This window comes from Oncorhynchus mykiss, chromosome 21, assembly GCF_013265735.2.
Source record: "Oncorhynchus mykiss isolate Arlee chromosome 21, USDA_OmykA_1.1, whole genome shotgun sequence".
In the NCBI taxonomy this organism is placed as follows: Eukaryota; Metazoa; Chordata; class Actinopteri; order Salmoniformes; family Salmonidae; genus Oncorhynchus; species Oncorhynchus mykiss.
The window spans coordinates 9333364-9397306 of NC_048585.1; the positions used below are offsets into that span (position 1 = coordinate 9333364).

The window sequence follows — 63943 nt, forward strand, 5'->3', positions numbered from 1 at the left end:
TAAACAAACATTAGGGAACACCTTCCTAATATCGAGCTAAAAATCTTTCTTTAAACCTGTTTCCTCCCTTTCATCTGCACCGGTTGAAGTGACATCAATATGGGATCATATCGTTCACCTGGATTCATCTGGTCAGTCTATGTCATAGAAAGAGCAGGTGTTCTTTAATGTGTTGTTTACTCAGTGTAGGATTAAGACGGAATCCAACTACAACGGGTCTGACGCTAGTCAGGTGTAGCAGGGCTTGCAGACTACTACGGATTATAAATGGAGACCCAGCCGTGAGTTGCCCAGTGACGCAGACTACCCTGATGAGCTAAATGCCTTCTATGCTCGCTCCGGGGAGAACACTGAGCTATATATGAGAGCCTCTGCTGTTCCGGACGGCTGTCTCGCTCTCCGTGGCTGACGTGAGTAAGACATTTAACCTCTCTGCGCAACAAACCCGTTAGCGGTATTAAATTCGACAACATACGGTGATCGCTACATCAATAGTCATATTAAACATTCATGAAAATACAAGTGTCTCACATGGTTCGAAAGCCTAGAATCTTGCTAATCCAACTGCGTTGTCAGATTAAAAAATGATTTATTGCGAAAGAACACGCTGCGATAAACTACTTATTCAGCCAGCACTTGCGTAACAAAATCACAGATTGCATTGAAATAAATCGTTTACCTTTGAAGATCTTGCTCTGGTTGCAATCCCAAGGCTCATTGTTACACAATGAATGGTCTTTTGTTCCGTTAAATCCATTTTTTATAGCCTAACACAAAACATTTTGTGAACGCTTATCTCGTTGAATTTCGTGTCATTCAATTTTCAACGTAACATCCAACGTAAAATAGACAGACTTGTCAGAGTGTGACTGTTTGAGGTTGTGGACAGGTGACTTTTATACTGATAACAAGTTCAAACAGGTGCCATTAATACAGGTAACGAGTGGAGGACAGAGGAGCCTCTTAAAGAAGAAGTTACAGGTCTGTGAGAGCCAGAAATCTTGCTTGTTTGTAGGTGACCAAATACTTATTTTCCACCATAATTTGCAAATAAATTCATTAAAAATCCTACAATGTGATTTTCTGGATTTTTTTCTCATTTTGTCTGTCATAGTTGAAGTGTACCTATGATGAAAATTACAGGCCTCTCTTATCTTTTTAAGTGGGAGAACTTGCACAATTGGTGGCTGACTAAATACTTTTTTGCCCCACTGTATGTCTATGTATAATGTATGTATGTATGTATAAATATGTATATATGTAAATGAATGGTGTAGAATGCAAACCCATACATCTCAACACAACCAGCATGCTTCCTACAATCAGTCTACATTAGAGGGAGCATCAAGGAGCTTGCTGGCTACAGCACCACTGAACCAAGCCCTGTCCCTTCTGCTCCTGCCACAAGTGTTCATCTGCCCAAATATATTTGTGCAGGCATGGATGTGCCTAAGGTCCAAAAGGGCTCATCATGGAGGCGTTGCTGTGTTGTCTGCAAGATGAAGTCCCCCATCACATGCCCCACATGCTCAGTGACCCTCTGCTTTACATCAGAAAGAGACTGCTATGGCATCTGGCATCAGCAGCAGAATATTGTCTAGAGTTTTGGCAAAGTTGGTGGGGTTATATGGCAAAATGGGTGGGGGCTAGGGTCAGTATGTTATATCTGGTGTACTTTTCCTGTCTTATCCGGTGTCTTCTGTGAATTCATAGCCTGCGGCTATGGAACCCTAAACTGTTCATTGTTACTCTTGAGGTTCTGTTGCACCCTCTACAACCACTGTGATCTCCACCCGACACAGCTAGAAGAGGACTGGCCACCCCTCATAGCCTGGTTCCTCTCTAGGTTTCTTCCTAGGTTTTTTTTTCTGAAACTTTGCACATGTACTGTTGCCCTCATATTTTTCACTGAAATTGTCCCCATCATCCTATCTGAATGTTTGTTTTATCTTGTTCATTTTAAAGACGATGATACAAAAATAAAAAATAAAAAATGTAGTTTTTTTTTATTGTTTCATCTAAACCAGATCTTATTTTTCTACTGTATTATTGACTGTATGTTTTGTTTTACTCCATGTGTAACTCTGTGTCGTTGTATGTGTCAAACTGCTTTGCTTTATCTTGGCCAGGTCGCAGTTGTAAATGAGAACTTGTTCTCAACTGGCCTACCTGGTTAGATAAAGGTGTTCTCAACTTGCCTACCTGGTTAAATAAAGGTGTTCTCAACTAGCCTACCTGGTTAAATAAAGGTTAAATAAATAAATAAATCATCCAAATGAAGAAATAAAAGTGCTGTAGATTAGACTAAACACTAAACTAAAACAAGCTAAGAACTCACATGCCAAACGAATAAAAAACACAAGCAACATACTATTATGCTAGAAGTTTTTTGAGAACTCTATCACAGAGGGTATTCAAAGTAGTCTGAGCCTGGCCGTCAGTAAAATGTGAAGACACTTGCCTGCTGGTCTGTGCATGCTCTGAGAACGTGCCCTGTTCATCCGTTTGGCCCAAAAGCCCTGAGAGTGATAACCTGTTTAACACAGTGTCCAAAGAAGGCCCAGAAGTATGCAGAATGGTGTCGTCGGCGTAGAGGTGGATCAGAGACTTGGATCGTACTGGCTAGCAAGCTAATAGTGTTAGTCTAATTGTGTTTTTATTCATGGCTGGGCCCGAATACCAAGATGATTTGCACGCAAGAGGAGGGACATTTCGGGAAGAGATTCTCCTGCTGTTAGCTCAGCTGCAACAGCTTGAACCTGTCCGCCACTCGCCTGAAACTCTCCTGCCTCAGGGAGGACTACACCCTATTTTCAATGGGTCCACCTCTGTGAGGCATTAGAGGAGCCAAGCCCTCACACAGTATCCCGAACAAGATAAGAATCTATTAGCTCGGTCTTTCAGCTAAAAAACACTCAACAATCTTGGAGGAATCTGTAATTCATTGGTGTTGTTACTGGACAATTGCAATGCAAATAGGCAGCTTATGTAGGTTTATAGGGCAGAATATCTTTAACAGTATAATTTATGAGGATGGTGTTACTAAATTAATGAATTATTGGTAAATTATTGGTAAAACTTTCTACATCTGGACATTGAAATATGTATTTCATTATTTTGATATAAACTACCGTTCAAAAGTTTGGGATTTTCTTAAAAATGTCCTTGTTTATGGAAGAAAAGCAAATGTTTTGCCCGTTACAATAACATGAAATTGATCAGAAATACAGTGTAGACATTGTTAATGTTGTAAGTGACTATTGTAGCTGGAAACAGGTTATTTTTTTAGTGGAATATCTACATTGGTTGAACTGAGGCCCATTATCAGCAACCATCATTCCTCTGACGGCACGTTGTGTTAGCTAATCTAACTTTATCATATTAAAAAGGCTAATTGATCATTAGAAAACCCTCTTGCAATTATGTTAGCACAGCTGAAAAACTTTCGTGTTGATTAAAGAAGAAATAAAACTGGCCTTCTTTAGACTGGTTGAGTATCTGGAGCATCAGCATTTGTGGGTTGGATTACAGGCTCAAAATGGCCAGAAACAAATAACTTTTTTCTGAAACTCGTCAGTCTATTCTTGTTCTGAGAAATGAAGGCTGTTCCATGCGAGAAATTGAGGGTTTTCTCTGTGTCTTCTGTCAGAGCAGGAGATGTGTTGTTAGAACTAGCAGGTTGTTGATGTAATTCTAGTCTGTCAGAACAGGAGATGTGTTGTTAGAACTAGCAGGTTGTTGATGTAATTCTAGTCTGTCAGAACAGGAGATGTGTTGTTAGAACTAGCAGGTTGTTGATGTGATTCTAGTCTGTCAGAACAGGAGATGTATTGTTAGAACTAGCAAGATGTTGATGTGATTCTAGTCTGTCAGAACAGGAGATGTGTTGTTGGAACTAGCAGGATGTTGATGTGATTCTAGTCTGACTGATAATGAGAGTGGGCAGGGCTGAGGCTTTTAGGACACACCCACTAGTGTAGAGAGGAGGATATGGTCTGGTTGCTGTTCTGCAGTACCTTATTATTTCCTCATCTCTTCTCCTTACATCACTTCATTTCACTCCTCCTCCTCCTCCTCAACAGTGACTAATCCAAGCCAGAAGCAGTAGCCAGCTCAGGTACTCTCAACATTCTCTGATTCTGAGCTACACTACCAAGACCAAGCTACTACTACTACTACAGTCACTGTGTTTCTAGCCAGCTCAGGTACTCTCAACATTCTCTGATTCTGAGCTATACTACCAAGACCAAGCTACTACTACTACTGTCACTGTGTTTCTAGCCAGCTCAGGTACTCTCAACATTCTCTGATTCTGAGCTATCCTACCAAGACCAAGCTACTACTACTACTGTCACTGTGTTTCTAGCCAGCTCAGGTACTCTCAACACTCTCTGATTCTGAGCTATACTACCAAGACCAAGCTACTACTACTACTGTCACTGTGTTACTCTCAACATTCTCTGATTCATGTCCAGGTGATGTGCTACTTTACAGATGGAGCTGTTCTGTTATGTCATGTTAACTTATGTCACTTAAAAGTTCATTTGTGTTGTGTCATGTTAAGCGATGTCATTTTAAAACATGTTATGTTTGTGCATTGTGCATTTAACATGTTATGTTAAATGCACAATGTACGATTCTAGTTCAATGACTGGAAGTCTACAGGTGTATTAGCAATGCTAACGTACCTGTAGACTTCCAGTCATTGTGCTACTGCTAGATAGCATTTGCTCGTGAAACAACCACTACCTTCCTTCCTAATGCACACGGAGACATTAAAATGGTATCCAGGATCCCTTTAACACTATTAGAGGTTGTTAAATGTAGAGTTGTTATGTAAAGTAATATCATTGTTTCCTCTGTAGGTCGGTTGGCAGAATGTCTCTGCTGCTTTGTTGTATAGTGATGGCCCTGCACCTCGCAACAGGTGAATATGAAACTTGAAAAACAGACGGTGTGTGTAAACAGTTAAAATGATTGATAGAAAACTTGTGTTCTGTTAAAACACTTTTTTTATTTAACCTTTATATAAATAGGCAGGTCAGTTAAGAACAAATTCTTAACCTTTATTTAACTAGGCAGGTCTGTAATCAAGAACACATTCTTATATACAAATTGTTATTTATTTAAACAGGCGACTCTTTATCTACATTATAGCAGGAGGTGTAAAGCCATAGACTATGAATGATGACGTCAAAGGCCACACTGAAGTCTAACAAAACAACTCCTACAATCTTTTGATCATGAATTTCACTCGGCCAAACATCATCAACCATCTGTGTAAACGCTGTGCATGTTGAATGTCCTTCCCTATAAGAGTGCTGAAAGTCTGTTGTCAATTTGTTTACAGTAAAATAGCATTGTATCTGGTCAAACCCAACTCTAGATGCTATACAGTATTTGAGGTGCTACTTGATCTAGCTTAGTTTGCATTTTTGGGATTATTCCATGAATTGCTTCCAATGTACCAGGTAAACTAAGTCAAGCACAGCTCTTGAACAGTACATACTGTTGGTGTGTGTTGTTGTTCCAGGGCTGGATGCTGCCCCGGGGGTAGTGAACACTACAGAGGAGGAGGTGGAAGGCGTGGACTCCCAGTCACCATGCCCAGCCGGGTGGCATCAGAATGAGCATCGCTGCTTCTCCTTCTACCCCGTCTGGGCCACCTGGGCCACTGCAGAGGTAACGCTTGTAATTGGGAGAGACTGAGAAACTAAAGGTCAACTTGTTCTGTTGCTGTAGTAGAGTTGGTTAGGCATTGATTTAGGGCAAATCCATGGTAAAAGAATGAAGCTAAAATCCGTTTTTCACATAAAATTGTATGCTTTAAAATCTAGTTAAATTAAAAACTACTACTACTAATAGTACTACTTCTGTCACCAATACTACTACTTCTACTGCTGTCACTCCTACAACTAATACTATTTCACAACCATTGATACTTCAAGACAAACACACATTTAATTCAGGAAATTTCCATTTCTAGCCTGCATTGATCTTTGCTCCCTGAGGTACTGCCAGGACTTTAGCTCAGCGGGCTAACACAGTGTTCTCTGACTGTCTCTCTAGTTGTACTGCTCCCAGCACAGAGGGAACCTGGTGTCGGTTCACAGCCCGGGTCAACAGGTGTTTGTCCAGGATCTGGTCAGGAGACACACAGACCAGCCGGTCTGGATGGGAGGCTACGATGCAGCTCAGGTACACTGGGTCAATAATTCATCAGTCAGTCTGTCAGTCTGTCAACCAGTCTGTCAAATGTCTACAGTTTACAGAGGCAAAAGCTCAACGTACTTTCTGTTTAAAAACAATGAAGTGGTTTCAATCCATCAATCAAACATCAAACATCAAACATCAATGTGTTTCTGTGATAAGGAGGGGATGTGGCTGTGGAGTGACGGCTCAGCTGTTGACAGTTTCTACTGGGAGGAGGATGAGCCCAGTAACTCTGGACAGGGGGAGAACTGTATGGAGCTACACACTGGAGGTACACACACACACACACACACACTCTCTGAGCACATTGAAATAACTGAAGTGAGATTTGTCTTGACAACAGGTGGGCAGGGCTGGAATGACGTGTCCTGTGCAGAGCTGAGGTTCTATGTGTGTTCTATGGAGACAAGGTAGCAGGTCTAACACTGTCTTGTATCTGGACATGTTTTATACAGGCACCATATTAAAACTCAATTACATTCAAGTCTTTTTTTATTTCATTTTCTTTTAGATCTGGTTTAGCATCATTGCCAAGTCAGAAGAAATCACACGAGAGAGGTAGGAATGTCTTGGCCCATTGCCTCGGATAGACAATAAGTTAATTATGTTACAGGTGCAGCTCCTTGTTGAATGGCACTCTGACATTTAGAAGTGAACAGCTGTCATCTTCTAAATGTCAGAGTGCCATTCAACAAGGAGCTGCACCTGTATTGCCCTTTAAAACGTGTTGACCGATCTGGAATTGATTTTAAACTATTAAGCTTTTTGTCCTCCTAGAAATCCTCTCCCTCTTTAACGGGATTTCTTCAACATTCTAAATATCCCTTGATTTAAATCTCCCATTTTAAATCTGACTTCCAACAGTCTATTCACTCTAAACAATGTGATTTTGACCACTTTCCCTGTAGCTTCGACAAAAACATAGAGCACATTATTAGTCTACTCTGCTATTCAAATCTAAAATTAGAACAGAAAAACCTTCTACCAATTAAACTATACAGCTGTTTTGGTAACTTCATCAACTCATTTAATGTAGCTAACTTCCTACTGTTGAATTAACTACCATATAACTAGTTTAATGTTGCTAACTTCCCACTGTTGAATTAACTACCATAGAACTAGTTTAATGTAGCTAACTTCCTACTGTTGAATTAACTACCATAGAACTAGTTTAATGTTGCTAACTTCCTACTGTTGAATTAACTACCATAGAACTAGTTTAATGTAGCTAACTTCCTACTGTTGAATTAACTACCATAGAACTAGTTTAATGTAGCTAACTTCCCACTGTTGAATTAACTACCATAGAACTTTTAGAATGTTCTCATTAAGACTGATTATGCGTTATGCTAATTATATCACCTCTAACCCACTTTCCTGTGGTAGCAATTCTACAGGAAGAGAGAGACTGCAGATTCTTTCAAACAACATTTTTATAAGATTTGCATTAAATGAACCAATCAACCATCTCCAAGAAGGGTTCAGAGTTGAAAGATTAACACACATAGTCGGGTCTCTGCTTTAATAGAAGAATACATCCTTCTGGTATACATGGCAGTCAGCAGACAGAGTGTATAAGGTCATTAGTCGTCTGTGCAGATTTAAGATCGCACGAGGTTGATAGTCCGAGGACTCAACCGTCTAACTGCATTTACAACAACAACAACAAAATGAAATAAAATAACATTTTATTGGTCACATACATGTGTTTAACAGATGTTATTGTGGGAGTCGCGAAATGCTTGTGCTTCTAGTTCCGACAGTGCAGTAATATGTAACAGTTATCTACTGCTACTAATATCTATCTACTACTACCCACTGAAGACTACTATTCTACAACAGTCACTCCCTCTACTAAAACCAGCCCACTAAAATTGAACCCTAACAAACTTCTAAACTACTTCCACTAGATGCACCACATCATATTTCCTCCCTAAATAATATCCTGAAACATTTCTAATTCCTTATGAGTGAAAGTGTAGTAGTCTGACTATAGTTGTTAGTGGTGAAATATGTGATCTGTCACGCGGGACTAGGTGGGTGAAGGAATCAGACGCAGAGAAAAGTGCTCTTTACTTCGGGCAAAAAAATGATAACCCCAACAATACAGGGCACAGACAACAACGTGACAACCCAAAAAACACAGGTGTGCCCAGTTAAGAAAATTAATCCACCTCTACCTAAAACGCACACGTGACATAAAGACAATCCTGCACAAAATAAGGGCGGGTCCACCTACTAAAAATAGGGAAGCTCATTAAACAACAAACACAGGTGAAACGAATAAGACAAACGAAAAAGGGATCGGTGGCGGCTAGTAGGACGGTGACGACGACCGCCGAGCGTCGCCCGAAACAGGCAGGGGAGCCACCTTCTAGTAGGACGGTGACGACGACCGCCGAGCGCCGCCCGAACAGGCAGGGGAACCACCTTCTAGTAGGCCGGTGACGACGACCGCCGAGCGCCGCCCGAAACGGGCAGGGGAACCAACTTCGGGGGAAGTCGTGACATGATCTAACTGCCTCACACTCCAAAGGAATAAAATTCACATAGCAGTCCATCAAAGTAAACAGACCAGATAGTGGCATATATTTTTTATAATTTTTTTTGTTTTTACATTATACCATATTTCACTACTTTGCTTAAATAAAGCATTTTAACATTTCTTCCACTGCCACAACAATACTTGTAGAGTTAAAACAACCCCCACAGTTTTTCTTCACGGAAAATGATAGTGATTTTTTTTTCTTACTGATATTGGTGCTATTTAAGTATTTGGGGATTTTTCCAGAACTCTTAGTGCCGAACTCTGAACTGGTAACAGGTGCAGCCAGTTGTCTATTCCAAACCTTTTTATAGAGCATCCATTTTGTTTGGAGACATCTCTCTCACCACACAACCAGAGATCCAAAATAGTAAAATACAATGAAAACATTGATTTAATCACCAAAACATAATGACATCTTCTCAGACTCGGGAGTAAACATTATTTATAATAAGGGTCACATGGATAAAATTGACCTCTCTAAAAAATGTAAAACTAACAAACTTCTAAACTACTTCCACTAGATGCACCATATCATATTTCCTCCCTAAATAATATCCTAAAACTTGTCTAATTCCTTATGAGTGAAAGTGTAGTAGTCTGACTGTAGTTGATAGTGATGAAATATGTGATCTAACTGCCCCACACTCCAGGGTCTCTTAAATGAAAATGGATTACCCTCCCTTCAGCAAAATATATTTTCCCTCAACAGAGGCAAGCTGTTTCACCCCCTGGAGTCGATTAACGCACCGGTCAATCAACTGAAGTTACATAACAACAAAAATCACGTCAAACACTCTGGCTTTCTGAAAGCATTCTGTTCATCAGCAAGCTGACCAGCTTGTTCTAGATAATATATAGTAGACTGTTCTAGATAGTGGATAGCAGACTGTTCTAGATAGTGGATAGCAGACTGTTCTAGATAGTGGATAGCAGACTGTTCTAGATAGTGGATAGCAGACTGTTCTAGATAGTAGATAGCATACTGTTCTAGATAGTGGATAGCAGACTGTTCTAGATAGTAGATAGTAGATAGTATACTGTTCTAGATAACGGATAGCGGACTGTTCTAGATAGTGGATAGCAGACTGTTCTAGATAGTGGATAGCAGACTGTTCTAGATAGTAGATAGTATACTGTTCTAGATAGTGGATAGTAGACTGTTCTAGACAGTAGATAGTAGACTGTTCTAGATAGTAGATAGTAGACTGTTCTAGATAGTAGACTGTTCTAGATAGTAGATAGTGGATAGCAGACTGTTCTAGATAGTGGATAGCAGACTGTTCTAGATAGTAGATAGTATACTGTTCTAGATAGTGGATAGCAGACTGTTCTAGATAGTGGATAGCAGACTGTTCTAGATAGTAGATAGTAGATAGTATACTGTTCTAGATAACGGATAGCGGACTGTTCTAGATAGTGGATAGCAGACTGTTCTAGATAGTGGATAGCAGACTGTTCTAGATAGTAGATAGTATACTGTTCTAGATAGTGGATAGTAGACTGTTCTAGACAGTAGATAGTAGACTGTTCTAGATAGTAGATAGTAGACTGTTCTAGATAGTAGACTGTTCTAGATAGTAGATAGTGGATAGCAGACTGTTCTAGATAGTGGATAGCAGACTGTTCTAGATAGTGGATAGCAGACTGTTCTAGATAGTAGATAGTAGATAGTATACTGTTCTAGATAACGGATAGCGGACTGTTCTAGATAGTGGATAGCAGACTGTTCTAGATAGTGGATAGCAGACTGTTCTAGATAGTAGATAGTAGATAGTATACTGTTCTAGATAACGGATAGCGGACTGTTCTAGATAGTGGATAGCAGACTGTTCTAGATAGTGGATAGCAGACTGTTCTAGATCGTAGATAGTAGATAGTATACTGTTCTAGATAGTGGATAGTAGACTGTTCTAGACAGTAGATAGTAGACTGTTCTAGATAGTAGATAGTATACTGTTCTAGATAGTGGATAGTAGACTGTTCTAGACAGTAGATAGTAGACTGTTCTAGATAGTAGATAGTAGACTGTTCTAGATAGTAGATAGTAGATAGTATACTGTTCTAGATAACGGATAGCGGACTGTTCTAGATAGTGGATAGCAGACTGTTCTAGATAGTGGATAGCAGACTGTTCTAGATAGTAGATAGTATACTGTTCTAGATAGTGGATAGTAGACTGTTCTAGACAGTAGATAGTAGACTGTTCTAGATAGTAGATAGTAGACTGTTCTAGATAGTAGACTGTTCTAGATAGTAGATAGTGGATAGCAGACTGTTCTAGATAGTGGATAGCAGACTGTTCTAGATAGTGGATAGCAGACTGTTCTAGATAGTAGATAGTATACTGTTCTAGATAGTGGATAGCAGACTGTTCTAGATAGTGGATAGCAGACTGTTCTAGATAGTAGATAGTAGATAGTATACTGTTCTAGATAACGGATAGCGGACTGTTCTAGATAGTGGATAGCAGACTGTTCTAGATAGTGGATAGCAGACTGTTCTAGATAGTAGATAGTATACTGTTCTAGATAGTGGATAGTAGACTGTTCTAGACAGTAGATAGTAGACTGTTCTAGATAGTAGATAGTAGACTGTTCTAGATAGTAGACTGTTCTAGATAGTAGATAGTGGATAGCAGACTGTTCTAGATAGTGGATAGCAGACTGTTCTAGATAGTGGATAGCAGACTGTTCTAGATAGTAGATAGTATACTGTTCTAGATAGTGGATAGCAGACTGTTCTAGATAGTGGATAGCAGACTGTTCTAGATAGTAGATAGTAGATAGTATACTGTTCTAGATAACGGATAGCGGACTGTTCTAGATAGTGGATAGCAGACTGTTCTAGATAGTGGATAGCAGACTGTTCTAGATCGTAGATAGTAGATAGTATACTGTTCTAGATAGTGGATAGTAGACTGTTCTAGACAGTAGATAGTAGACTGTTCTAGATAGTAGACTGTTCTAGATAGTAGATAGTAGATAGTAGACTGTTCTAGATAGTGGATAGTGGACTGTTCTAGATAGTGGATAGTAGACTGTTCTAGATAGTGGATAGTGGACTGTTCTAGATAGTGGATAGTGGACTGTTCTAGATAGTGGATAGTGGACTGTTCTAGATAGTAGACTGTTCTAGATAGCAGACTGTTGTCGATAGTGGATAGCAGTAGTAGACTGTTCTAGATAGTAGACTGTTCTAGATAGTGGATAGTAGACGGTTCTAGATAGTAGGAGTGCCTGTTATTTAGAATTCAGGAATACAGGTTACATACATTGCTAATTCGACTAACCCCTCTATGGTTCAATGTGATTTTAGTGTCTTATGTATTATATTCTTATGTATTATAGTGTGTGTGGCTCAGTTAGTATGAGCATGGCACCAGCAACACCAGAGCTGTGGGTTTGATTCTTATGTATTATAGTGTGTGGCTCAGTTAGTATGAGCATGGCACCAGCAACACCAGAGCTGTGGGTTTGATTCTTATGTATTATAGTGTGTGTGGCTCAGTTAGTATGAGCATGGCACCAGCAACACCAGAGCTGTGGGTTTGATTCCCACTGAGGTTACATACCAACACTTTGGAGAAAAACACCTGCCACACAAATGGCATGTATTAGAGTGATAGTAAAATGTATTTTAACAAATGAGAAGAGAATCATACCTAAAGTAAAGAGTGAGTTGCATTGTGAAAAGTATTTACATTTATATGAACATGTATTGCAATGTGAAACATGTATTTCTAGATGAAACACTGATTAAGTTTGGTGAATAAGTGACTGTATGATTTTGTGTCTTGTAATAGTCAATTTAAAAAAAAATTGCTTCGTTTTAAAACAACTGTCTTTTTGATGAACTGTTTAGAGTTTTGTACTAATCATTAAAAATAAAATGTCCCACATAGTTGTGAACACTGTCCCTCCCTCCCTCCCTCCCTCCCCCAGAGCTGGTTAAAGAGGTGAGTATTTATGACGTCCTGTGGGAGACCAGTGAGAGAGTAGCAGATGAGATCCTCTACTCAGCCTTCCTCAGAGGGATGTATTCCAGACGTCTGCCTGCCCGCTGCTATGCTGACTTCTGCCACCAGGAGGTGCTATACCTGGACAGAGTCATCCCCATGCTGCGGGTGAAAAGAAAATACATGAAATTAAACCAATACCGCAAAGATTTACTTACTATGACTGTGATACGTGGTTGTCGTTCCTAGCCATCTTAAGATAAGTTGCTCTGTATAACAGTACAAATGTGTGTATGAGCCAGGTGCTGATCAGAACAGTCCAGGGTCCTCCAGACATCATGATGTTTCTCCAGAGAACACATCAACGCTACCAGGAGTCTCTGAAGGAGTCCCAGATCCAAACTCAACCACACCTGGTAGGAAGCTGTTATAACAATCACCCTTAATATACAATTTAAGATAATATATCTTAATATACAATTTAAGATAATATATCTTAATATACAATTTAAGATAATACATCTTAATATACAATTTAAGATAATACACTGCTCAAAATAATAAAGGGAACACTTAAACAACACAAGTTCAGAAGGATTCTTTGGAAGTTCAGAAGGATTCTTTGGAAGTTCAGAAGGATTCTTTGGAAGTTCAGAAGGATTCTTTGGAAGTTCAGAAGGATTCTTTGGAAGTTCAGAAGGATTCTTTGGAAGTCTAGAACGATTCTTTGGAAGTCTAGAAGGGTTCTTTGGAAGTCCAGAAGGGTTCTAAATAGAAACATACTCTGCTCAAAAAAATAAAGAGAACACTTAAACAACACAATGTAATTCCAAGTCAATTACACTTCTGTGAAATCAAACTGTCCACTTAGGAAGCAACACTGATTGACAATACATTTCACATGCTGTTGTGCAAATGGAATAGACAACAGGTGGAAATTATAGGCAATTAGCAAGACACCCACCAATAAAGGAGTGGTTCTGTAGGTGGTGACTACAGACCACTTCTCAGTACCTATGCTTCATGGCTGATGTTTCTGTCACTTTTGAATGCTGGCGTTGCTTTCACTCTAGTGGTAGCAAGAGACGGAGTCTACAACCCACACAAGTGGCTCAGGTAGTGCAGCTCATCCAGGATGGCACATCAATGCGAGCTGTGGCAAGAAGGTTTTCTGTGTCTGTCAGAGTATTGTCTAGAGCATGGAGGCGCTACCAGGAGACAGGCCAGTACATTAGGAGACATGGAGGAGGCCGTAGGAGGGCAACAACCCAGCAGCAGGACCGCTACCTCCGCCTTTGTGCAAGTGGGAGCAGGAGGAACACTGCCAGAGCCCTGCAAAATGACCTCCAGCAGGCCACAAATGTGCATGTGTCTGCTCAAACGGTCAGAAACAGACTCCATGAGGGTGGTATGAGGGCCCGACGTCCACAGGTGGGGGTTGTGCTTACAGCCCAACACCATGCAGGACGTTTGGCATTTGCCAGAGAACACCAAGATTGGCAAATTCGCCACTGGCACCCTGTGCTCTTCACAGATGAAAGCAGGTTCACACTGAGAACATGTGACAGAGTCTGGAGACGCCGTGGAGAACGTTCTGCTGCCTGCAACATCCTCCAGCATGACCGGTTTGGCGGTGGGTCAGTCATGGTGTGGGGTGGCTTTTCTTTGGGGGCCGCACAGCGGTGCTCGCCAGAGGTAGCCTGACTGCCATTAGGTACCGAGATGAGATCCTCAGACCCCTTGTGAGACCATATGCTGGTGCGGTTGGCCCTGGGTTCCTCCTACTGTAAGACAATGCTAGACCTCATGTGGCTGGAGTGTGTCAGCAGTTCCTGCAAGAGGAAGGCATTGATGCTATGGACTGGCCCGCCCGTTCCCCAGACCTGAATCCAATTGAGCACATCTGGGACATCATGTCTTACTCCATCCATCAACGCCACGTTGCACCACAGATGTCCAGGAGTTGGGGGATGCTTTAGTCCAGGTCTGGGAGGAGATCCCTCAGGAGACCATCCGCCACCTCATCAGGAGCATGCCCAGGCGTTGTAGGGAGGTCATACAGGCACATGGAGGCCACACACACACTACTGAGCCTAATTCTGACTTGTTTCAAGGACATTACATCAAAGTTGGATCAGGCTGTAGTTTGGTTTTCACTTTAATTTTGAGTGTGACTCCAAATCCAGACCTCCATAGGTTGATAAATTTGATTTCCATTGATAATTTTTGTGTGATTTTGTTTTCAGCACATTCAACTAAGTAAAGAAAAAAGTATTTCATAAGAATATTTCATTCATTCAGATCTAGGATGTGTTATTTTAGTGTTCCCTTTATTTTTTTGAGCAGTGTATATCTTAATGTACAATTTAAGATAATATTACTTAATGTACAATTTAAGATAACATATCTATTTATACAATTTAAGATAATATATATTAATATATAATTTAAGAGGACTTATAGCAAGAAAATTCAACTAGAACGTAGTAGGTGATTTATCAATTCCAAAAACCTTCCATAAACATTTTCAATTACTCAATTTTAACCTTTTTTTGTTTTGGTTAATTTCTAGTTCAATTTCAGTTACCCAGGTTTTGGTGTATTTAGACACACCCCCAAAACGTAAACCAATCATATCTTCTACCTTTTCCCTTTTTGACTCCATTCAGTTCAAGGTCTTTTAGCATTACAGTTTATTTATGGTTTCCAGTCATCTGGGAATATTAAAACATCTTCATATAATCAATAAGCCACTTCCTTTAAGAACATTTGGTGCCTGAAACATGACAGGGAAGGTTTTAATTTACAGGATATTTGAGAAACCCAATTACATTCAGATCCAACCTGGTGCAGCTATAAAAACAGCTATAATAAATTACAAAACGGACAATGACCCCAAGAAGACTTCCAAAGTTGTGGCAAAATGGCTCAAGGACAACAAAGTCAAGGTATTGGAGTGGCCATCACAAAGCCCTGACCTCAATCCCATAGAAGATTTGTGGGCAGAACTGAAACAGCGTATGCGAACAAGGAGGCCTACAAACCTGACTCAGTTACACCAGCTCTGTCAGGAGGACTGGACCAAAATTTACCCACCTGAATGTGGGAAGCTTGTGGAAGGCTAACCGAAATGTTTGACCCAAGTTAAACAATTTATAGGCAATGCTACCTAATACTAATTGAGTGTATATACATTTCTGACTCACTGGGAATGTGATGAAATAAATAAAAGCTGAAATAAATCATTCTCTCTACTATTATGCTGACACTTCACATTCTTAAAATAAAGTGGTGATCCTAAGACATTGAATTGAACTTTTATTAAATGTCACGAACTGTGAAACTGAGTTGAAATGTATTCGGCTAAGCTTAGCCATAACCACATAGTAAACTCTTTGTCTCACTTCCTCCATCTCTTCCTCTTCCTGCCTACAGAACCTGTCCTCCATCCAGCCCTCTGCAGCTGTGCGTCAGTACCTCCAGAGCTTCCATGACATTGTAAATGAGGAGCCCATCTACTGGCTGGTGTCTCTGCTGCCCAGAGCCCTGCTCAGACCTTACCTGGCACAGAACCTGCCCCTGGGAGAGAGGACCAGACAAGGCCCCAGCCCCTGCCTCTACCCCTGGCTAAACCTCTTCCCCTGCCCCTGCTACCAGTGGGGGAGAGAGGACATGAAGCCAGACCAGAGGAACCAGAAGGATGAGTCTGGGACATATTACAGGTATATTAAGGATATTATAATGTAATACAACTGATACAATATAATGTATGCTGATTTATATTGTTGATATAATATATGCTGGTTGATATTGATGATATGAGGTATGCTGGTTGATATTGATGATATGAGGTATGCTGGTTGATATTGATGATATGAGGTATGCTGGTTGATATTGATGATATAATACATGTTAATTGATATTGATGATATTGATTGCCAATGGAAGTTTATAGTGTCTGAACTCCACATTGTTGTGTTTAATCTTGTCAGGTGTGGTGATATTGTGGAGTGACTCTTTTCTATCCTGTCTCTCTCTTCAGGCATCTACTGGAGAAGTACCAGGATGTGATAGACATCTACAAGGCTGTCAACATCTTCAGAGCCCAGATGATCAACGAGAAGGCTCTCTTCACCTCCAGGTGCGGTTAGCCTGACTTAGGTCTACAGTTAGCCTAACTTACGAATGCTGCTATCTAAGTCTACAGTTAGCCTGGTCCTGCTAATCAAGTTTACAGTTAGCCTTGTCCTGCTATCTAAGTCTACAGTTAGCCTGGTCCTGCTATCTAATTCCACAGTTAGCCTGGTCCTGCTATCTAATTCCACAGTTAGCCTGGTCCTGCTATCTAATTCTACAGTTAGCCTGGTCCTGCTATCTAATTCTACAGTTAGCCTGGTCCTGCTATCTAATTCCACAGTTAGCCTGGTCCTGCTATCTAATTATACAGTTAGCCTGGTCCTGCTATCTAAGTCGACAGTTAGCCTGGTCCTGCTAACTAAGTGTACAGTTAGCCTGGTCCTGCTAACTAAGTCTACAGTTAGCCTGGTCCTGCTATCTAAGTCGACAGTTAGCCTGGTCCTGCTAACTAAGTGTACAGTTAGCCTGGTCCTGCTAACTAAGTCTACAGTTAGCCTGGTCCAGCTATCTAATTCTACAGTTAGCCTGGTCCTGCTAACTAAGTCTACAGTTAGCCTGGTCATGCTAACTAAGTCTACAGTTAGCTAGGTCCTGCTAAACAAGTCTTGCCAGGTCTCCCTCGAAAAACAGGCTCTCAACCCTACGGATCTCCATAGCCTGGTGTCATGACGTTGCCCTCTTTGGGTACAGCAAGCCCCATCCCCCTTTCCCTGTCTTCTACACACAGGCTGCTGTGGTCAGAGAGAGGTCGTAAATTCTTGGAGGAGATTATTTCCTCATGGCCACAGTATAGAGACAGAGAGAATTTTCATAGAGAACAAAGGAATTTCTTCAACCTCACAGAACTTGAGGTCCCAACAACATTTATGTTCTGAAGCAGGTATAAAAGATTGGTGAAGAATCCAGCTACGAACTGGTCCATTTGCGACAATTTGGTGAAACTCATGGTAGCCAATGCGACCACATTACCATAATGCTGTTTATATAATAGCCTCAGATATGAGGTTTACATCTAATTGTTGTATAAGATGAATGAGTAAGGATGATACTGTTTGAAATGAGTGTAATGTGATTTTGGACAGTTTAATGAAGGAAACTCCAATTCTCTTTGGAGTTTAACTACATCAGAGGACCGTCCATGAGCCCAGTAGGGTCGGGCATCCTGGGACAGGCCCTTTTCTGCAACTCCCGAATAAAACCCCCACTTTGAGAATTTCTCATCAGACCATGTTTCTCTCAATCACAAGAGGACAAAGGTTGCAGACCAGCTTACCTCGATAACGAGAGGGCCAAGGTTTGAGTAGATGGCTGAATCTTTTAATCATACCACGTGGTCAAACTCTTAGACTATCGATAAGAACAAGTCTTTGATATTAATTACTAGTCTGCAGCTAGGAATTCGGTATCATTGAACGCGAAGACCGACAACTGCCGAAACATCTATTCTATAACCACATGAATGAATGTCACTCTGAACTATCCATTCTAACTACGAGACAGAGAGCGAGAGAGGACAGACACTCTCCAACAGAAACAAACTTTTCAACAGAGACCCCGACGACACACTAATTGATCAGATATTAGAATATCTATTAGGAAAATTACAATTTAGTAATCTGAATATTTTCCTTGGTGCCCCGACTTCCTAGTTAATTACAGTTACATGATTAATCAGTTTAATCGCGTAATAATAATTACAGAGAGTTATTTGATAAAGATGAATCTTCAGTTTAATGATAGTAAAGACACAACACTGGGTACCAGTCTATTTTGTGGTAACATTCTACTCCTTGTCAACATAACTTGGCATATGACATGGAGTACAAGAAGTGGAATCCCAACTAGCGCATATGGTTTATTTAAAGTTGTGGGAACATTCATGTTTGGTTTACCATTGGTTCTTGGGAGGAAACCATAACTTTACTGACTGGTAAAATGGAGCGTTTTTTAAACGTTCTGAAAACGAAGAGTTAGCCTGTTCTGGGAACGTTACGTTTTAGGTTGCAGGGAGGTTCTGGGAACGTTTTACTATGGTTCCAGGGAGGTTCTGAGAACGTCTAACTATGGTTCCAGGGCGGTTCTGAGGTTCTGAGAACTATCTCTAGAGGAGATCTGCATTGAAGAATGGGCCAAAATACCAGCAACAGTGTGTGAAAACCTTGTGAAGACTTACAGAAAACGTTTGACCTCTGTCATTGCCAACAAAGGGTATATAACAAAGTATTGAGAAACTTTTGTTATTGACCAAATACTTATTTTCCACCATAATTTGCAAATAAATTAATTAAAAATCCTACAATGTGATTTTCTGGATTTTTTTTCTGATTTTGTCTGTCATAGTTGAAGTGTACCTATGATGAAAATGACAGGCCTCTCTCATCTTTTTAAGTGGGAGAACTTGCACAATTGGTTGCTGACTAAATACTTTTTTGCCCCACTGTAATGTTGTCTCTGTGATGTTCATCTCTGTGTTACTAGTTGACAGAGTAATATAACTGAGGTCATATATAATGTTGTCTCTGTGATGTTCATCTCTGTATTAATGTTTAATATCTCTGTGATGTTCATCTCTGTGTTACTAGTTGACAGAGTAATATAACTGAGGTCATATATAATGTTGTCTCTGTGATGTTCATCTCTGTATTAATGTCTCTGTGATGTTCATCTCTGTGTTACTAGTTGACAGAGTAATATAACTGAGGTAATATATAATGTTGTCTCTGTGATGTTCATCTCTGTATTAATGTCTCTGTGATGTTCATCTCTGTATTAATGTCTCTGTGATGTTCATCTCTGTGTTACTAGTTGACAGAGTAATATAACTGAGGTCATATATAATGTTGTCTCCGGCTGGAGAGTCCCAATACTTTAAATATCAAATCAATAAATCAACGAATATCTGATGTAATCTAATCCGTCTGTGTAATATTATCCTAGCTGGTTTCCCACTGGTGACAAGGAGGAAGAGGAGGACCAACCCAACCTGTTGTCTGTGGAGTCTGGTCCTGACGTTACGGTGAGTGACGTATTTTATTTATGACATGTTTATCTTGTCTTGAAATCAGTCGAGGATTGTGAACAGTTTTTATATTTTATTTCACCTTTATTTAACCAGGTAGGCTAGTTGAGAACACCTTTATTTAACCAGGTAGGCAAGTTGAGAACACCTTTATTTAACCAGGTAGGCTAGTTGAGAACACCTTTATTTAACCAGGTAGGCCAGTTGAGAACACCTTTATTTAACCAGGTAGGCTAGTTGAGAACACGTTCTCATTTACAACTGCGACCTGGCCAAGATAAAGCAAAGCAGTTTGACACAAACAACAACACAGAGTTACACATGGAGTAAAACAAACATACAGTCAATAATACAGTATAAACAAGTCTATATACGATGTGAGCAAATGAGGTGAGATAAGGGAGGTAAAGGCAAAAAGGCCATGGTGGCAAAGTAAATACAATATAGCAAGTAAAACACTGGAATGGTAGATTTGCAATGGGAGAATGTGCAAAGTAGAAATAAAAATAATGGGGTGCAAAGGAGCAAAATAAATAAATAAATAAAATACAGTAGGGAAAGAGGTAGTTGTTTGGGCTAAATTATAGGTGGGCTATGTACAGGTGCCATCTGTGATGATTGATATGTGACTGTTTTTCTTTTCAACATTTACATGTATCTTCTAACACACTAGCCCCCCCCCCCCCCCCCCTCCCCAAACAGTTGTTCTTTGCAAACACACAATTTAGGCCAGCCCACTCTGCTTAAAGATGGACCGGCCCATCTGGTCCCAAAATGTCCTATGGCCAGTCCGTTTCTGGATCATAGTGACTCTATTGGGACATTTATGTCAGGAGTCTTTCAGATAAGATGTGTTGTCTGTCATTGGTCTTGTTTGTCCTGTCCCTTAAATCGTGTTGTTTCTGTCGCCCCTCCAGGTGAAGCTGTAGAAGTGCAGCTGATTGAATACAGGGAGCTGAGTGTGTAAGGCTGTGTGTGCTGGCTTTCACACTGGGCAGGACTGTTCCTCTTGTCAGACATATTCCAATATTCCACTTTTATGTTGGTAACTTCCCCCAAATAACTACTGTTCAGACTGTATTAATGCAATAACATAATGAATGTACACATCTAATAACACATTTAATTATTGTCAACAAAGGAGCTACAATAAAATAAATAACATTTAGGTTATAAAATCATAGAATGAAACTGTGTGAACTGTTCAACTGTATTTCCTTATGGGTATTGCAATGTCAATAATACACAGCCAATCACATTGCTGTGCTCGATCTCAATCAGAAGAATTGCTCTGACTAGCCAATGAACAGATGGTATTGCTTCCAAGAATTGACCAATCAGAAAATGCTACGGTTGCCCCACACATAACTCCTGTAACTTTAACACTTTCACCTTTCTGGGTGTAACGTTGTGAAGTTCCAATCCTGACTAGTGGATTGACAAAAATAGAAGGTTTAATATCAGAATTTATGGTCTGGATGACGATGACAGATTTACATGTTGAGGAGCGAGGATAGTTAGAAACCAGATGTTATCTCCTGTCAGATTTACATGTTGAGGATAGTTAGAAACCAGATGTTCTCTCCTGTCAGATTTACATGTTGAGGATAGTTAGAAACCAGATGTTCTCTCCTGTCAGATTTACATGTTGAGGAGCGAGGATAGTTAGAAACCTGATGTTCTCTCCTGTCAGATTTACATGTTGAGGATAGTTAGAAACCTGATGTTATCTCCTGTCAGATTTACATGTTGAGGATAGTTAGAAACCAGATGTTCTCTCCTGTCAGATTTACATGTTGAGGAGCGAGGATAGTTAGAAACCAGATGTTCTCTCCTGTCAGATTTACATTTTTTTTTTTTTTTTTTTTTTTTTACCTTTATTTAACCAGGCAAGTCAGTTAAGAACAAATTCTTATTTTCAATGACGGCCTAGGAACAGTGGGTTAACTGCCTGTTCAGGGGCAGAATGACAGATTTGTACCTTGTCAGCTCGGGGGTTTGAACTTGCAACCTTCCGGTTACTAGTCTAACGCTCTAACCACTAGGCTACCCTGCCGCCCCACATGTTGAGGATAGTTAGTAACCAGATGTTTTCTCCTGTCAGATTTACATGGCGAGGAGCGAGGATAGTTAGAAGCCTTCCACAAGCTTCCCTCAATAAGTTGGGTAAATGTTGGTCCATTCCTCCTGACAGAGCTGTTGTAACTGAGGCAGATTTGTAGGCCTCCTTGCTCGCACACACTTTTTCAGTTCTGCCCATAAATGTTGTATGGGATTGAGGTCAGGGCTTTGTGATGGCCACTCCAATACCTTGACTTTGTTGTCTTTAAGCCAATTTGCTACAATTTTGGAAGTATGCTTGGGGTCGTTGTCCATTTGAAAGACCCATTTACGACCAAGCTTTAACTTCCTGAATGAAATTTTTTGATTTTGTTTCAATATATCCACATAATTTTCCTGCTTCATGATGCCATCTATTTTGTGAAGGGAACCAGTCCCTCCCTCCCTTTGTGAATTTATGTAACCTGTGCTGGTGGAAAAATATTTCTATGTGGGGCGCCGTCCTCAAACAATCACATGGCATGCTTTCGCTGTAAAGCCTATTGTAAATCGGACAGTGCAGTTAGAGTAACAGGAATTTAAGCTTTTATTCGATATAAGACACTTGTATGTTCCTAAGTGTTTAATATTCGTTATTTTTATGATTATTTATTTGAATTGCGTGCCCTCCAGTTTCACCAGAAGTTGTCCTGCTAGCCGGACGCCTAGCCTGAAGTTTTAATGAGTCACTTAATTTATTTCACCCTTCCACCAGATAATACACAGACTGTACAAAACATTAGGAACACCTTACTAATGTTGAGTTGCTCCCCCTTTTGCCATCAGAACAGCCTACATTCGTCGGGGCGTGGACTAGGTGTTTGAAAGCGCTCCACAGGGATGCTGGTCCATGTTGACTCCAATGCTTCCCACAGTTGTGTCAAGTTGGCTGGATGTTCTTTGGGTGGTGGACCATTCTTGATACACACAGGAAAACTGTTGAGCATGAAAAATTACTTAACTTTTTATGGCTGCAGGGGCAGTATTGTGTAGCTTGGATGAAAAGGTGCCCATTGTAAACGGCCAGCTCCTCAGTCTCAGTTGCTAATATTTGCATGTTAATATTATTATTATTGGATAGAAAACACTCTAAAGTTTCCAAAACTGTCAAAATATTGTCTGTGAGTATAACAGAACTGATATTGCAGGCGAAACCCTGAGGAAAATCAAAACAGGAAGTGGCTTCTATTTTGAAAACTCCATGTTCCATAGCCTACCTTTGCTCCATTTAAAGGGATATGAACCAGATTCCTTTTCCTATCTTTTCCTCGAGGTGTCAACAGACTTCAGACATAGTTTCAGGCTTTTATTTTGAAAAATGAGCCAGAACAATAACATCGCATCAAGTTGTCACATGAGTTTTGCTCGCGCAACAGAATTTGGATAGGTATTGCTTTTCCCTCTCCTACTGTGAAAGACATTTGCGGTTGATATATTATTGATTATACATTTTAAAGACAACCTTAGGATTGATTATAAAAAAATGACCGCTCTTTCCTGTGTATTTCTGAACATTACGCGACAAACAAACAGAGGAATTTTGGATCTAATAATAATCTTTATGGAACAAAAGGAACATTTGTTGTGTAACTGGGAGTCTCGTGAGAGAAAACATCCGAAGATCATCAAAGGTAAACTATTCAATGATTGCTTTTCTGGTTGTCGTGACCGAGCTACCTGATGCTAAGTGTACTTAATGTTTATCGTGCGATCGATAAACTTACACAAACGCTTGGATTGCTTTCGCTATAAAGCATATTTTCAAAATCTGACATGAATATAAATATTTATAGTAATATTTATTGTATGTAGCGCTATGCTATTCAGCGGTTGTTGATGACACTTATCCCGAAATCAGGATTGCTGTGTTGCTTGATATGTTTGGAAGAAGTTTTATTGGTAATTTACGGGATTCATTTGTATGCATTTTGAACCGGTGGATTACTGAGTATAGCGCGCCAATGAAACTGTCTTTTTTGGGATATAAAGAAAGACTTTATCGAACAAAAGGACCATTTGTTACATAGCTGGGACCCTTGTGATTTAAACCAGATGAAGATCTTCAAGGTAAGTGACGCCTCTGCAGGGATGGAAAATGTATGTAATGCTTTGTGTGCTGGGCGTTGTCCTCAGATAATCACATGGTGTGCTTTCGCCGTAAAGCCTTTTTGAAATTGAACAATGCGGCTGAATTAACAAGAAGTTAAGCTTTTAAATTATGTATGACACTTGCATTTTCATGAATGTTTAATATTACGATTTCTGTAATTTGAATTTCGCCCTCTGCAATTTCACCGGATGTTGTCGAGGTGAGACGCTCGCGTCCCAGTGATCCGTAAGAAGTTAATGGACCCCAGGAGGAGTAGCTGCTGCATGTTCAGTAGGTAATGGACCCCAGGAAGAGTAGCTGCTGCATGTTCAGTAGTTAATGGACCCCAGGAAGAGTAGCTTCTGCATATTCAGTAGGTAATGGACCCCAGGAAGAGTAGCTGCTGCATGTTCAGTAGGTAATGGACCCCAGGAAGAGTAGCTGCTGCATGTTCAGTAGGTAATGGACCCCAGGAAGAGTAGCTTCTGCCTGTTCAGTAGGTAATGGACCCCAGGAAGAGTAGCTTCTGCCTGTTCAGTAGGTAATGGACCCCAGGAAGAGTATTTGCTGCATATTCAGTAGTTATTGGACCCAAGGAAGAGTAGCTGCTGCATATTCAGTAGTTAATGGACCCTTGGAAGAGTTGCTGCTGCATTTTCAGTCGTTAATGTTTCAGTGCACGGTCTAGTTTCCCGAATTTCCGCCTGTCTGACGTTCCCAAAGTAAACTGCCTGTTACTCAGGCCCAGAAGCTGGGATAAGCATATAATTGGTATAATTGGATAGAAAACACTCTTGACGTTTCTAGAACTGTTTGAATAATGTCTGTGTGTATAACACAACTGATATGTCAGGGAGAAAAGGGGAAATCCATTCTGAATTCTTTTTTTGAGCTCCCAGCCACTTCAAATGTGAAGCTATGGAAAACTATGACGTCAGCCTCCCAGATTGCAGTTCCTATGGCTTCCACTAGATGTCAACAGTCTTTACACATAGATTCCGGCGTGTTTTCTGAAAAACCAACGAGGAATAGTAGTTTATCCAAGGGGAGCACTAAGGCAAAAATAGTCTATGCGCGCGTGAATGAGGGCGAGCTATTTGTTATTTTCCTTCCCTATTGAACATACTAGTCTCCGTATAAAAGGATCATTTATTTAAATATTATACTACCTGAGGATGAATTAGAAATGTCGTTTGACTTGTTTGGACGAACTTTACCGGGACCTTTGGGGACTTATTTTTATGCAACTGGTGGATTATTGAACTCAATGATGCCTACTAAACATACTTTTTGGGGATGCAAAGAAGGACTTTATCGAACAAAACGACCATTCATTGCGTAGCTGGAACCCTTGGGATTGCAAACAGAGGAAGATCTTCAAAGGTAAGTGATGTATTTTAGCGCCATTTATGATTTTGTGATGCCTGTGCTGGTTTGAAAACATATGTTGTTGTGGGGCGTTGTCCTCAGATAATCGAATGCTATGCTTTTGCCGAAAGCCTATTGTAAATCGAGCAACGTGGTTCGATTACCAAGATTCTAAGCTAAAGAATCAAGTATGACACTTGTATTTTCATAAATGTTTAATATTACGATTTTGTATTTTGAATTTGGCGCGCTCCGATTTCACTGGAAAGCTAGCGGGATCTGTGCGCAAAGAGGTTTTAATGGGGATCCTAACAAACTAAATAATCCTATCAACATTTACTATTTTTTTATTTATTACACTGAATCAGTTTATGGGTCTATCCTGTACATGGCAAATCCTCTCCGTATTAACAAAACATTACTTTTTACAGTCAAAAGGACTGATTTAAATACATGTAAAGGATAATGGATAATGGTAAAATCATTATCCATTAATAATGGATTGGGCAGATGTGACACCAGCATCTTTCTCCTGAATCCTACTCACGATGGTTCCAGAAGCTGGGCTCCATGGGATATGTTGCCTCCTGGATTTGAGGTCTTACCAATGCCTTTCCCAGCTCTTCGAGAAAGAGCCGTCTCCTCTGGAGCTTCCCTCTGTTCCAATCTGGGTTCAACACCATCCAGATGACAAACATGTTGTACACCAAGATGTCCAAGATGTTGTAGAATATCACCGGGTAGGGTTCAGCGTAGGGTTCTTCTGTTGCAGGTGTAGCCAGTCACCAACTTGTCTACATTTTCAATCCCTCCTTTTGTGGCCTTGTAATCCATTATGATTTCTGGTTTTAGATGTTCCTGGCCACAAAATCTGTCATTCTGCCCCTGCACAAGGCAGTTAACCCATTGTTCCCCGGTAGGCCATCATTTTAAATAAGAATTTGTTCTTAAATAAAGGTTGAAAACATTTTTTAAAATAAAATTCTCCATCCCTATGCAGCGTACTCACGAGTACCACATTTTTGCCTTTCTTTGGCACGTAGGACACTAGCGACGTGTCAGCTGTGAACACAAACTTAGAGGAATTGATAGGCCTGTTCCATTTATTCAACAGCTGAGGTGGGAGCTCTGGCTTTTTTTTCGTACTGTTCCTACCATCGTCAGCTTCCTCTTGAGGAGCTCCTGTCCCAGGTTTGCGAATAAAGAAGTTATTGCATGTGATGTGGTGGCCACTGTGTCCCTATGTCACGTCCAGGAGAACCTTCATCCCTTGGTTCTTCTCAGAGGCTCCTCCATCTGGCTTCCCCGTATACACTTATGAGTTCCACACATATGATGAAGCAGCATCACAGGCAGCCCAGATCTTGATTCCATATTTTGCGGGTTTAGACTGTATGTAATGCCTGAAGGGGCAGCGGCCTCTAAATGGCATAAGCTGCTCATCAATAGTAACGTTGGGCCCAGGGTTGTAAAACAGGGGAAGGCGGTCCACCCACTTGTCCCACACTGACCTGATTGCAAATAGCTTGTCTCTCTGCAGCCGAGCTAGTCTGGTGTCTCGGGTATTGAAGCGGATAATCCTGGAAATAATGTGGAACTTTTCCAGAGACATTGTTGCACGGAAAAATTCTCTGTCAGTTTCTGCATCCCACATGGATTCTGTGATCCCCCATTGGACCTGAAAACACCAGCAAGGATAAGACCCCCAAAGTATGCATTTAAATGAGTTTGGTCCATCTCTTTCCATCTCTCTCCAAAAACATCGCCTTCCCTCCATATTCGTGCAGTCCAGAATGATTTTCTGGATGGTGTCTGGGATGAACAGCTCAAAAGAAGACTGTATGTCCTGTACATGAGTAACCTCCATCCACATCGGCCCTGGTTGCATCCTTATCACATTGGCAACCATGTTGGGTGGCTCATGCCTTGGCCAAGAACACCATTCAATTTCACAATTTGTTGACATTCATATTTCTCCTACGGCAGGTTGCTGTTGAGCTGATTGCTGACGGACTGGTCCTGGGGCTGGCTGCTGACGGACTGGTCCTGGGGCTCGCTGCTGACGGGCTGGCTGCTGACGGACTGGTCCTGGGGCTGGCTGCTGAAGGGCTGGTCCTGGGGCTGGTTGCTGACGGGCTGGTCCTGGGGCTGGCTGCTGACGGGCTGGTTGCTGATGGGCTGGTTGCTGACGGGCTGGTCCTGAGGCTGGCTGCTGAAGGGCTGGTCCTGGGGCTGGCTGCTGAAGGGCTGGTCTTGGGGCTGGCTGCTGACCGGTATGGTCATGGGGCTGGCTGCTGAAGGACTGGTCATGGGGCTGGCTGCTGAAGGGCTGGTCCTGGGGCTGGCTGCTGACGGGCTTGCTGCTGACGGGCTGGCTGCTGATGGGCTGGTCCTGGGGCTGGCTGCTGACAGGCTGGTCCTGGGGCTGGGGCTGGTTGCTGACGAGCTGGCTGCTGACGGCTGGTCCTGGGGCTGGCTGCTGAAGGGCTGGTCCTGAGGCTTTCTGCTGCCGGGTTGGTCCTGGGGCTAGCTGAAGGTCAATCTCATCCTCTTCTTACAACTCACTGTCAGACTCCGAATTGACAGAGACATGACCATCGTATTCTTAAAATTCTTAATCTTGCAAAGTGGAAGACGCTCCTTCCACACTAGCATCTCTATCTGCAAAGATGATTTCTAAGACCCTCTGAGCAGAGATTATTTCTGCCATACTGATTGATTGTGGAAAGGAGCCACACATGCAAAGCTATTGATTTGTTGTGTTCCTCCTCCAATTTGCACCGGGCTGGGGTAGAGTGTTTTACAATGTATTGGAATAATGTATTGAAGTAATGTATTGTAATAACATCGAATAGGTTCCTGCAAGACATTGTGTAGTTTTTCACACTACAACGGGTAAAGAGTGTGAGAAAAACGGTAGACCAGCAGACAAGGCAGGGAGACAAACAGACAAGGCAGGGAGACAAACAGACAAGGCAGGGAGACAAACAGACAAGGCAGGGAGACAAACAGACAAGGCAGGGAGACAAACAGACAAGGCAGGGAGACAAACAGGTTCTTGGTGCTCTGTTGAAACAGCAGGCCCAGGGAAGAGGAAGACAGAGTGTCGGCACACTGCATACATTTGTTTCATTTGTACTTGTTTTCACCTACACACACACACCTACACACACACACACACACACACACACACACACACACACACACACACACACACACACACACACACACACACACACACACACACACACACACACACACACACACACACACACACACACACACACACACACACCTACACACACCTACACACACCTACACACACACACACACCTACACACACACACACACCTACTCACACCTACACACACACACACCTACACACACCTACACACACCTACACACACACACACACACACCTACACACACACACACCTACACCTACACCTATACACACACACACACCTACACACCCACACACACACCTACACACACCTACACACACACACCTACACACCTACACACACACACACACACCTACACACACACACCTACACACCTACACACACACACACACACCTACACACACACACACACACACACACACACACACACACACACACACACACACCTACACACCCACACACACACCTACACACACCTACACACACACACCTACACACACACACACACCCACACACACACACACACACACCTACACACCCACACACACACACACCCACACACACACACACACACAAACCTACACACCTACACACACACACACACACACACACACTTTTATTACCCTCTGGTCCAGTGGACCCAAACACCACATATGGAATATCAGATTATCAGAATGTTTTATTTGAATTAAAATGTTTTATTTGTCACAGAAAATGACAAAAAATATATATAATTGTGTAATCTTTCTTTTGGTAAAAATTGAAAATGGGTCAGACAGACCCGAACACCACACAAGGGTTAAGCATCCTCATCACCATCTCTACACACCCTGCTTTCATGCTAACTTTTACTGTGGTTTCAACCACATGGAATGCAGCCCAGCAGATGCTGTTAAAGGAGATCTACCTCTACATTGTTATTGTCAGAACATTAAAGTCTCTCCCTACTATTATAATTGAGATAGAAAGGCCTAGCAGGGTGCAACGCACTTCAATTCCTTTGCATAGTCTTATAATTGAGATAGAAAGGCCTAGCAGGGTGCAACGTACTCCAACTACTTTACATACTATTATAATTGAGATAGAAAGGCCTGGGGGGGTTCAACTTGTCAAGAAGATACATGCCTGTGGGCAACACCCAATCATGCGATGTCATGCAAATATAACACTGGCTTACAAACTTCTACATGTCAACTTCAACCTGAAGAGGAGCAGAAATCTACCGGGTTAGTTGACAAAGTCCTGGTACTTTAAACACGGGTTCCTGTTATTCGTAATATCATGTTACAGCGATGACATTATATATTACAGAGATGTTACTAGTGGTGGGCACCAATATTGATCCTTCTGTAACAGTGGGGACCAGAATTACTGGATCCCTTGATAAAGATGAACTAAAAAGACTGTTTAAAATAAATAATACCAATACTGCTCTATATTCTCTATGTTCTCTATGTTCTCTATATTCTCTATGTTCTCTATGTTCTCTATGTTCTCTATGTTCTCTATGTTCTCCATATTCTCTATATTCTCTATGTTCTCTATGTTCTCTATATTCTCAGCTCCAAGTGTATTTTTTATACATTTGCTTTGAGAAATACATTTTGTTCAACAAGAAATAAAGACCAATCGAATAAAGGTAGGGGTCATAATGATTGTTACCCCTTGTTTACAATAGTCTAGCACCCTCCCCTTGTGAGGATAACCCCACTGAGCCTTGCTTTCAATAGTCTAGCACCCTCCCCATGTGAGGATAACCCCACTGAGCCTTGTTTTCAATAGTCTAGCACCCTCCTCTTGTGAGGATAACCCCACTGAGCCTTGTTTTCCATAGTCTAGCACCCTCCCCTTGTGAGGATAACCCCACTGAGCCTTGTTTTCCATAGTCTAGCACCCACCCCTTGTGAGGATAACCCCACTGAGCCTTGTTTTCGATAGTCTAGCACCCTCCCCATGTGAGGATAACCCCACTGAGCCTTTTACTAAAATGATTGTTACTCCTTGTTTTCAATAGTCTAGCACCCTCCCCGTGTTATTGTCTTGAATATTCACTTGCGGCCAAGGTTCAGCCTCCTTTCAGAGGCGACCAGGTTTTTTTGTGTAAAACGTCTTGGTACTTTGGTAAAGATCATGGATCCGCTGACCTTCACACGGACACCAGGACCAGCGGAGGCAAAACAGGCCCATTAGATCAAAGATCCACCATCATAATTTACAGTCGTTTTACAGGTCTATTTGCTGCGTATGAATCCGTCTTTTGAGGCCAAACCCACCACTGGTGTGTGTTGCCAAAGAGCTCTATTTTCCTCTCATCTGTCCATTGAACCTGGTTCCAATCCAATGACGTTTATCAAACTCCTGGCCTTTACATGTGTTGGTTGATCTCAATAAAGGCTTTTTATCCCCACCTGGCAACCCTTCCAAATAACCTATTGGCACGGAGGTGGCGTCTAATTGGAGATTTGTAGACGCCACGATACAGCAAACCTTCCGTCCTCTTCCAGGCTAGTTTACCTCTGTTCCAGTGGGTTTAAACTGCTCTATTGTTGCCCTGATAATAGTGGTTAGTGTTTGATTCAGTAGTTTTTCTGTTCTCAGTCAACAGCCATTTGTTTCCTTCCATGTGTTCTTTGTCTTTCACATACAAAAGCTGAAGAACACATGCACATCCAGGTGCTTTCAGCAGGTGCTGGAGTTATAGGTGAACTCATGGAAAACAGAAAGGGGAACGCAGCACACTGCTGCTCGTGCTCCCAGGTGCTGGAGTTGTAGGTGAACTCATGGAAAACAGAAAGGAGAACGCAGCACACTGCTGCTCATGCTCCCAGGTGCTGGAGTTGTAGGTGAACTCATGGAAAACAGAAAGGAGAACGCAGCACACTGCTGCTCGTGCTCCCAGGTGCTGGAGTTGTAGGTGAACTCATGGACAACAGAAAGGAGAACGCAGCACGCTGCTGCTCGTGGTCCCAGGTGATATTTATTTACAACGTTTCGACCCTGTAGGTCTTCATCAGGCATCCATATCCCAGGTGGGGGTGGAAGGTCCTATACAGGAAGCCATGAAAGGCCACAATACAGTTCCTTCAACTGAGATTAAGAGTTGAATGTTAATCCAGATAACATTTTGTTGGATTTAATTTACATGAATTGTTAGGAGTGCCAATATTTTCAGATCTGACTGTAATTATTTAAGGTCCCAGCTAGCACATTTGGTTCCTTGTCAGTTGTGGGAACGTTTGTTTTTGGTTTTACATTGGTTGTGGGAACGAAGCCATACGTTTCCTGACTGGAAAAACAGAACGTTTTTAAACGTTCTGAGAACAGAAGTGAACACATCACCTGTTCTGGGAACGTTAATTTTTAGGTTGCAGGGAGGTTCTGAGAACATCTTACTATGGTTCCAGGGAGGTTCTGAGAACGTCTAACTATGGTTCCAGGGAGGTTCTGAGAACGTCTAACTATGGTTCCAGGGAGGTTCTGAGAACGTCTAACTATGGTTCCAGGGAGGTTCTGAGAACGTCTAACTATGGTTCCAGGGAGGTTCTGAGAACGTCTAACTATGGTTCCAGGGAGGTTCTGAGAACGTCTTAATATGGTTCCAGGGAGGTTCTGAGAACATCTTAATATGGTTCCCTGAAAGTTTTGATGGGAGGATTTATTAACGCTCAGAGAATACACATTTTTGATCATTTGAAGGTTTTTGAGTGTCCCCACAATAGCTATCTGTTCACTTGGCGACGACTGGTAGGACGATTTAGGAGGGCGGTTAGCAAGGCAGAGGTACTCGTCAAGCAGCGTGACGTCCTTAAGGGCTGAGACACAACGTTGTTGTTAGAATGCAGTGGGAGTTGACCATTCCCTTGTTATTCAACATCTGTTTCCTCATTTCATTTCTATTATTACTGAGGTAAAAGGCCTGGGGGGGTGCAACTTGTCAAGAAGATAAACATTATGGGACAGGCTGTGTCCCAAGTGGCACCCTATTACCTATGGACCCTGGTCAAAGGTAGTGGACTGCACTATGTAGGGAATAGGGTGCCATTTGGAACGCAGAGGAGTCCCCTGACTACCCTCTACCTGCTCTTTCTCTCAATCAGCATTTTTACCAGCTAGGAGAGAGTGTCTTTGAGGAGCTGAGGCAGGTAGTGCTGAATTAATGGAGGCTGACTTCTAATATCGACCAATCTTTATATTTGGCGCCCTCATGTGGTAGTCAAGGTGCATTTCAGGTATAACTATAAATTATGGACCTTCGTGATTTGGACAGTTCTAATATTACTGTCATCAAGTGTAGAGAAAAACACATATTATAACTTTAAATGGAGGGGATATCTTATATAACATACATTTTATTTATCTTCAATATCCTTGTTGTATGAAGTGCATGATATGGGAGTGAGAATAGTGCACAACAGCATTTTATGTACACCGTCATATAGTGCATTCAGAAACTAGGCTGTGTAAGGGCTATTCGACCAAGAAGAAGAGTGATGGAGTGCTGCCCCAGATGACCTGGCCTCCACAATCACCAAACCTCAACCCAATTGAGATTGTTTTGGATGAGTTGGACGGCAGAGAAGTAAAATCAACCAACAAGTTATCATCATATGGGAACTCCCTCAAGACTGTTGGAAAAGTGTAACAGGTGAAGCTGGTTGAGAGAATGCCAAGACTGTTGGAAAAGTGTAACAGGTGAAGCTGGTTGAGAGAATGCCAAAACTGATCAAAGCTGTCTTCAAGGCAGAGGGAGGCTACTTTGAAAAATCTCAAATATTAAATATATTTTGATTTGTTTAACACTTTTTTGGTTACTACATGATTCCATATGTGTTATTTCATAGTGTTGATGTCTTCACTATTATTCTACAATGTAGAAGATGTTACAAATAAAGAAATAACCCTTGAATGAGCAGAAACCTTTGACTGCTGTCTGTATGTAAGTACATATATATGTTTTATGTAAATTTGCAAAGACCTGTTTTCGATTTGTCATTATGGAGTCTGTGTGGTCATTTTGGGGGATAGTGATGTAATTTTGGGGGGTCTTGTGATGTCATTATGGGGTCATGTGATGTCATTATGGGGTGTTGTGATGTCATTATGGAGTCTGTGTGGTCATTTTGGGGTATAGTGATGTAATTTGGGGGTCTTGTGATGTCATTATGGGGCGTTGTGATGTCATTATGGGGTGTTGTGATGTCATTATGGAGTCTTGTGATGTCATTATGGGGTCTTGGGATGTCATTATGGGGTATTGTGATGTCATTACGGGGTATTGGGATGTCATTACGGGGTGTTGTGATGTCATTATGGGGTATTGCGATGTCATTATGGGGTATGGTCATGTCATTACGGGGTATTGTGATGTCATTACGGGGTATTGTGATGTCATTACGGGGTGTTGTGATGTCATTACGGGGTATTGTGATGTCATTATGGGGTATTGTGATGTCATTATGGAGTATTGTGATGTCATTACGGGGTATTGTGATGTCATTATGGGGTATTGTGATGTCTTTATGGGGTATTGTGATGTCATTATGGGGTATTGTGATGTCATTACGGGGTATTGTGATGTCATTATGGGGTATTGTGATGTCTTTATGGGGTATTGTGATGTCATTATGGGGTATTGTGATGTCATTATGGGGTATTGTGATGTCATTACGGGGTATTGTGATGTCATTATGGGGTATTGTGATGTCTTTATGGGGTATTGTGATGTCATTACGGGGTATTGTGATGTCATTATGGGGTATTGTGATGTCTTTATGGGGTATTGTGATGTCATTATGGGGTATTGTGATGTCATTATGGAGTATTGTGATGTCATTATGGAGTGTGGCTGTAATGTAACTTAATGTGGAAAACGTCAAGTGGTCTGAATACTTTCTGAATGCACTATATGACGGTGTACATAAAATGCTGTTGTGCACTATTCTCACTCCCATATCATGCACTTCATACAACAAAGATCAATAAAATGTATGTTATGTAATATATCCCCTCCATTTAAAGTTATAATATGTGTTTTTCTCTACACTTGATAACAGTAATATTAGAACTGTCCAAATCACGAAGATCCATAATTTATATGTATACCTGAAATGCACCTTGACTACCACACGAGGGCGCCAACTATAAAGATTGGTCGATAACAGCATTCGGACTGCATTAATTCACCCCTAACTGCCTCAGCTCCTCAAAGACACTCTCTAGCTGGCAAAAATGCTGATTGAGAGAAAGAGCAGGTAGTGGGTAGTCAGGGGACTCCTGCGTTCCAAATGGCTCAGATATGATGAGGGTTTACATCCACCCAGTGTCTATAGAGAACCAACGGCTAAACATATATGATGTAGGTTTACATCCACCCAGTGTCTATGGAGTACAACACCAAAGGCTAAAATAGATACGATGTAAGGTTACATCCACCCAGTGTCTATAGGGAACCAACGGCTAAATAAAATATGATGTAGGTTAAGATCCACCCAAACGATATGCATATTATACCGAAGGATCAATATTGGTGCCCACCACTAGTAACATATGGTACAGAAGGATCAATATTGGTGCCTACTAGTAACATCTCTGTAATATAATGTCATCGCTGTAACATGATATCATGGATGATAGGAAACAAGTGTTTAAAGTACCATGACTTTGTCAACTAACCTGGTGGTCCTCTGCTCCTCTTCAGGTAGAAGTTGACATGTAGAAGTTTGTAAGCCAGTGTTATATTTGCATGAATTTGCATGAGAGGGTGTGGCCCACAGGCATTTATCTTCTTATCCAGTTGCCCCCCCCACCCCCCAGGCCTTTTACCTCAGTAATAATAGAAATTAAATGAGGAAACAGATGTTGACTAGCAAGGGAATGGTCAACTCCCACTGCATTCTAACAACAATGTTGTGTCTCAGCCCTTCAGGACGTCACGCTGCTTGACGAGTACCTCTGCCTTGCTAATCGCCCTCCTAAAACATCCTACCAGTCGGCGCCATGTGAAAAGGTAGCTATTGTGGGGACACTCAAAGACCTCCAAATGATCAAAAATGTGTATTCTCTGAGCGTTAATAAATCCTCCCATCAAAACTTTCAGGGAACCATATTAAGAAGTTCTCAGAACCTCCATGGAACCATAGTTAGATGTTCTGCGAACCTCCCTGGAACCATAGTTAGATGTTCTCAAGAACCTCCCTGGAACCATAGTAAGATGTACTCAGAACATCCCTGGAACCAGAGTAAGACGTTCTCAGAACCCCAGAACCTCCCTGGAACCATAGTTAGACGTTCTCAGAACCTCCCTGGAACCATAGTTAGACGTTCTCAGAACCTCCCTGGAACCATAGTAAGACATTCTCAGAACCTCTCTGGAACCATAGTTAGACGTTCTGAGAACCTCCCTGGAACCATAGTTAGATGTTCTGCGAACCTCCCTGGAACCATAGTAAGATGTTCTCAAGAACTTCCCTGGAACCATAGTAAGATGTACTCAGAACATCCCTGGAACCAGAGTAAGATGTTCTCAGAACCTCCCTGGAACCAGTTAGACGTTCTCAGAACCTCCCTGGAACCACAGTTAGACAATCTCAGAATCTCCCTGGAACCATAGTTAGACGTTCTCAGAACCTCCCTGGAACCATAGTTAGACGTTCTCAGAACCTCCCTGGAACCATAGTAAGACATTCTCAGAACCTCCCTGGAACCATAGTTAGACGTTCTCAGAACCTCCCTGGAACCATAGTTAGACATTCTCAGAACCTCCCTGGAACCATATTAAGACGTTCTCAGAACCTCCCTGGAACCATAGTAAGATGTTCTCAGAACCTCCCTGGAACCAGTTAGATGTTCTCAGAACCTCCCTGGAACCATAGTTAGACGTTCTCAGAATCTCCCTGGAACCATAGTTAGACATTCTCAGAACCTCCCTGGAACCATATTAAGACGTTCTCAGAACCTCCCTGGAACCATAGTAAGATGTTCTCAGAACCTCCCTGGAACCAGTTAGATGTTCTCAGAACCTCCCTGGAACCATAGTTAGACGTTCTCAGAATCTCCCTGGAACCATAGTTAGACGTTCTCAGAACCTTCCTGGAACCATAGTTAGACGTTCTCAGAACCTCCCTGGAACCATAGTAAGACATTCTCAGAACCTCCCTAGAACCATAGTTAGACGTTCTCAGAACCTCCCTGGAACCATAGTAAGACATTCTCAGAACCTCCCTAGAACCATAGTTAGATGTTCTCAGAACCTCCCTGGATCCATAGTTAGACGTTCTCAGAACCTCCCTGGAACCATAGTTAGACGTTCTCAGAACCTCCCTGGAACCATAGTTAGACGTTCTCAGAACCTCCCTGGAACCATAGTAAGACATTCTCAGAACCTCCCTGGAACCATAGTTAGACGTTCTCAGAACCTCCCTGGAACCATAGTTAGACGTTCTCAGAACCTCCCTGGAACCATAGTTAGACGTTCTCAGAACCTCCCTGGAACCGTAGTAAGACGTTCTCAGAACCTCCCTGGAACCATAGTAAGATGTTCTCAGAACCTCCCTGGAAACAGTTAGACGTTCTCAGAACCTCCCTGGAACCATAGTTAGACGTTCTCAGAATCTCCCTGGAACCATAGTTAGACGTTCTCAGAACCTCCCTGGAACCATAGTTAGACGTTCTCAGAACCTCCCTGGAACCGTAGTAAGACGTTCTCAGAACCTCCCTGGAACCATAGTAAGATGTTCTCAGTACCTCCCTGGAACCAGTTAGATGTTCTCAGAACCTCCCTGGAACCATAGTTAGACGTTCTCAGAATCTCCCTGGAACCATAGTTAGACGTTCTCAGAACCTTCCTGGAACCATAGTTAGACGTTCTCAGAACCTCCCTGGAACCATAGTAAGACATTCTCAGAACCTCCCTGGAACCATAGTTCGACGTTCTCAGAACCTCCCTGGATCCATAGTTAGACGTTCTCAGAACCTCCCTGGAACCATAGTAAAACGTTCTCAGAACCTCCCTGGAACCATAGTAAGACATTCTCAGAACCTCCCTGGAACCATAGTTAGACGTTCTCAGAACCTCCCTGGATAAATAGTTAGACGTTCTCAGAAACCTCCCTGCAACCTAAAACTTAACGTTCCCAGAACAGGCTTACTCTTCACTTCCGTTTTCAGAACGTTTAAAAAAGGCTCAGTTTTACCAGGCAGTAAAGTTATGGTTTCCTCCCAAGAACCAATGGAAAACCAAAAATGTATGTTCCCACAACTTTCAATAAACCATATGCGCTAGTTGCGATTACACTTCTTGTACTCCATGTCATGTCAAATTATGTTGACAAGGAGTAGAATGTTATCACAATATAGACTGGTGCCTAGGCTAAGAAGATCCCGTAGGGCTCAGAGCCAGTTTTGAGAGGGAGACCTGGCAAGACTTGATTAGCGGGACCAGGCTAACTGTAGAATTAGATATCAGGACAAGGCTAACTGTAGAATTAGATAGCAGGACCAGGCTAATTGTAAACTTGATTAGCAGGACCAGGCTAACTGTAAACTTGATTAGCAGGACCAGGCTAACTGCAAACTTGATTAGCAGGACCAGGCTAACTGTAAACTTGATTAGCAGGACCAGGCTAACTGTAAACAAAGATAGCAGGACCATGCTAACAGCATTCGTAAGTTAGGCTAACTGTAGACCTAAGTCAGGCTAACTGTAGAGCTAAGTCAGGCTAACTGTAGACCTAAGTCAGACTAACTGTAGACCTAAGTCAGACTAACTGTAGACCTAAGTCAGGCTAACCGCACCTGGTGGTGAAGAGAGCCTTCTCGTTGATCATCTGGACTCTGAAGATGTTGACAGCCTTGTAGACGTCTATCACATCCTGGTACTTCTCCAGTAGATGCCTGGAGAGAGAGACAGGATAGAAAAGAGTCACTCCACAATATCACCACATTTGACAAGATTAAAACACAACAATGTGGAGTTCAGACACTATAAACTTCCATTGGCAATCAATGTCATCAATATCAACCAGCATACCTCATATCATCAATATCAATCAGCATACCTCATATCTTCAATATCAATCAGCATACCTCATATCATCAATATCAACCAGCATATATTATATCATCAATATCAATCAGCATACCTCATATCATCAATATCAATCAGCACATCTCATATCATCAATATAAATCAGCATACATTATATTGTATCAGTTGTATTACATTATAATATCCTTAATATACCTGTAATATGTCCCAGACTCATCCTTCTAGTTCCTCTGGTCTGGCTTCATGTCCTCTCTCCCCCACTGGTAGCAGGGGCAGGGGAAGAGGTTTAGCCAGGGGTAGAGGCAGGGGCTGGGGCCTTGTCTGGTCCTCTCTCCCAGGGGCAGGTTCTGTGCCAGGTAAGGTCTGAGCAGGGCTCTGGGCAGCAGAGACACCAGCCAGTAGATGGGCTCCTCATTCACAATTTCATGGAAGCTCTGGAGGTACTGACGCACAGCTGCAGAGGGCTGGATGGAGGACAGGTTCTGTAGGCAGGAAGAGGAAGAGAAAGAGATGGAGGAAGTGAGATAAAGAGTTTACTATGTGGTTGTGGCTAAGCTTAGCCGAATACATTTCAACTCAGTTTCACAGTTCCTGACATTTAATAAAAAGTTCAAATTCCATGTCTTAGGATCACCACTTTATTTTAAGAATGTGAAGTGTCAGCATAATAGTAGAGAGAATGATTTATTTCAGCTTTTATTTATTTCATCACATTCCCAGTGAGTCAGAAGTGTACATACACTCAATTAGTATTTGGTAGCATTGCCTATAAATTGTTTAACTTGGGTCAAACATTTCGGTTAGCCTTCCACAAGCTTCCCACAAGTAGGTGGGTAAATTTTGGTCCAGTCCTCCTGACAGAGCTGGTGTAACTGAGTCAGGTTTGTAGGCCTCATTGCTCGCACATGCTTTTTCAGTTCTGCCCACATATTTTCTATAGGATTGTGGTCAGCGCTTTGTGATGGCCACTCCAATACCTTGACTTTGTTGTCCTTTAGTCATTTTGCCACAACTTTGGAAGTATTATTGGGGTCATTGTCCATTTGGAAGACCCATTTGCAACCAAGCTTCAGCTTCCTGACTGATGTCTTGAGATATTGCTTCAATATATCCACATAATTGTCCTGACTCATGATGGCATCTATTTTGTGAAGTGCACCAGTCCCTCCTGCATGTCATGAATAAATACGTCACTCAAGCTAACATCAGGTCCAGACTCCACAGACCAGAGGTTCGGTTGGTGCAAAGCACCCCCACAACATGACGATGCCACCCCCGTGCTTCAAGGTTGGGATGGTGTCCTTCGGCTTGCAAGCCTCCCCCTTTTTCCTCCATGGTCATTATGGCCAAACAGTTCTATTTTTGTTGCATCATACCAGAGGACATTTCTCCAAGAAGTACAATCTTTGTCCCCATGTGCAGTTGAAAACCGTAGTCTGGCATTTTTTTTAATGTTTTGGAGCAGTGGCTTCTGCCTTATATCCACTCGTTTCACTGTGGATATGGATACTTTTGTACCTGTTTCCTCCAGCATCTCCACAGGGTCCTTTGCTGTTGTTCTGGGGTTGATTTGCACTTTTCTCACCAAAGTACGTTCATCTGAATGGATCTGAATGCATATGGGTTTCTCAAGTATCCTGTAAATTAAAACATTCCCTGTCATGTTGTCCTGCACCAGGTTGGATCTGAATGCATATGGGTTTCTCAAATATCCGGTAAATTAAAACCTTCCCTGTCATGTTGTCCTGCACCAGGTTGGATCTGAATGTATATGGGTTTCTCAAATATCCGGTAAATTAAAACATTCCCTGTCATGTTGTCCTGCACCAGGTTGGATCTGAATGTATATGGGTTTCTCAAATATCCGGTAAATTAAAACCTTCCCTGTCATGTTGTCCTGCACCAGGTTGGATCTGAATGTATATGGGTTTCTCAAATATCCGGTAAATTAAAACCTTCCCTGTCATGTTGTCAGGCACCAAATGTTCTTAAAGGAAACTCTGAAGTGGCTTACTGATTATATGAAGATGTTTTAATATTCCCAGATGACTGAAACCAGCTATAAACTGTAATGCTAAAAGACCTTGAACTGAATGGAGTCAAAAAGGGAAAAGATAGAAGATATGATTGGTTTACGTTTTGGGGGTGTGTCTAAATACACCAAAACCTGGGTAACCGAAATTGAACTAGAAATTAACCAAAACAAAAAAAGTTAAATATGAGTATTTGAAAATGTTTATGGAAGGTTTTTGGAATTGATAAATCACCTACTACGTTCTAGTTGAATTTTCTTGCTATAAATCCTCTTAAATTATATATTAATATATATTATCTTAAATTGTATAAATACATATATTATCTTAAATTATATATTATGATATATTATCTTAAGTTGTATAAATATATATATTATCTTAAATTGTATAAGATATATTATCTTAAATTGTATAACATATATTATCTTAAATTGTATAAGATATATTATCTTAAATTGCATTTGAAGATATATTATCTTAAATTGTATAAATAGATATATTATCTTAAATTGCATATTAAGATATATCTTAAATTGTATATTACGGATGATTGTTATAACAGCTTCCTACCAGGTGTGGTGGAGTTTGGATCTGGGCCTCCTTCATAGACTCCTGGTAGCGTTGATGTGTTCTCCGGAGAAACATCATGATGTCTGGAGGACCCTGGACTGTTCTGATCAGCACCTGGCCCACACACACATTTACACTGTTATACAGAGCAACTTATCTTAAGATAGCTAGGGACGACAATCACGTATCACAGTCATAGTAAGTAAATCTTTATGGTATTGGTTTTATGTAATGTATTTTCTTTTCACCTGCAGCATGGTGGTGACTCTGTCCAGGTATAGCACCTCCTGGTGGCAGAAGTCAGCATAGCAGCGGGCAGGCAGACGTCTGGAATACATCCCCCTGAGGAAGGCTGTGTCGAGGATCTCATCTGCTACTCTCTCACTGGTCTCCCACAGGACGTCATAAATACTCACCTCTTCAACCAGCTCTGGGGGAGGGAGGGGCAGTGTTCACAACTACTACTGTGGTACAGTTTAGCAATGATTAGTACAAAACCCAAAACAGATCATAAAAAAACCCAGTTGTTTCAACACTCTGAGCACATTGAGCACATTTTGTGGAATTTCTTTCCTTCTTAATGCATTTGAGCCAATCAGTTGTGTTGTGACAAGGTAGGGTGGTATACAGAAGACAACCCTATTTGGTAAAAGACCAAGTCCATATTATGGCAAGAACAGCTCAAATAAGCAAAGAGAAACGACAGTCCATCATTATTTTAACTTTTTAGGGATAGGGGGCAGTATTTGGAAGTTTGGATGACTGTGGTGCCCAAAGTAAACTGCCTTTTACTCAGGCTATTCTAGAAATCCTCTTCCTCTTTAACGGGATATCTTCAACATTCTAAATCTCCCTTTATTTAAATCTCCCATTTTAAATCTGACTTACAACATTCTATTCACTCTAAACAATCTGACATTTTGAAGAGGACAGCTGATGATGTTGGTACTTGCGAATGCCCTTTCAAGCTTTCAAACATGTTTTACCGATCTGGAATTAAGCTTTTTATCCTCCTAGAAAACCTCATCCTCTTTAATAAGGATCCGCCTCTTATTTTTTCAATTTCGCCTGTAATGACACACACATCTAACTGCCTGTAGCTCAGGCCTTGAAGCAATGTCCAGCTCATCCCAAATCATCCAAATTGGGTTGAGGTCGGGTGATTGTGGAGGCCAGGTCATCTGATGCAGCACTCCATCACTCTCCTTCTTGGTCAAATAGCCCTTACACAGCCCGGAGTTGTGTTGGGTCTTTATAGTCCCACTAAGTGAAAACCAGGGATGGCGTATCACTGCAGAATGATGTGGTAGCCATGCTGGTTGAATGTGCCTTGAATTCAAACTGAATCACTGACATTGTCACCAGCAAAGCACCATCACACCTCCTCCTCCTTGCTTCACGGTGGGAACCACACATGCAGAGATCATCCATTCACCTACTCTGCGTCTCACAGATACACGGCGGTTGGAACCAATAATCTAAAATCGAATGTCCATTGCTCGTGTTTCTTGGCCCAAGCAAGTCTCTTCTTGCTACCTTTAGTAGTGGTTTCTTTGCAGCAATTTGACCATGGAGGCCTGATTCCCGCAGTCTCTTCTGAACAGTGGATGTTGAGATGTGTCTGTTACTTGAACTCTGTAAAACATTTATTTGGGCTGCAATTTCTGAGGACGGTAACTCGAATGAACTTATCCTCTGCAGCAGAGGTAACTCTGGGTCTTCCATTCCTGTTGCGGTCCTCATGAGAGCCAGTTTCATCATAGCGCTTGATGGTTTTTGCGACTGCACTTGAAGAAACTTTCAAAGTTCTTGAAATTTTCCACATTGACTTGCTTAATTTCTTAAAAACATTTTCCAAAAAAGCAGATGAATCGATTACCTTTGAAGATCTTCATCTTTTTACAATCCCAAATGTCCCAGTTACACAAAGTCCTTCTTTATTCCCCCCCCTCAAAAAAAAAATATTTTTTTATTTTATTATTTATTTATATATTTTATTTTATTTGGCGCGTTTGATTCAGAAATACACCAGTTTGAACTCACCCAACATGCCTACAAAGGAATGTAAAAAGTAACTTGGTCCAAACATTTCAGACAACGTTTCTAATCCAAACTCAGGTACCCTAATATGTAAATAATCGATCAATTTAAGACGGAATAAACTGTTTTCAATACTGGAGAAAAACAACGAGTCATTCACGCTCACCAAAATAGTAGAGTCCTTCTGAGTGACACTTAGATAAGAAAACGATCACTTCTTAATTTTTCCCATAAAAAAACATTGAACAATTTCTAAAGACTGTCGGCATCTAGTGGAAACCAGAGGAACTGCAATCCTAATAATTTGGCTTTCCCATAGAAAAGCATTTTGACCTCAAAAAAACAAATTTCCTAGATAGTTTTGCCTACCAAATCAGTTCTGTTATACTCAGAGACATTATTTTAACAGCTTTAGAAACTCTCAGAGTGTTTTCTATCAAATACTACCATGCATATGCATATCCTAGCTTCCTAGCTTAGTCTATCCGAGGCAATGGGCCAAGACATTCCTACCTCTCTCGTGTTTTTTCTTCTGACTTGGCAATGATGCTAAACCAGATCTAAAAGAAAATGAAATAAAAAAAGACATTAATGTAATTGAGTTTTAATATGGTGCCTGTATAAAACGTGTCCAGATACAAGACAGTGTTAGACCTGCTACCTTGTCTCCATAGAACACACATAGAACCTCAGCTCTGCACAGGACACGTCATTCCAGCCCTGCCCACCTGTTGTCAAGACAAATCTCACTTCAGTTATTTCAATGTGCTCAGAGAGAGTGTGTGTGTGTGTGTGTGTGTGTGTGTGTGTGTGTGTGTGTGTGTACCTCCAGTGTGTAGCTCCATACAGTTCTCCCCCTGTCCAGAGTTACTGGGCTCATCCTCCTCCCAGTAGAAACTGTCAACAGCTGAGCCGTCACTCCACAGCCACATCCCCTCCTTATCACAGAAACACATTGATTGATGGATTGAAACCACTTCATTGTTTTTAAACAGAAAGTACGTTGACCTTTTGCCTCTGTAAACTGTAGACATTTGACAGACTGACTGACTGACTGATTAATTATTGACCCAGTGTACCTGAGCTGCATCGTAGCCTCCTATCCAGACCGGCTGGTCTGTGTGTCTCCTGACCAGATCCTGGACAAACACCTGTTGACCCGGGCTGTGAACCGACACCAGGTTCCCTCTGTGCTGGGAGCAGTACAACTAGAGAGACAGTCAGAGAACACTGTGTTAGCCCGCTGAGCTAAAGCCCTGGCAGTACCTCAGGGAGCGAAGATCAATGCAGGCTAGAAATGGAAATTTCCTGAATTAAATGTGTGCTAGCCTTGAAGTATCAATGGTTGTGAAATAGTATTAGTTGTAGGAGTGACAGCAGTAGAAGTGGTAGTATTGGTGACAGAAGTAGTACTACTAGTAGTAGTAGTAGTTTTTAATTTAACTAGATTTTAAAGTATACAATTTTATGTGAAAAACGGATTTTAGCTTCATTCTTTTACCATGGAATTGCCCTAAATCAATTCCTAACCAACTCTACTACAGCAACAGAACAAGGTGACCTTTAGTTTCTCAGTCTCTCCCAATTACAAGAGTTACCTCTGCAGTGGCCCAGGTGGCCCAGACGGGGTAGAAGGAGAAGCAGCGATGCTCATTCTGATGCCACCCGGCTGGGCATGGTGACTGGGAGTCCACCCCTTCCACCTCCTCCTCTGTAGTGTTCACCACCCCCGGGGCAGCATCCAGCCCTGGAACAACAACACACACCGACAGTATGTACTGTTCAAGAGCTGTGCTTGACTTAGTTTACCTGGTACATTGGAAGCAATTAATGGAATAATCCCAAAAGTGCAAACTAAGCTAGATCAAGTTGCACCTCAAATACTGTATAGCATCTAGAGTTGGGTTTGACCAGATACAATGCTATTTTACTGTAAACAAATTGACAACAGACTTTCAGCAGGCTTCAACATGCACAGCGTTTACACAGATGGTTGATGATGTTTGGCCGAGTGAAATTCATGATCAAAAGATTGTAGGAGTTGTTTTGTTAGACTTCAGTGTGGCCTTTGACGTTATCATTCATAGTCTATGGCTTTACACCTCCTCCTATAATGTGGATAAAGAGTCACCAGTTTAAATAAATAACAATTTGTATATAAGAATGTGTTCTTAATTACAGACCTGCCTAGTTAAATAAAGTTTAAGAATTTGTTCTTAACTGACCTGCCTATTTATATAAAGGTTAAATAAAAAAGTGTTTTAACAGAACACAGAGGGTGTTTTCTATCAATCATTTTAACTGTTTACACACACCGTCTGTTTTTCAAGTTTCATATTCACCTGTTGAGAGGTGCAGAGCCGTCACTATACAACAAAGCAGCAGAGGCATTCTGCCAACCGACCTACAGTGGAAACAATGATATTACATTACATAACAACTCTACATTTAACAACCTCTAATAGTGTTAAAGGGATCCTGGATACCATTTTAATGTCTCCGTGTGCATTAGGAAGGAAGGTAGTGGTTGTTTCACGAGCAAATGCTATTTAGCATTAGCACAATGACTGGAAGTCTACAGGTATGGTAGCATTGCTAATACACCTGTAGACTTCCAGTCATTGAACTAGAATCGTACATTATGCATTTAACATAACTCATTTTAAAATGATATCGCATAACATGACAAAACAAAACACAAATTAACTTTTAAGTGACATCAGTTAACATGACATAACAGAGCAGCTCCATCTGTAACGTAGCACATTACCTGGACATGAATCAGAGAATGTTGACAGTAACACAGTGACAGTAGTAGTAGTAGCTTGGTCTTGGTAGTGTAGCTCAGAATCAGAGAATGTTGACAGTAACACAGTGACAGTAGTAGTAGTAGATTGGTCTTGGTAGAGTAGCTCAGAATCAGAGAATGTTGAGAGTACCTGAGCTGGCTAGTAACACAGTGACAGTAGTAGTAGTAGCTTGGTCTTGGTAGGATAGCTCAGAATCAGAGAATGTTGAGAGTAACACAGTGACAGTAGTAGTAGTAGCTTGGTCTTGGTAGAATAGCTCAGAATCAGAGAATGTTGAGAGTACCTGAGCTGGCTACTGCTTCTGGCTTGGATTAGTCACTGTTGAGGAGGAGGAGTGAAATGAGGTGATGTAAGGAGAAGAGATGAGGAAATAATAAGGTACTGCAGAACAGCAACCAGACCATATCCTCCTCTCTACACTAGTGGGTGTGTCCTTAAAGCCTCAGCCCCCCCCCCCCACTCTCATTATCAGTCAGACTAGAATCACACCAACAACCTGCTAGTTCCAACAACACATCTCCTGTTCTGACAGACTAGAATCACATCAATATCCTGCTAGTTCAAACAACACATCTCCTGTTCTGACAGACTAGAATCACATCAATATCCTGCTAGTTCAAACAACACATCTCCTGTTCTGACAGACTGGAATCACATCAATATCCTGCTAGTTCTAACAACACATCTCCTGTTCTGACAGACTAGAATCACATCAACATCCTGCTAGTTCTAACAACACATCTCCTGCTCTGACAGAAGACACAGAGAAAACCGCTCAGACACACACTAACCTTAAGTAAGGTCACTCTCTCTCTCTCTGTTTTACACATAAAAATTATAGTGCATGTAAATGAAGGAAGAAAATTGTTTGCAAAAAAAAAAACGCCCTAAAAGAGCCTTTTCATTTCTCTATTTGGTCGGGGTTGTGATTTGGGTGGGAATTCTAGTTTTCCTATTTCTTTGTTTGGCCTGGTATGATTCCCAATCAGAGGCAGCTGTCTATTGTTGTCTCTGATTGGGGATCATACTTAGGCAGCCTTTTTTCCCACCTTAGTTTGTGGGATGTTGTTTTTGGTACTGTGCTGTTTAGTAGATGTTACGTTTCTTTTTTTTCTTCTTTTTCCGGTGTTCATTTAATAAATTAAAATGTACGCCTACCAAGCTGCACCTTGGTCTCATTCCAACAACGGACGTAACAATATTGCAGGAGCAACACTTTTATCTTACAAAAGTGGACCACATTTTACATTCAGAAACCACGTCAATGGCCGTTTTAAAACTACTCGCGCGTTGAGGTTGTTAACCTCTCTGCGCACGGAACCCGGCAGCAGGCTGAAATTCTACAACATATGGTGATCGCTACATAAATAGTCATATTACACATTAATGAAAATAGAAGTGTCTCACATGTTTCGAAAGCCTAGAATCTTGCTAATCCAACTGCGTTGTCAGGTTTAAAAAAGGATTTACTGCGAAAGAATACGATGGGATTATCTGAGGATAGAGCCCCATAAAAAACAATTATTTCAACAAGCACAGGCTAACAAAATCACAAACTGCAATGAAATAAATTGTTTACCTTTGACGATCTTCCTCTGTTTGCAATCCCAATGCTCATTGTTACACAATTAATGTTTTTTTGTTTGATAAAATCAATTTTTATAGCCTAACACAAAACATTTTGTGAACCACTTGTGTCGCGAATTCCGTCTCATTCCATTTTCGACGACATATTCTAGATAAATACACACACAAAACGGGACTTTTCCAGTCATGTTTGGTTTCACTGCAATCAACTGGTTTGTTTTCTAACACAACCAAACCTGATGGGTCATTTCGCGGGACGTATTGACTGAAAGAAACCGATTTGAAGACAACAAGTAATGACATCATTGTGCACCAATGATTTGCTCCGCTGTTTCGTTGATTGACTGTATTTTTTAATTAAGGGGACCTCTATTTTTGAAAACTCATTATGAACGATGTTGACTAAATGTGTTATGAAGATTGTTATGAATGATACTGCAGCCAATTAGGTAACGTGACTGAACAAAGTGTAAACAAATGGTTAAAAAGATCTAAGTTTAGCATTTTCACAGTAGCCAACCCTCTGAGACACTACTTACATAAAAGGCATTCACATTCACAGAGATAGCAGATAGTGACTATGTGCGTTGAGTTTTGTATGTTCCCCTTTTCTGACAACAGTCCTTTGAATTATCATTAATAATCATATTGAATTAAACTTTTTATTTGCTAGTATCCAAGAAAAGGCGAATCAGACAGAGCACCTATCCTAGAGTGAGTTCTTAGGGCATCAATCGTAAATGTTAGGCCAACAGTGTGTTCTCTGCCAAGAAAACATGTGTTCTTAGGGTAGTCTGGACCCAGTTAACATAGTGGGGAAAATATGTGTTCTTAGGGTAGTCTGGACCCAGTTAACATAGTGGGGAAAAGATGTGTTCTTAGGGTAGTCTGGACCCAGTTAACATAGTGGGGAAAAGATGTGTTCTTAGGGTAGTCTGGACCCAGTTAACATAGTGGGGAAAATATGTGTTCTTAGGGTAGTCTGGACCCAGTTAACATAGTGGGGAAAAGATGTGTTCTTAGGGTAGTCTGGACCCAGTTAACATAGTGGGGAAAAGATGTGTTCTTAGGGTAGTCTGGACCCAGTTAACATAGTGGGGAAAATATGTGTTCTTAGGGTAGTCTGGACCCAGTTAACATAGTGGGGAAAAGATGTGTTCTTAGGGTAGTCTGGACCCAGTTAACATAGTGGGGAAAAGATGTGTTCTTAGGGTAGTCTGGACCCAGTTAACATAGTGGGGAAAAGATGTGTTCTTAGGGTAGTCTGGACCCAGTTAACATAGTGGGGAAAAGATGTGTTCTTAGGGTAGTCTGGACCCAGTTAACATAGTGGGGAAAAGATGTGTTCTTAGGGTAGTCTGGACCCAGTTAACATAGTGGGGAAAAGATGTGTTCTTAGGGTAGTCTGGACCCAGTTAACATAGTGGGGAAAAGATGTGTTCTTAGGGTAGTCTGGACCCAGTTAACATAGTGGGGCAAAGATTGTACAACTGACTAGGTATCCCTCTTTTCCTTCTAAATGACTATTGCACCGTAGAACTTACATTTGTATCCATGAACTGGTTTGAAAGGCTGGTCATGGCTCATATCAACACCATCATCCCAGACACCCTGGACCCACTCCAATTCACATACCACCCCAACAGATCCATGGAAGATGCAATCTCTATTGTACTCCACACTGCCCTTTCCCACCTGGACAGAAGGAACACCTACTTGAGAATGCTGTTCAATGACTACAACTAAGTGTTCAACAGCATAGTGCCCTCCAAGCTCCTCACATACCTAAGGACCCTGGGATTAAACACCTTCCTCTGCAATCGGATACTGTTTAAAGGTCTTACTCACATCGGCTGTGGAGAGCTTGATCACACAGTCATCCAGAACAGCTGATGCTCTCATCAATGCTTCAGTGTTACTTGCCTCGAAGTGAGAATAGAAGTTATTTTGCTCATCTGGTAGGTTTGTGTCACTGTAATAGTTTGCAAGCCGTGCCATATCCGACGAGCGTTGGAGCCGGTGTAGTACGATTCGATCTTAGTCCTGTATTGACACTTTCCCTGTTTGATGGTTCGTCAGAGGGCATAAGCTTCCGGGTTAGAGTCCCGCTTCTTGAAAGTGGCAGCTCTACCCTTTAGCTCAGTGCAAATGTTCCCTGTAATCCATGGCTTCTGGTTGGGGAATGTACGTACATTCAATGTGGGGATGACGTCCTCGATGCCCTTAATGATAAAGCCAGTTACTGATGTAGTGTACTTCTCAATGACATCGGAAGAATTCCGGAACATATTCCAGTCTGTGCTAACAAAACAGTCCTGTAGTTTAGCATCTGCTTCATCTGACCACTTTTTTATAGACCAAGTATCTGGTGTTTCCTGCTTAAAATTGTGCATGTAAGCAGGAATCAGGAGGTTGGAGTTATGGTCAGATTTGCCAAATGGAGGGCGAGGGAGAGCTTTTTGCACATCTCTGTGTGTGGAGTAAAAGGTTGTCTAGAACTTTTGCACATTTGACTGAAAGAAATGAGGTAAAACTGATTTAAGTTTCTCTGCATTAAAGTCAATGGCCAATTGGCATATTTATTACTCAAACAAAATGTCCACTTGGGCGAGGATATTGGAAATGGAATCAAAGCCTCTTGGATTGAAACTTGTTTTCAACCTGTTCAGGCATGGGACACCTGCCGACAACATCCGGGGAAATTGGGATTGGAATTCAAATAAAAAATTGTAATATTAAACATTCATGAAAATAGAAGTGTTATACATCATTCAAAAGCTTAGATTCCTTTTAATCGATTTACAAAAGGCTTTACGGCAAAAGCATAGCATGCGATTGTCTGAGGACATCGCCACACATCAACATATTTTTCAACCAGCACAGGCATCACAAAAACACAAGTATCGATAAAATAAATCACTTACTTTTGAAGATTTTCCTCTGTTTGCAATCCCAAGGGTCCCAGCTACACAATGAATGGTTGTTTTGTTTGACGCCATTGATTTCAGTAATCCACTCGTTCAACATGCAGACAAAGGAATCCAAAAAGTTATCGGTAAAGTTCGTCCAAACAAGTCAAACGACGTTTCTAATTAATCCTCAGGTACTCTAATATCTAAATAAACGATAATATTTCACATGGGAAAGTAGTATGTTCAATAGGAAAGAAAAGAACGAACTATACAACTTACTTTTTCTAGCTTAACAGCTGTTTGAATGTTTTTGGGTCATTTAGAAAAGTCCTTGTTTTTGAAAGAAACTCACATTTTTATTACCATTAAAATAACATCTAATTGATCAGAAATACAGTGAAGACATTGTTAATGTTGTAAATGACTATTGTAGCTGGAAACGACAGATTTTTTGTGGAATATCTACATAGGCGTACAGAGGCCCATTATCAGCAACCATCACTCCTGTGTTACAATGGCATGTTGTGTTAGCTAATCCAAGTTTATCATTTTAAAAGGCTAATTGATCAATAGAAAACCCTTTTGCAGTTATGTTAGTGAAGGGTTAAAGTTGAAATTGGGGGTCTTCTCAAGGGTCTTTTAGCTGCACATGAAGGGTTTTGACATAGGAGATGGCACCATGAGGTGTGACCTCGGGTATATAAGATCCTGTCTTTCTTTTGTTCGGGGCAGAACTCAGGAGAGACATAAGTTGTATGTTTTGACTTCTGCCTACAACTGTTTTCTAATTAAAATATCTAAATGTTAAATATGCACATTTAGTGTATTCATTATGTGTTAAGTAAATAACGGAGCCCAGAAAAGTGGGACCAACATTAGCACAGCTGAAAACTGTTGTTCTGATTAAAGAAGCATTAAAAATGTATTTCTTTAGACTAGCTGAGTATCTGGAGCATCAGCATTTGTGGGTTCGATTACAGGCTCAAAATGGCCAGAAACAAAGCCCTTTCTTCTGAAACTAGTCAGTCTATTCTTCTTCTGAGAAATGAAGGCTGTTTCATCCAAGAAACTGAAGATCTCATACAACTCCCTTCACAGAACAGCGCAAACTGGCTCTAACCAGAATAGAATGAGGAGTGGGAGGCCCCGGTGCACAACTGAGCAAGAGGACAAGTACATGAGAGTGTCTAGTTGAGAAACAGTCCTCAACTGACAGCTTCATTAAATAGTAACCGCAAAACACCAGTCTCAACGTCAACAGTGAAGAGACGACTCTGGGATGCTGGCCTTCTAGGCAGAGTTGCAAAGAAAACGTTGTATCTCACACTGGCCAATAAAAATAACTAACACAGAGAATTAACTCACAGAACTAACACATAGAATTAACTCACAGAACAAACACAAACAACTAACAAAAAACATAACACTGTAGTTGACACCACCATTGATTTTACAATTATACAATTATTCTCCCCCTAACATACCATTAAAAAGTCCCCGCGAAACACCAGTCTCAACGTCGGTAGTGAAGAGGCGACTCCGGGATGCTGGCCTTCTAGGCAGAGTTCCTCTGTCCAGTCTCAACGTCAACAGTGAAGAGGCGACTCCGGGATGCTGGCCTTCTAGGCAGAGTTCCTCTGTCCAGTCTCAACGTCGGTAGTGAAAAGGGGACTCCGGGATGCTGGCCTTCTAGGCAGAGTTGCAAAGAAAACGTTGTATCTCAGACTGGCCAATAAAAAGAAAAGATGGGCAAAAGAACACAGGCACTGGACAGAGGAACTCTGCCTAGAAAGCATCCCAGAGTTTTCAGTAAGGATCTCTCTGTACCTTGCTGCGTTCATCTTCTCCTCGATGCTGACTAGTCTCCCAGTCTCTTCCTCTGTAAAATATCCCCACAACATGATGCTGCCACCACCATGCTTCACCGTAGGGATGGTGCCAGGTTTCCTCCAGACGTTACGCTTGTCATTCAGGCCAAAGAGTTTAATCTTGGTTTCATCAGAACAGAGAATCTTGTTTCTCATGGTCAGAGTCCTTTAGGTGCCTTGTGGAAATCTCCAAGTGGGCTGTCATGTGCATTTTACTGAGTAGTTGCTTCCGTCTGGCCACTCAACCATAAAGGCCTGATTGGTGGAGTGCTGCAGAGATGGTTGTCCTTCTGAAAGATTCTGCCAACTCCACAGAGGAACTCTGGAGCTCTTTCAGAGTGACCATTGGGTTCTTGGTCACGTCCCTGACCAAGGCCCTTCACCCTTGAATGCTCAGTTTGGCCGGGCGGCCAGCTCTTCAAAGAGTCTTGGTGGTTCCAAATTTCTTCCATTTAAGACTGATGGAGGCCACTGTGTTCTTGCAGAATCTTTGTTGGTGCCCTTCCCCACATCTGTTCCTCGACACAATCCTGTCTCGAAGCTCTACGGACAATTCCTTCCAACTCATGGCTTGGTTTTTGCTCTGACATGCCCTGTCAACTGTGGGACCTTTTCAAGACAGGTGTGTGCCTTTGCAACATTCCAACCTTCCAACTTTCTATGACTTGTTTTAAAAATAGTGATATTTATATATAATAACTGAAAGTGAGAGGTTGTAATCTATATAAAGGGAAAAAGGCCATTCTTGAACATGGGGTGAGACATTCTTACTAATCTGCGAGAGAACCAGTTTGGATTTAAGTATAACTTTGGTGTGACTGAAGCTTTTGTGAGAGGTCTAATGCTTTAATATTTAATAATATCTGCCCTCCGAATTCATATTCGCCCTCTGAATTCATCTCCAAAATATAAATAGGCCCGTTTAATTTTGACTAGCTTGCCGTTCCAAATGAAATGGAAAACACGTTGGTAGGTGTAGGCCATAAGGACATAGGTCAACTGTAGTAGGACAAAAGAGTTAATTAGGGTGCTTTTTCCACAAAGTGTCATGGTAGCAAGCTCTTATTTACAGTGTGTTTGGAAAGTATTCAGACCTTTTTCCACATTTTGTTACATTACAGCCTTATTTTAAAATGGATTGAGTCATTTTTGTCTCATCAATCTACACACAATACCCCATAATCCCATCACAATACCCCATAATGCCATCACAATACCCCATAATGACATCACAATACCCCATAATGACATCACAATACCCCATAATGACATCACAATACGCCATAATGACAAAGGGAAAACCAACATCAATCAGCGACAACCTCTAACTTAGTCTTAAATAACATACCTAAAGCCCACAGCCACTGGAGGACACACCCCTACATAATTACCCACGCCCCCAAATCAATTCTCCACAAACCTCATGTTTACATCCATGGGTGAAACCACGTGGAAAAAAAACACATGGTAATTCCACAAATGTTATTACTCCAACCCAACTTACCCTCATACATTTTTTTTAAAGCAACCTAGATTGACTACAATCCTATTCTTCCACTCTCCACATTGTTTTCCTGCTAGAACAGTCCGCAGCTTAATTTTTTTTATATATAAAGGATGATCCAAAGTGCCAATATGAAAAAGGTTCTCCACAGCCTAAAAAAGGTTCTCCACAGCCTAAAAAAGGTTCTCCACAGCCTAAAAAAGGTTCTCCACAGCCTAAAAAAGGTTCTCCACAGCCTAAAAAAGGTTCTCCACAGCCTAAAAAAGGTTTCCCCTGCAGTGAAAAAGTTAAAAACCCTTTTTGGTACTAGCACCTTGTTTTTGAGAGAGCAATAACAACATCAGCCCATATCTTCATTAACTAATGAATTACGTTTTGTTCTCCCAGGCTATTGTACAAGCAGCCCAGTGTCTTGGCGGGGTGAGTAGTGTTGTTACGTTTTGTTAGTTTCCTCTCATTGTTATCTTACACATTAGCGTGTAGCTTAGTATACCACACGTCTTTTCATGGGACTTTAACTGCAAAAACATTGAGCAGAGAATCAGAGAATCAGAACAACACAGTCCGGCTTGATCTGTATATCTGTAAACATTGAGATCATAATCAGTACAACACAGTCCAGCTTGATCTGTATATCTGTAAACATTGAGATCATAATCAGTACAACACAGTCAGGCTTGATCTTGTTTTGTTTCTTTAGTCGTACTGATGTGGTGGCAGTCACCCCGTGGTTGGCACCCATCGTCTGGGAAGGAACCTTTGACCCTGACCTCGTCGACACAATCTACAAGTCCATGAACATCACCATAGCAACCACAGTGTTTGCCGTTGGAAAGTGAGTAGCCTACAACCTTTCCCAAATATTCAAAAAGGGAAATTAAACTAGCAATATTTTTAAAAACACTGAAACTACACTGAGTGTACAAACATTATGACCACCTGCTTTCTCCATAACAGACTGACCAGGTGAATCCAGGTGAAAGCTATGATCCCTTATTGATGTCACTTGTTAAATCCACTTCAATCAGTGTAGATGAAGAGGAGGAGACGGGTTAAAGAAGGATTGTTAAGCCTCAACACATTTAAGACATGGATTGTGTGCCATTCAGATGGTGAATGGGCAAGACAACAACAACACTGTGTATGAGGCCATCACCAGCTATGGGAAGCATTGGAGTCAACATGGGCCAGAATCCCTATGGAAAGCTTTCAACACCTAGTAGAGTGTATGAGGCCATCACCAGCTATGGGAAGCATTGGAGTCAACATGGGCCAGAATCCCTATGGAACGCTTTCAACACCTAGTAGAGTGTATGAGGCCATCACCAGCTATGGGAAGCATTGGAGTCAACATGGGCCAGAATCCCTGTGGAAAGCTTTCAGCACCTAGTAGAGTGTATGAGGACATGACCAGCTATGGGAAGCAATGGAGTCAACATGGGCCAGAATCCCTGTGGAACGCTTTCGGTGGTGCAACTCAATATTAAGGTGTTGCTAATGTTTTGTACACTCAGTGTATGAGGACATAACTAGCTCATGTCACATGGCAGGTAATACGATATCATAATTGTCATGATTCACAGTTTGGCTAAGATTTGAATAATTGTACTACTTTGTTTATTTTCTGGTAGACTGTAATTTCTGGTCGGAAACGGTTTAGAATGTCCTATACAGTCCTATGAGAATGACCATACAACAAATAGAACAAATAGAATATTCCATATTTGTGGTACAACAAAGGTCAACTATTCTAGTTCTGGGTCCATGTGTCCATGTTCTGGTTCTCTGGGTCCATGTTCTGGTTATCTGGGTCCATGTTCTGGGTCCCTGGGTCCATGTTCTGGGTCTCTGTGTCTCTGGGTCCATGTTCTGGGTCTCTGGGTCCATGTTCTGGGTCTCTGTGTCTCTGGGTCCAAGTTATGGGTCCATGTTCTACAGAGTGTTTCTGGCATCAGAATCGCAGGTGTCTGATACTGCCGTTGTGCCATTGAGCAAGGCACCTTCAACCCTTATGTTATGTACAGGTAACTGACAAAATAATGGAAAACACTAGTAAATGAGGGATACAAAGTATATTGAATGCAGGTGCTTCCACACAGGTGTGGTTTCTGAGTTCATTAAGCAATTAACATCCCATCATGCTCACTGTCATGTATAAAAAGGCTGGGCTGACCATTATTTCAGTCACTCTTTTTGCTACCATGGCTAATCACCCAGAACAACAATGCCCCCATTTACAGGGCACAAGTGGTCACTAAATGGTTTGATGAGCATGAAAACGATGTAAACCATATGCCAGTCACCAGATCTCAATCCAAATGAGGCCGTACCTGAGATAGAGTTTTCCACGACTATCAACAAAACACCAAATTATCCCTCCGATAGAGTTTCAGACACTCGTAGAATCTTTGCCAAGGTGCATTAGAGCTGTTCTGGTGGCTGGTGGTAGCCCAAGGTTGGTGGTGGTGGCCCAAGGTTGCTGGTGGTGGCTGGTGGTGCCCCAAGGTGGCTGGTGGTGCCCCAAGGTGGCTGGTGGAGGCCCAAGGTGGCTGGTGGAGGCCCAAGGTGGCTGGTGGAGAACCAAGGTGGCTGATGGAGGCCCAAGGTGGCTGGTGGTGGCCCAAGGTGGCTGGTGGTGGACCAAGGTGGCTGGTGGTGGCCCAAGGTTGCTGGTGGTGGCCCAAGGTTGCTGGTGGTGGCCCAAGGTGGCTGGTGGTGGACCAAGGTGGCTGGTGGAGGACCAAAGGTGGCTGGTGGAGGACCAAAGGTGGCTGGTGGAGGCCCAAGGTTGCTGGTGGTGTCCCAAGGTTGCTGGTGGTGGCCCAAGGTGGCTGGTGGTGGACCAAGGTGGCTGGTGGAGGACCAAAGGTGGCTGGTGGAGGACCAAAGGTGGCTGGTGGAGGCCCAACTCTCTATTAAGACACTTTATGTTGATGTTTCCTATATTTTGACAGTTACCCCTTGTGTCTTTAAATTCTGACAGATACGTCCGCTTTCTCAGAGATTTCCTGGAGACAGCAGAGAAGCACTTCCTGGTCGACTTCAACGTGCGCTACTACGTTTTCACAGATCGTCCTGACGATGTTCCGTCAGTGAACCTGTCTCAGGGGAGACATTTGAGTGTGATCCAGGTGCCAGGTTCAAACCGCTGGCAGGAGATATCAGCCCGGAGGATGGAGATCATCCAGACAGCCATCGAACGTCAGATCAGCAGGGAGGCCGACTACATCTTCTGTCTGGACGTGGACAGCAAGTTCCACGCTCGCTGGGGAGCCGAGTCTCTGGGCAGGCTGGTTGCTGTGATTCACCCATGGTTCTACCAGGTGACCCGTGACCACTTCACATACGAACGGCGTCCAGCCTCGACAGCTTACATCCCCATGGATGAGGGAGATTACTACTATGCCGGGGCCGTGTTCGGTGGGTTGTTGGAGGAAGTGTACACACTAACAAAGGTATGTCGGAACCAGCTTGAAGAGGATGCGAGGAATTCCATCGAGGCTGCCTGGCAGGAGGAGAGTCACCTCAACAGGTACCTGCTTTACAACAAGCCCAGCAAGCTGTTGTCTCCAGAGTACCAGTGGGATGACAAGAAGACCAAAACCAAAGAGGTCAAAGTAATTCGCTTCTCTTCTGTCGTTAAAAACTATGCTGAAATTCGTCCCAATGTATAGGACTAGGAATTGGATATTCGACCGAAAGAAGAAAAACTTAATAGATTATGGTTAATGTTAGGTTAAGTTCAGGTATAGCTTCACTGAGGTTAGGGTTAAGGTTAGGTTAGGTTAAGTTCAGGTATAGCTTCACTGAGGTTTGGGTTAATGTTAGGTTAAGTTCAGGTATAGCTTCACTGAGGTTTGGGTTAAGGTTAGGTTAAGTTCAGGTATAGCTTCACTGAGGTTTGGGTTAATGTTAGGTTAAGTTCAGGTATAGCTTCACTGAGGTTTGGGTTAATGTTAGGTTAAGTTCAGGTATATCTTCACTGAGGTTTGGGTTAATGTTAGGTTAAGTTCAGGTTAAGTTCAGGGAAAGGTATAAAATGTCACATTGGATATACAGCTGTCCGGCCCCATTCATTTTGTGTTGGTGAAATATATACACTGACATAAAACTACTATTTTAAATGTACTGTATATCAGTCACTGTTGTAGTTTGGGGATAATAACGTTCTTCATTTATAGGAAATTAAATATTTTGTATTACCTTATTCATCCTGTATTCTGTAGCCTATCTACTGTATGTTGATTACTGGTAAAAACATCAATAAATATAATGTTTAAAAAAAGATTACGATTATGTGTATTTTTCTGGAAATAAATATTTAACCACTCTCAGAATGTTTGTGTTATTTCCCTACTTGTTATATTTTCCACAGCCAAACTAAAAACAACATCTCCCCTCTGACAACGAGATGCGGTGTATGAGTAACAAACCAGCGGTTTAGTGGAGAGATGGAGAAATAGGGAATGTTGCATGGATTCCACCTATAGATGTGTCGATCAGACAAGACACCGTGCTGGACTGAATTTACATTAAGAAAAACATTAGCATAATGTCAAAGTGGAGCTGGCATTCCTGTCCAGAAACAACCCCTAACCACTAGACATGTCCTGTAAACTGTATGAAAACAAACACGAAAACAAAGGATAATACCCCTTTAAAATGGTCATATGGAGGATTCACTTCCTTGTGTAAAAACATCCTGCCAATGACAAGGCAAAAGGGGAAATCCTTCAATTCAGATTGTACCATCTAATCCATGTTATGTAAGGGATCATCAACGAGGGGCTCAATGGAAAATAATGACATGGAAGGTGTGTTCTATGACCCGCTAGGGGATTAGATTTGACCATTTAAAACCACAATACAACCACATGTTTATATAATCCATTTAAAAGGATTGAGGATGACAAGTTCAAATTGAAAAAACTTGAAAACGAATTATATACACAAGATTATAATATGAAAAACAAATAGTTATAACTACACTGAACAAACAATATCAACTCAACATGCAACAATTTAAATAGATTTTACTGAGTTACAGTTCTTAAAAGGAAACCAGTCAATGTAAACTCACCAGATACTAATCTGTTGATTTCACATGACTGGAAATACAGATATGTATCTGTTAGTCAAAGATGACTTTAAAAAAGGTATGGGCATGGATCAGACAACTGGTGTATCTGGTGTGACCATTTGCCACAAACATCTCCTTCCCTTCACCTAGAGTTGATCAGGCTGTTGATTGTGGCATGTGGAATGCTGTTTTTCTTCATTTTCCCCCCCCATTTAACCAGGAAACAAGTTCTCATTTACAACTGCCACCTGGCCAAGTTAAAGCAAAGCAGTGCGACAAAAACAAGACAGTTACACATGGGATAAACAAAAGTACTGTCAATAACACAATAGAAAAATCTATATACAAATGGAGTAAGGAGGCAAAACAATAAATAGGCCATAGTAGCAAAGTAATTACAATTGAGCAAATAAACACGAGTGATAGATGTGCAGATGTAAAAGTAGAAATACTGGTGTGCAAAAAAGTAAATCAAAACAATATGGGGATGAGGTAGGTAGGTAGTTAGATGGGCTATGTACAGCTGCAGTGATCGGTAAGCTGATCAGATAGCTGCTGATTAAGGTTAGTGAGGGAGATATAAGTCTCCAACATTTTTTTGGGTGCAATTTGTTCCAGTCATTGGCAGCAGAGAACTGGAAGGAAAGGAGGTCAAAGGAGGTGTTGGCATTGGGGATGACCAATGAGATATACCTGCTGGAGCGCGTGCTACGGGTGGGTGTTATGGTGACCAGTGAGCTGAGATAAGGCAGAGCTTTGCCTAGCAAAGACTACTAGATGACCTGGAGCTAGTGGGTCTGGCAACGAATATGTAGCGAGGGCCAGCCAATGTGAGCATACAGGTCGCAGTTGTGGGTGGAATATGGAACTTTGGTGACAAAACGGGCGGCACTGTGATAGACTGCATCCAGTTTGCTGAGTAGAGTGTTGGAGGCTATTTTGTAAATGACATCGCCAAAGTCGAGGATCGGTAGGATCGTCAGTTTTACGAGGGTATGTTTGACAGCGTGAGTGAAGGAGGCTTTATTGCGAAATAGGAAGCCGGTTCTAGATTTAATTTTGGATTGGAGATGCTTAATATGAGTCTGGAAGAAGAGTTTACAGTGTAACCAGACACCTAGGTATGTATTGTTGTCCACATATTCTAAGTCAGAACCATCCAGAGTAGTGATGCTAGTCGGGTGGGCGGGTGCAGGCAGCGATTGGTTGCTGAGGCCATGGAAGGAGTGTAAGTATGGCATTGAAGCTCATTTGGATATTTGTTAACACAGTGCCCAAAGAAGGGCCAGATGTATACAGAATGGTGTCGTCTGCGTAGAGGTGGATCAAGGAATCACCCACAGCAAGAGCGAGCGACATCATTTATATATATACAGAGAAAAGAGTCGGCCCGAGAATTTAACCCTGTGGTACCCCCATTGAGTCTGCCAGAGGTCCGGACATTAGGCCCTCCGATTTGACACACTGAACTCTATCTAAGAAGTAGTTGGTGAACCATCGAGGCAGTCATTTGAGAAGCTAAGGCTGTTGAGTCTGCCAATAAGAATACGGTGATTGACAGAGTCAAAAGCTTTGGCCAGGTTGATGAAGACGGCTGCAAAGTACTGTCTTTTATCGATGGCGGTTATGATATCGTTTAGTACTTTGAGCGTGGCTGAGCTACACCGGTGACCAGCTCGGAAACCTGACTGCACAGCAGAGAAGGTACGGTGGGATTCGAAATGGTCAGTGATCTGTTTGTTAACTTGGCTTTCGAAGACTTTAGAAAGGCAGGGCAGGGTGGATATAGGCCTGTAACAGTTTGGGTCTAGAGTGTCACCCCCTTTGAAGAGGGGGATGACCACAGCAGCTTTCCAGTCTTTAGGTGACGTTGAACAGATTAGTAATAGGGGTTGCAACAATGGCGACGGATAATTTTAGAAAAGAGAGGGTTCAGATTGTCTAGCCCAGCTGATTTGTACGGGTCCAGGGTGCGAAGTTATTAGCCTAGGTTGGGGTAGCCAGGAGGAAAGCCGTAGAGAAATGCTAATTGAAATTCTCGATTATCGTGGATTTATTGGTGGGGACAACGTTTTCTAGCCTCAGTGCAGTGGGCAGCTGGGAGGAGGTGCTTTTATTCTCCCTGGACTTTACAGTGTCCCAGAGCTTTCTGGAGTTAGAGCTTCAGGATGCAAATTTTTGTTTGAAAAAGCTAGCCTTTGCTTTCCTAACTGAATGTGTGTATTGGTTCCTGACTTCCCTGAAAAGTTGCATATCGCTGGGAGTTTTCGATGCTAGAGCAGTACGCCACAGGATGTTGTGCTGGTCGAGGGCAGTCAGGTCTGGAGTGAACCAAGGGCTATATCTGTTCTTAGTTCTGCATTTTTTGAAAGGGGCATGCATATTTAAAATGCTGAGGAAATTACTTTCAAAGAACAACCAGGCATCCTCTACTCACGTGATGAGGTCAATATCCTTCCAGGATACCCAGGCCTGCTCGCAGAAGTGTTTTAGGGAGCGTTTGACAGTGATGAGTGGAGGTCGTTTGACCGCGGATCCATAATGGATGCAGGCAATGAGTTAGTGATCGCTGAGATCCTGATTGAAAACAGGAAAGGTGAATTCGGAAGGCAAGTTGGTGAGGATAATATCTATGAGGGTGCCCAGGTGCCCATGTTTACGGATTTAGGGTTGTACCTGGTGGGTTCCTTGATAATTTGTGTGAGATTGAGGGCATCAAGCTTAGATTATAGGACGGCCGGGGTGTTAAGCATATCCCGGGTTAAGGTCACCTAACAGAACGAACTGTGAAGATAGATGGGCAATTAATTCACATATGGTGTCCAGGGTACAGCTGGGAGCTCAGGGGAAACTATTACCGGCAGCAACAGTGAGAGACTCATTTCTGGAGAGATTCATTTTTAAAATTAGAAGCTCGGACTGTTTGGGCATAGACCTGGAAAGTATGACAGAACTTTGCAGGCTATCTCTGCAGTAGATTGGGATGGTTGGGATGGTGTTCTTCAGCTTGCAAGTCTCCCCATTTTTCCTCCAAACATAACGATGGTCAATATGGCCTAACAGTCCTATTTTTGTTTCATCAGACTAGAGGACATTTCTCCAAAAAGAACGAACTTTGTCCCCATGTGCATTTGCAAACTATAGTCTGGCTTTTTTATGGCGGTTTTTGGAGCAGTGGCTTCTTCCTTGCTGTGCGGCCTTTCCGGTTATGTCAATACAGGACTCGTTTTAATGTCGATATAGATACTTTTGTTTCTGTTTCCTCCAGTATTTTCACACGGTCCTTTGATGTTGTTCTGGCATTGATTTGCACCAAATTACGTTCATCTCTAGGAGACTGAACGCGTCTCCTTCCTGAGCGGTATGACGGCTGCGTAGTCCCATGGTGTTTATACATGCGTACTATCGTTTGTACAGATGAACGTGGTACCTTCAGGCATTTGGAAATTGCTCCCAAGGATGAACAAGACTTATGGAGGTCTACAATTTTTGTATGGGTCCTGGCTGATTTCTTTTGATTTTCTCATGATGTCAAGCAAAGAGGCACTGAGTTTGAAGGTAGGCCTTGAAATACATCCACAGTTAAACCCCCAATTGACTCATATTATGTCAATTAGCCTATCAGAAGCTTCTAAAGCCATGACATCATTTTCGGGAATTTTCCAAGCTGTTTAAAGGCACAGTCAACATAGTGTATGTAAACTTCTGACCCACTGGAATTGTGATACAGTGAATTATAAGTGAAATAATCTGTCTGTAAACAATTGTTGGAAAATTACTTGTATCATGCACAAAGTCGATGTCCTAACCGACTTACCAAAACTATTGTTTGTTAACAAGAAATTTGTGGAGTGGTTGAAAAACGAGTTTTAATGACTTCAACCTAAGTGTATGTAAACTTCCGACTTCAATTGTATACACTAGAGATAAAAAACTACTATTTTAAATGCACTATTTATCAGTCACTGTTGTAGTTTGGGGATAATAACGTTCTTCACTTCTAAGAAAATATATATTTTTATTACCTTATTCATCCTGTATTCTGTAGAACAATGTCAATGAATATAATGTTTAAAAAAATATTGAAGTCGGAAGTTTACATACACTTAGGTTGGAGTCATTAAAACTCATTTTTCAACCACTCAACCACCGCCATAAAAAAAGCTAGACTACTGTTTGCAACTGTGAAGGTAGGCCTTGACTGGGCCCGGACTGGACCTCAGCATAGAGGAAGGCCCCGGACATGGAGCTGGGTTGAACGCCGCACCCGGACTGGGCACCGGCGCCGAGGAAGGCTCCGGCCATGGAGCTGGACTGGACACCGTACCCGGACTGGGTAATGGCGCAGAGGGAGGCTCCTGCCTTGGAGCGGGACTCGACGCCGTGCTTGGACTGGACATCGGCGCCGAAAAAGGCTCCGGTTTTGGAGCTGGACTGGACGCCGTGCCTGGACTGGGCACCGGTGCAGAAGAAGGCTCTGGTTTTGGAGCGGGCCTGGACGCCGTGCCTGGACTGGGCACCGGTGCAGAAGAAGGCTCTGGCCATGGAGCGGGCCTGGACACCGTGCCTGGACTGGGCACCGGCGCAGAAGAAGGCGCCTGCCCTGGAGAAGGACTGGACGCCTTGCCTGGAAGCTCCGGACCCGTTGACCCTCGCTGGAGGTTCCGGACTGTGACAGTCGCCGGGAGCTCCGGACTGTGAACCTTCACCGGAAGCTCAGGACTGTGAACCGTCACCGGAAGCTCTGGACTGGGAACTGTCGCCGGAAGCTATGGACTGGGAACTGTCCCCGGAAGCTCTGGACTGGGAACTGTCGCCGGAAGCTCTGGACTGTGAACCGTCACCGGAAGCTCTGGACTGGGAACTGTCCCCGGAAG

At 41.9% G+C, this 63943-nt stretch overlaps 3 protein-coding genes across 7 annotated transcripts; 2 read left to right on the plus strand and 1 right to left on the minus strand.

Moving 5' to 3' along the window:
• The first annotated feature begins 3517 nt into the window (after positions 1-3517).
• Positions 3518-21109, plus strand: LOC110507941. 4 transcript variants are annotated; one of them, XM_036956790.1, is made up of 14 exons: positions 3518-4117; positions 4206-4475; positions 4866-4927; positions 5534-5682; positions 6070-6198; positions 6373-6484; positions 6557-6623; positions 6725-6771; positions 12703-12884; positions 13019-13132; positions 16152-16438; positions 16759-16857; positions 19791-19869; positions 20790-21109. In XM_036956790.1, the coding sequence occupies exons 2-14, from the start codon at positions 4468-4470 to the stop codon at positions 20799-20801; spliced, it is 1347 nt and encodes a 448-aa protein (XP_036812685.1). In that variant the 5' UTR covers positions 3518-4117; positions 4206-4467; the 3' UTR covers positions 20802-21109. The 4 variants fall into 4 exon arrangements, with proteins under 4 accessions (XP_036812685.1, XP_036812684.1, XP_036812687.1 ...); XM_036956789.1 differs by having other exon boundaries at positions 3518-4475; XM_036956792.1 differs by having other exon boundaries at positions 3519-4375.
• A 17280-nt stretch (positions 21110-38389) lies between these two features.
• LOC118936574 lies at positions 38390-46512 on the minus strand. 2 transcript variants are annotated; one of them, XM_036956794.1, is made up of 11 exons: positions 46399-46512; positions 45648-45709; positions 44904-45052; positions 44385-44513; positions 44132-44243; positions 43967-44033; positions 43819-43865; positions 41514-41695; positions 41266-41379; positions 38855-39141; positions 38390-38505 (listed from the first exon to the last, which is right to left on the minus strand). In XM_036956794.1, exons 2-10 carry the CDS (start codon positions 45694-45696, stop codon positions 38881-38883), a joined length of 1110 nt encoding a protein of 369 aa, XP_036812689.1. In that variant the 5' UTR covers positions 45697-45709; positions 46399-46512; the 3' UTR covers positions 38390-38505; positions 38855-38880. The 2 variants fall into 2 exon arrangements, with proteins under 2 accessions (XP_036812689.1, XP_036812688.1); XM_036956793.1 differs by lacking the exon at positions 46399-46512 and adding an exon at positions 46076-46122.
• A 7841-nt stretch (positions 46513-54353) lies between these two features.
• On the plus strand, positions 54354-57679 carry LOC118943004 (globoside alpha-1,3-N-acetylgalactosaminyltransferase 1-like; the record flags this gene model as incomplete). Its single annotated transcript, XM_036958472.1, has 3 exons — positions 54354-54406; positions 54687-54821; positions 56970-57679. Coding segments are annotated over 3 exons (879 nt in total), but the record flags the coding sequence as incomplete, so codon positions are not given.
• Between the last annotated feature and the right edge of the window lie 6264 nt (positions 57680-63943).

Bases quoted from the DNA above. Each gene is read 5' to 3' on its own strand.
- LOC118936574 (XM_036956793.1), bottom strand. The intron at 44,514-44,903 runs GTAACTCTTGTA...CTGTCTCTCTAG, and splicing joins CCACCTGGGCCACTGCAGAG to TTGTACTGCTCCCAGCACAG. The intron at 43,866-43,966 runs GTAGCAGGTCTA...ATTTTCTTTTAG, and splicing joins GTGTGTTCTATGGAGACAAG to ATCTGGTTTAGCATCATTGC.
- LOC110507941 (XM_036956789.1), top strand. The intron at 12,885-13,018 runs GTGAAAAGAAAA...TGTATGAGCCAG, and splicing joins GAGTCATCCCCATGCTGCGG to GTGCTGATCAGAACAGTCCA. The intron at 16,858-19,790 runs GTGCGGTTAGCC...ATATTATCCTAG, and splicing joins AAGGCTCTCTTCACCTCCAG to CTGGTTTCCCACTGGTGACA.